This window comes from Macaca nemestrina, chromosome 11 (genome assembly GCF_043159975.1).
Source record: "Macaca nemestrina isolate mMacNem1 chromosome 11, mMacNem.hap1, whole genome shotgun sequence".
Classification (NCBI taxonomy): domain Eukaryota; kingdom Metazoa; phylum Chordata; class Mammalia; order Primates; family Cercopithecidae; genus Macaca; species Macaca nemestrina.
This window is the reverse complement of record NC_092135.1, coordinates 119,205,358-119,277,446: the sequence shown is the minus strand read 5'-3', so window position 1 is coordinate 119,277,446 and position 72,089 is coordinate 119,205,358.

The following is a 72,089-nucleotide window of genomic DNA, read 5'->3' as shown; positions in this document are numbered from 1 at the left end:
AAGGAGCAGGAAATAATTTGTGATGGAAGAAATTCCATTGAAATCTGGAAATCTAAGTACATTAAGTTCTTTGTTTCCTTTTTCATTTGCAGAACAGCTTTTTATTAGGAACTCATCTAGAAGGCTAGTAAATTGCCTCCTTAAACATTGTGTACTTTCTTTTATGATTTAAAAAATTAGTATTATTAAAGCTTCTTAAGTAAGAGAGGTTTTTTGAACCCCATTGCATTTTGGCTAGTAAAAGTGAATTACATAATTATTGCTTTGCTGGCTTGAAATGCTTGTTCTTGTAGTCAAATTTACTTCCACAGAATATTAAATAAAATAAAAAATAAAAAATAAAAACAGAGCTAGGAATTGGATTATATGATACTACTGAAGAGGTTCCTAAAGAATGAATATATAATATATATGAAAAATTTCTGCCACTAACTTTAATTTTGATATTTAAAACATGATTGATTTTTAAGTAACTCCTAATTAAATGCAGTGAATATTTTGGCATACATTTCCCTTTTGTCCTTCCTACTAGAACCCCAGAATTTCAGATTATATGGGATACAGATACTGCCTTTCATCAACCCTTGACTCAAGAGATTGATTTAAGAAAATCAATGTAATTTCCCTCCATTTTCTACAGGGAGTGGCACAAGCATGGCCAGGTACACCAGAGTTTGTGTGTGGTGTTTTCTAGCTGAAACTTTAATTTGTGGTTTGGGATTTTTTTCTTCTGAATGACATCGCTGATGGATGCACGTCTTGAAACCATAAGGAAAAAAAAAATACTTGAGGATGAGGCTAGCAAAAGGAGAAAGGTGTTGCTAAAAGAATTGCAGAGACATGAAGGCAAAACAGAACCTGAGCTTAATTACCTCTGGAATTTTCAAGTTACGAGAACTTTGTACCTTTCATGTTCTCAAGACATTGTATATTGTGAGTTCTGCTATTTGAGACCAAAATATCTCAAACCATGCTTCAAGCAATACATAAATACAATAATATATTCCCCTTTCAACAAATACAAATGCATCTACATTAACTGCCACTTTTTTTTTTTTTTTCTGAGACAGGGTCTCACTCTGTCGCCCAGGCAGAATGCAGTGGCACAGTCTTGACTCACTGCAACTCCGGCCCCCGGGCCCAGGCACTCATCTTACCTCAGCCTCTCGAGTAGCTGGGACCACAGACACAGACATGTGCCACCACACCTGGCTAATTTTTTTTTTCTATTTTTAATAGAGACGGGGGTCTCACCCTATTGCCCAAGTTTGTCTCAAACTCGTGAGCTCAAGTGATCTGCCCACCTCAGCCTCCCAAAGTGCTGGGATTACAGGTATAAGCCATAACATCTGGCCCATTGACTGCCACTCTTAATCTCAGGAAGTATATAAATAAAATCAGCAATAATCTTAATATCACCTCAGTGGTTGCTAAGATCTAAAAACAACACTGGAAATTATACTGATTAATTAAGTCCACAGAATTGGATCTATTATAGCTCTTGGTTCATAACCAAATATGATTGCATACCTCTCTTGTTTATACATGTAATTTATCTTGTGAACATCAAAATCCACCTAAGAACTAAAATATTATCAACACTTTACATCAATCCATGTGTTGTTTCCCAACCTTACGGTGAAGTAATGACTATCCTGACAGTTGTGTTGGTCATTCCTTTATTTTTATAATTAGTTTGATTACATAGTTTTTAAGGCCTAACAGCATATGGTGTGCCTTTGTTTTTGAGCTTTATTTAAGAGTGTCATCCTTCATGTAGGCTTCTGAGACTTGTGCTTTCAGTCAACGTGTTAATTCTTGCATGCATGTGGTGGCAAGTAACTACTCTTAAATGTTCATTGTTGCATAATATTCCACATCATGAATATATGACAATTCTCCATAGATTTCTCCATTACAGAGTTTTAAACTTTTTTTCCAGAATTTTGCTATTATAAACCTTTTCCTATGAATAGTTTTATACATCTATTCTGAAGCATATGTAGAATGATTTCTATTGGTCTGCATCAAAAAATAAAATTGCAGTCATAAGATAAGAAAAATATGTATAATACTGTATTACCATCAAAAGTGGTCAATGTATTTATATATTTTCAGTAACAGGTATAAGACATCCAGTAGTTTGAATTACCAGATTTCTTAATATTTGTTAAACATGATTTCTAATTTTGATCTTGATATATGTTGTCCTCATTATAATAAGTTTGAACATTTTTCCATATTATTGACTACGCAAATTATCTTGTCTAGAACGACTTTTTTATGTTTTTGTCAACTTTTTAGGTATATTGTTTGTTTTTTCCAAAATAAAAGATTTAATTTAGGCAGGGTGTGGTAGCTCACGCCTGTAACCTCAGCACTTTGGGAGGCTGAGGAAATGGGTAGCTTGAGCCCAGGAATTTGAGACCGGTCTGGGCAACTTGGCAAAACCTCATCTCTACAAAAAAATGTATACACACACACACACAAACACAATATATATATATACACACACTATATATATGTGTATATATAGTATATATGTATACACTATATATACACACTATATATGTACACTATATATATACACTATATATATACACACACTATATATACACTATATATATACACTATGTATATACACACTATATATATACACTATATATATACACTATATATACACACTATATATATACACTATATATATACACTATATATTGTATATATATATACACAATATATATATACACACACACGCAAATATATACATACACAAAAAAGTAGCTGGGTGTGGTGGTGCATGCCTGTAGTTCCAGCTACTCAGGAAGCTGAGGTGGAAGGATCACTTGAGCCCAGGATGTTGCAATGAACTTTGACTGTGCCACTGCACTCCAGCATGGGCAACAGAATGAGACCGCATCTCCCCCAAAAAAAGATTTATTAAGTTTGCTTTTATGATTAACACCTTTTAATGTTTTATTTAATAAACCTTGGCCGGGCATAGTGGCTCACACCTGTAATCCCAGCACTTTGGGAGGCTGAGCCTGGTGGATCACCTGAGCTCAGGAGTTTGAGACCAGCCTGGCCAACATGGTGAAACCCCATTTCTACTAAAAATACAAAATTTAGCCAAGCGTGGTGGCTGGCACCTGTAATACCAGCTACTTGGGAAGCTGAGGCAGAAGAATTGCTTGAACCCAGGAGGCGGAGGTTGCAGTGAGCTGAGATCATGCCATTGCACTCCAGCCTGGGCAAGAAGAGCGAAACTCTGTCTCAAAAAAAAAAAAAAAAAAAGGAAAAAAAAAATCTTTTCTTAATGTAAGATTATATATCCTTTTTTCTAAAATCTTTAAAATTCTACTGATAGTTATGTCTTTTATCATCTGAAATTGATTTTTATGTATTGTGTGATATAGGAATGTTTTTAATCTTTTTTCTCTTTTTCCATACAAATATCAATTTCTGGGTTCTATATGTAGCAATCTGTCATACCACCTCTATGGCATATTTCTCTTTTGCTTAGTCATGAATTTCTTTCTGGATTCTCTGTTCTATTTGCCAATTGTTTTTCTCGGCCTCTCGCTCTATCATCTTAATTCTTATAGTTTCTTAGTCTAAGTATTTGAGGAGGGGAGAATTTTCCCCCTCTTTATTCATGAATATTTTGGCTATTTTGAGTTCCCTTCTCTTTCATAAAAATCTTAAAATGAGCTTGTCAAGTTGTCTAAACAATCCTTCTCAGCTTCTGGTTACAATTACACTGAATCTATAGATTAGTATGGAAGGAATTACTGTTGTATAGATAATGATTTTAAAATCTTTGAACATATTCTAGCACTTCACTTATTTAGAAGAGATATTATTACTACTTTGCTCAGTTTCTAAAGTTAATTCTCTGATTTTTTTTCCCCTAAGTTGCTTTAAAGCAATTTAAAGAAATTGGCTCTGTATACAAAAATCACTTGAGAAGTTAACAAAATAATGATGACTCTGCCCCACCCCAGAACAATCAAAACTGTATCTTTAGAGATGGGGCCCTGGTGTTGATATTTTAAAAGTCTTCCCACAGTGATTCTAATTTGCAGTTTGGTTGTGAGAACCTCTTTATAAAGGTAATTTTAGTTGTTAAACTATCTGTTCATGTTCACTAAAGACAGACACTTGTGTGATGTTGTTTCATACGGAACAGCTGAAAGAGGAACTCCTACAGGTCATCCTCTCCCTGCGTCTTCACCTGGTCTTTCCTCTGTACCTGCCTGTCCTCAGATTCCCTCTTCTCATAAGGACATCAGTTATGTTGGATTAGAGCCCATCTTAATGACCTTATTTTAACCTATTTACCTCTTTAAAGATCTCATCTCCAAATACAGTTCCATTATGAGGAACTGGGGGTTAGGACTTCAACATACACATTTTGGGGGTACACACTTCAGCCTATGACACTTATTTACCCAGCTTTCCTTTCTGATAGAACATCAGCATTTGACTTGGGCTCAGCCAAATGAAATTCATTAGCCCTCAGATTTGAATTGGGAACTAATTACATGAAGACACATAGAGAGTAGAAAATTCAGTCTGGAAGAGGTAAAAGATAACGCTGGAAGCAGCATCTAGTTTCCAGGTCGGTAGTGGCTGTGGTGCTGAGCTGGAAGCTGCAGCATCCAGATGGAAGATGTGGCAACAGCAATATTTTTTACCAGAAAGTTCTATGCCTTCCATTGTTCACACCATTTTATGAGCCTGGATCTCTAGCCTTCTCAATGCTATTATGATATACCCAATATCCTTTTAATACATTCCTCGATTCTTAAATCAGCCAGAGTCCATTTCTATGCCTTGCAACCAACAACCTTAATTGATACACTTCATATGGTGAAATACTATATAGCCATGAAAAACAAGATTTTCTGAACATTTTAATGGCATTGGAAATATTTATGGCATATTACTAAGTGAAGAAGCAGGTTATAACACTATATATAGTATGATTTACATTGTATTTTAAAACTGTGTATGTATAATCCTAGAAAAAGATTAGCTGGGAATATATCAAATGTTTACTGTGATTATCTCTGGGTGGAAAGATTGCATTTGACTTATGTCTTCTTCTTTTGACTTGCCTGTACTTTAGAAGCATTCTACATATACTACTTTTATTATCATACAATATTTACAAAAGTGAAAGTCAACTCAGCATGGCCTTTTGGAATTCTCCCTGTTCCCATAATGTCTGGCTAGATGTGTGCTTCATTCCATGCTTTCGTGTAGATCTTTATGGCAACTCACGTTACTCCTGTCTCTAACATGGTCATCCACACTCCCTGAGTTCACTTGTCATTCTTCCTTGCCAAGTTGTGAGTTTCTTTGGAAGAGTTATGAAACCTTATGTCCCTATATTACTAGTTGCAAGCACAGTATCTGACATAGAAAAAAAATCAATATTTGTTGAATGAAAAAATAATGATCCTTTAACATAATGTAATCAATTTCTTCAGTTGTATTAAGCTATTTTGTGGAATTTCAGTCATGACTAAAGTTCTAATATGGCCGGGTGCAGTGGCTCAAGCCTGTAATCCCAGGACTTTGGGAGGCCGAGACAGGCAGATCACGAGGTCAGGAGATCGAGACCACCCTGGCTAACACGGTGAAATCCCGTCTCTACTAAAAATACAAAATAAATTAGCCGGGCGAGGTGGTGGGCGCCTGTAATCCCAGCTACTTGGGAGGCTGAGGCAGGAGAATGGCGTGAACCCGGGAGGCAGAGCGTGCAGTGAGCTGAGATCCGGCCACTGCACTCCAACCTGGGCGACAGAGTGAGACTCCGTCTCAAAAAAAAAAAAAAATAAATAAATAAATAAAAAAATAAAGTTCTAATATAGTATTCTTGAGCTTTTATGTCATTCAATTATTTATCTAGGGTAGGAAGAATTAACAGTATCATTCTAGATTCAAGTTTTTCTATCATAAAGCAGACATGCTAATAATACTTTTATAATTGTGAGAAGTGAATGCAGAGATACAGGGAAACTATTTCCTACATGATATAGCACCTTAGATAAGTAATCAGTTATGTTAATCATTCATGTTGTAACCAAATCATCAAACATAGAGCTAGCTAGGTTTTATCTTATATTCAGTTTTAACACCAGATTCTAGCTCAGTCCCAAGCTACTGTTGGAGAATCAAGGCCACATTTCAGGGTCACATTGTCTGTGATGAAGTGCAAGTGGAAACCTCATTCCAAGGATTGTAATCCTTCTAAAACTCAACACATGATTCTATTCTAGCTTAAAGCAATTTGTTCAAGCCGGCCAATCTGATTCTATGCCTAGGGGAGTGGCTGGTAGCTGTTTCATGTCAGTGGTAGCATCCGAGGCTTGTGTCCATCAAAGTGCTCGCCTGCACTAGATAAGGAGCTTATACCAGAATGTAAAACAGCACACTGCCTTCTTCACTAGGGAAATCTTGCTATAAAAAGATTGTCAGCTGAACTAAACAGTATATTGAATAAACTATGCTAAGAGTAGAAGATGTGGAAGACCCCAAAGTCCTCAAACTGAGCTACATGAGATGTCCTGATTCTGACATTTCCCACGTTTGATTGATTGATTTTTTTTTCCATCTTTCAAAAAATTTCTATTAGTTTTCCTCTGCTTGCTCAAGCAACCAGAATTTACCTAATAGGGTAGGGCTATGAAAATTAGTTAATGGGCCAGGAGTATGGATCTTGAAGTCATGTTCATGGAGATGGTCACTGGAACCAAGGGCAGGTAAACATGAAAGAGAACATTGACAAGGAGAGACTAGCGATATAAAAGAAAAATCTGGAGGCCAGAATCAGTTCATTTATAAAGTTGGAATTGGATGAGACATAATTAGAGGGGACTGAGAAGGGGTATCAGACAGAGTGGAAGAACCAGGAAGATACATACCATAAATCCTAGGGAGAAACGCGTTTCACAGCAAGATACTGGTCTACAGTATCTGCTTCGGTTAGGATGGGCTGTGTATGGTCACCCACTCACAAGTGCATTCTAATGGCTTAACACAATAGAAGTTTATTTCCTGTTACACAACAGTCTAAGACAGGTGGTCCTGGTTCGCAGGTGATTCAAGGACAATGGGTCCTTCCATCTGGTGGCACCAGCACCCATGAGGATCTTGCCGTTGTTGGCTGAAAGAAAGAGACGTGGGAAATTCTTTAATCTGAAAGTGAATTGTGTCCTTCTGCTTATCCATTGGCAAGTACTAGCCACAGTCAGATGCAATTACAAGAGTCAGGAGGCCCCTTTCTAGCAATAAGACTGTGCTATAGGAGAGGTGAGTACATTTTGGTAGACAGTTGGCTTCTCTTCCTCAGTGTTTGCCACTTTTCCAAGCAAGGTTAAGAAAATGAGGTCTAAGGAATATCTCTGAAGTCATTTGGAGGTCTTCAGCAGAGTGAGAGGAACTAAAGCTGTATTTCACCCACTAAAAGGAAAAAGAGTATTTGAAGAGGAACGATGGAAGAAATAGACTTCTCTTTCAAATAGCTAGGCAGTGCAAGGGCAGTAAAAGAAAAAATAATATTAATAGATGGAAGAGGTAGCAAGAGAGAAGGAAAATGTTATTTTTATAATTAAGTTGACCTGCACATGTGTATAATGAGTAGAAAGAAATGAGACATAAGAAAAGAGAGAGCTTGAGAACACAGGTGCAGGAGTGAGCAATGAACGGGGAGAGGACACGTCTTCTGAAGAGACTAGGGATTAAAAGGGAGGGTGAAGGCACACATGATATGTCAGTGGAGGAAAACAGTTTATTTGGCCGCTGTTCAGGAAAGCAGGAAGAAAGACCATCTGCTTCTGTTGAGGGGTAGGGATATAGGATTGGGGTTCGTGGGAGTAAAAAAACCATGGAATCTCCCAGTGCAGATGTAGGGGTATATGTCAGGAGATAAATAAAATGATAAGCAGAGGACAGCACAGAGCTGATACTAGAGATTTACAGGTGTCCCAATCAAACAATAAATCCCTCAGTGATATTTTTCCTTTCCTTACAAGTAACTTTTCATTCTCCTTTTTTTTTTTTTTTGGAAAAAGACATATTTTTTAAAGTGTCAGTTAGGCTAGGTATGACTTATAAGATGAAACCAATCAACTATTTGAATAGACTGGAAATAATAATTCTCTTTTTTATGCTTGATACTGTAGGTTGGTAAAGAAAAACAGCGAAGTGGATATGAAAGAAAAGGTCACATAAAATGACTGAAATACACAAATTGAGGGTGTTATTTTTACTTATCATTTTATATTTCAAATGGCTTCTGAATAATGATGCTTGTAAATGTTTGTTCACAAATAGAGGTATGGATTCTGTGTAGGTGTTAATGCCATTTAAAAACTGGAATTACTTAAAATGCATTATTAGTGCAGAGGGTGGCAGTTATTTTTTTCTTCTAATATGGAGAATAAATACAAATAACATTCTTAGAGAAGAGGGAAGTCGTTTTTACTCAGTTGAATGGCAATGTTTTCCATTTTATGACTTTTCTCAGCCTGCAGGTTGTAATTTTGCAAAGTATATTTAAGAATAATGTTTTTTTCTTCCATTCTTCCTAGGAAACACTAAACCTATCCATTACCAAAGACTCCTACCGGTTTAAACAGAATTCTGAAACTATAACTTTTTCTAGGCCAAGAGGAAGCCAGCAATCTGCACCCAGAAGTCATTTTATAACCCACTCAAATGACCTCAGCATGTGCCAGATTTTAAAAGAATTCTGACATTCCTCCTTCAGCCTTTGGTTGAAACATTTATCCACTAGTTAGATATTAAAAATAATTATTTGTGCACACACACACTGCACATGTGCACACACACAATCAAAAATATATCTTTGGGTATTTTTAGCCTTATTTTCACAGTCATATCAACTTATGAAAAGTATATGTTTATATGAATATTTCAATGGTATATTTTAGTATATACACATATTTTTGAATAAAAGTGCAAAAAATTCACTATCAAAGTTATTACTTTAAAAGCGGAAGTGTATTGAAAGCTTTTGCTATCAAGGCCCATTAATCTGTGTGATATTGTATATAAAATAAATAAAACTGGTTTTTCACTTGAGAATAGAAAGTGTAAATGTAACTTAAAATTGAATCTTGTTCTCATTGGTTTTTGAATTCTAATCTATAAACATTGTCCCATCCCATTCTATAAAGGAAGAAACTTTATAGAATAATTTAAAAAATACTCGTGTGTGTGTGTAACATATACACATATATGTTAACATGGCTTTAATTCTCATAGACAGGAAATGATCCTAAAATACCACAATTCAATGAAATTACCACAGGTTGGTTTATTATATTTTACTTCTTGTATATCTGATTTTTTAAAAGCTAGGGAAAAAAATTACCAAATATTTATAGGCAGATGGTTTAAACTTAATCAGATTAAATATCAACATGGAAATCACGTCAAGGACTGAAAATTCCAAGCATGCTTTAAAAATTTTCTAACAAGGCAACTTCATAAGACAAAGTCAGGCAGAACACTCATGTTTCATCTGTCGGATTTATTCCACAATTGACTTGTTAAGTGTCCCTCAAATAAGCTGTCTTGGTAAATGGTTGCCAAAGTACATTTCTAAAGTTCATAGAAATATATTTGTTGACAGTTGGGATTTAAAAAGTTTAACTAGTCTTTTTTTCTTTAAAATAGCTATTTTAGTACACAATTGTCTAATTTTAAAAAGCAGAATAAGTCCCAGATTGGTATTATCCATCTTTAATTTCAGCTTTTTGGAGAGTATGAGATATGCGTAATTGGAATGGATATTCATTTGTTGTTATGTAGAGCTGATTTATTAGTTTTTTCTAAACTTATACAGAACTTCTTTCTATTTTCTCCTGCTGAAGTTAACATAGAAATGTATTCATGCAGAGAAGAAGCTTAGTTTCCCCACAGTCTAATAATGCCTTGACTGTACAGTTGAGGAAGGAAGCAGATAAACATCCTATATGATAAAGCAAGTCTGCAACCAATTCATCTCAGTACCTGGGTCTCTATTATAAATAATCTTCAAAAACTAATTAATATATAACATACAATTATTAATATAAATGATTTACCATTATAAATATAATTATATGAAAGTATAATGAAATGAAAGTGCTTTCTACAATACCGATTTCTTTGTAAATTAGATTATTGTCATTTACATTCTTTCTACCCTCTGCTTCTCTTTCCCACTTCACATTTATAGGATTTATTTCTTGACCTACCTACAAACCTCAGAGTCAAGGATTGAAATCTATCACAGCGTAGACCTATGAACGGATTGTGATAGGTGACATCTAATAAGTGAATAGTTTTGTGTTCACAGAGAAATAGCCTAGATATAACTAATGCCAACTTGACCCCACATTTTAACAAAAATAGTGATGATCTAGAATCAGGTTTACTCAGCTGAAAAAAGTATACAGTCAAGCAGAGTTACCTGGTTCATTCAAGTCTACATTCTGCTTTTGCCTAAATTAACCAGATTGACGCCTCCATCTTCCTTCTGGCCCTTAAATACTGCATAGAAAATGACTCAAACACTTGACTCAGTTTTTTAGGGAGATGTGAAAGCTTCTTGGGACCACTAGTACATCTGTCTCTCCCTAGAGCTGTCTGCAGGTTTTTTCAGGCTGTTACATTAAATGTTAACTTTTCCCCGTGGCATTCAGCAGGGCTTCTCTTCGGGGTCCGTTTCTAGTAACCACCCTTTGGAAACCACTGGGCACTATATATTTACATGAGTCTGCTTATACTTCCATGCCATATTTTTATTGCTATTTTAAAAAAGAAATAGAATTTCTCTCTTTATATTATTTTCTCCTTGAAGGTAAAGGAAATGATTAAATAATTTATAATGGTTGAATAGCTCCCTCTTCCTTGCATCCCCTACTTTATTGAAGAGTATAGGATTTCTGAGACTCCAAAATACCAAACTCAGTGGGCTGTACTCATGTTCCATATCTCAGAACTAATCCACTCAGAAGGTTATATTTTGTTCTTCATTTTTAAAACTCGGGATACCAGTCTGTCATATAATCAGTGGTGAACAACGAAAGCTGGTACATGAAAAAGACAGTTCCTGTCATGAGAAAATGTCACCTCTACCTATTTAAACTTCCAATACTATATATTTTTTCTTCCAAATATTTCAGGGTGACAAGCAATTTTCTAGCTTGTAAAATGTAACTTTCAGCTTAAGTAACAGCTTCTTAAAAGTTGTTTTGATCACCTTAACTTCAATATATGAATCTCAAAGGAGAAAATTGAAAAATAACTTTTTTTTTTTTGCTGCAATGCCTTATTTTTCTAGCCATAGATACCTATGTAATTCAAATAAACAAAGGAAAAACTAATTCCCTTGGTCATATGAGTATGTCCACATCAATTAAGCTAATTAAAAATAACAAAGCATTTATTAAACTCTGAATGTTGTTAACATGCAGATGTTTGAATTCTCTAAGGAGATTTGGACGTCTGCCTATATAATGGTGACTTCCAACTCGTGGCATTGAATATAGGTACTGTTCCTTTTATCTATTGTGGAGTACAAATGGCCTCAAAATGCAGTGACTTTAAAAAAACAGCAATCATTCATTCTGGTCATGAATTTACAATTTGAGCAGAGTTTGTCAGGGAAGGTTGGTCTCTGCTCTGCTCAGTGCAAGGTGGAATAGCTTAGCTGTGGCCTGGAGGAGGTGCTCCCAAGATGGCTTGCTCACAAGGCTGGAAAGACAGGGACTGGCTTCTACCTGGAAGTGCAGCAGAGGCTGAAGGTTGGGAGCCTCGGTTCTCCTCCATACAGGCTTCTCCAGGTTGCCTGGACTTCCTTACCTGCATGATAGCTGTGTTCCAAAGACGAGTGTCCCCAAAGAAGAGAGAGCCAGTAAGAAGCTCTATCACCTTTTGTGACCTGGCTTTGCAAATCGAATCATGTCCTGCCCAGTTCATCCCATTCACTGGAAACAAGTCACTAAGGCCAGCCCCACTCAACACATATTCAAGGTGAAGGAATTAGACTCAATGTCTTGATGAAAGGAGGATCAAGTAATTGGTGGATATCTATTTTAAACTAACACAGCATGAAGCAAGAATGCTAAAAGTAATGCTAGATAAATTCTAAGGAGCTAAAAAGAGCAATTCTTCCTTGAGTTATAATTTTTGAAATATCATTTATTAAATTCCTAGTATGTGCTTTACATTTATTTTCAGTAATCCTTACACAAATTCTAAGTAGGCATTTTCCATTTTACAGATAAAGTCAAAATCACAGTGGGAAATGATTTGCCCAAGGTCACATAGGTAATAAATGATAGAACCAAGAATTTAAAAGTTAACCTCTTTTTGCTACCAGTTCTGAGAAGGTGGTAAGATTTGACTCAGAACCTGGCAGTGGGATGCAATCTGAGTGGCAAGAGGAAAATGGAGATATTCTCTCTCTGTAGAATAATGTGATAAAATGTACAGGAAAGCATCAGATAATTTCCATAAGAATCCTCTCCATAAGAATCTGGTCAGACCAGAATATTTATGTGCAGTCTATTGGAAGCCATGCCTGAGGCAAGTGTGGGATGAGGATACTGGTCTTTGGTAACTAGAAGGCTTTGCAAAGGTGTGGCAAAGGTCTGTCCAGATAAGCTGGTACTACTCCATTCTGGAGAGGGTCTTGGGAAGTTGGCAGATTAGGGAGGCTGACAGAAAAGAACCAGGTCAGGGATCTTAGAAGACTCACCACTTACTAAGTCAGATTTCAGCTAAAGTGGCATGTACACTACAATTTCTAGAATTGTTAGCCACTTGGAATTCAGTGCTGTCTTTTCTCCATAAATAGTACTTAGTGTGAAGATGGGTCGTTTATAAAACCTCTTCCTTAAGGAATTGTGGCATGCTGCTCCTTTGAAGTTTTTTTTTTTTGTTCCTTTTAAATCATTTTATTGAGGAAGGTTGACATACAAAAAGTTGTATATGTTTCATGTATACAATTTGATGAGTTTGGAGATAAGCATACATCCGTGAAACCCTCACCATCACCTATGCCATAAACAGATTCATCAACTTCAAATTTTCTTCCTGCTTTATTTATGATGATAATGATTATGGTGATGATAGGAACATTTAAGATAAAATCTACCCTCCGCACACTTTTAAGTATATCATACATCTTATTCACTATAGACACTATGCTGTCTAGTAGATCTCTGGAACTTGTTCATCTTGTATAACTGAAACTTTGTACCCCTTGACTTGAGTTTTAAGAAGGGTTATATCCATCAATCCATCCTGAATTCTAAAACAGAGTTTTATTCCTGTACTCAAGAAAAACATTTTTAATTCAGTTTTTATTTAACAAACACTTATGTAGGGCTTAATACTTTGTAAATAGTTTTTAAAGCCTATTTGAGTTATGATTGCCATTGTACTTATGATTACTATAGTTAAACCCCAGAGATTCACTGTCAATATGTGGTTTTTGTCTTGTTTTGTTTTGTTTTGTTCTGTAAGATGAGGAAGATGGTAACTAGAAGTCAATCTGGTTTTACCTCAGAGACAGTTGTAGTGTGAAAGAAAAGACCCTTGAATTTGAAAGCTGCTATTTTCTTGGAAAATGCATTAGCTCCTCTGAGCCTTGTTTTCCTTTATCTAAAGTTTCTGTAAGAAATAAATGAAATAATCTACAGACGAATGTATGAAAAGGTATGCCATGAAGTCAAGAGTTACCAAAATATAATGTGATACAATGCTACTAAGAATGAATGAGAAGCTGTGCCTCCCAGCCACAGGGGCCAGACATTGACAAGGGCCTCTGGCTGCATGCATTAAACCCAGCTCCTCCCATTCACAGACCTTTCTTTATCAAGGGCTCTTCCTGGGTTAGCGCTAGAGTTACTTCTACCATTGGCTGAGCTGATAACTGAAGAATACATGTATATAAACAATAATAAAATGAGGGCTTTGGATGATAAAGTATAGTAGTCCTTCCTTAACCTCAGTTTCAGTTACCCATGGTCAACCATGTTCCAAAAATATTACAGAGACCTTGGAGGGAGGGAGGGACCCCATTCATAACTTTTACTACAACATATGATTATAATTGTTCTTATTATTAGGTATTGTTCATCTCTTACTGTGCCTCATTTATAAATCAAACTTGAGTATGTAGTTATAGGAAAAAAACAGTATATTAGGGTTTGGTACTATCCACATACCATGGTTAGAAGCCTGCATTGGGGGCCTTGGAACGTATGTCCTGAAGATAAGGGGAAACTAACATTTATATCAGTGATTTCCAACCTTTTTTGGCACCACGAACTGGTTTCATGGGAGACAATTTTTCCACAGACCTGGGGAAGCGGGCATGGTTTGGGGATTATTCAAGCACATTACATTTACTGTGCACTTTTTTCTGTTATTATTACATTGTAATATACAATGAAATCATTATGTAATGCACCATGGTATAGAATCACTGGGAGCCCTGAGCTTGTTTTCCTGCAACTAGATGGTCCTATCTGGGGGTGAGTAACAGATCATCAGGCATTAGATTCTCATAAGGAGCTCACAACCTAGATCCCTCACATGCGCAGTTCACAATAGGGTTTGTGCTCCTATGAGGATCTAATTGCCACCACTGATCTGACAGGAGGCGGAGCTCAGGTGATGATGCGAGTGATGGGGAGCAGCTGTAAATACAGATGAAGCTTCGCTTGCTCACCTGCTGCTCACTCCCTGCTGTGCGGCGGAGTTCCTAACAGGCCGGGGACCAGTACTAGTACCGGTCTATGGCCCAGGGTGTGGGAACCTTGGTATACATATTTATCTTAGGCAATATCTTTATTGGCTTAATCATGACACAATCCTTGGATCTTCAAGTTTTCCAATTCTTTTTGCTAATAAATATTTGTGTATACAATATCCATCTTTATTCTTACCTTTCTTTGTTTCTCATAAATCTATCCTAACTCTTGTACTTTAATGAAGAGTAGATGGCGAACCCACTTTGCTCTTAATGATACGTGCATCTTTCATAACTATATATGAAACTTGATTAAAACAAAATTATATATATAACATATAATGTATGTACTATATGTATTTAATTTTATATGCATTTCTGTATTTTACATGTGTTTAACATGTAAATTTGTATTTAATTTAACATGTTTTTAATTTGCTCCTAGAATTTATTGCCATCTCCATACATTTTTAACTTCGGACTGCAAATATTATAGTAAATAAAACAAAACAAAAACATGTCTGAAGAAGAAAAGCTGATCATTATGCTAGATCTTAGTCTCTCAATTATTTAAAAATATTTTTAGTACTACTTCACAGTTAAAGGTTTTATAAAAGAATTATTTTTCTGTCAAACATCCTACGATGTATGCTTTTTAAAAAGAAAAGATTTTGCTATAAAGACACATGCACATGTATGTTTATTGCAGCACTATTCACAATAGCAAAGACTTGGAATCAACCCAAATGTCCATCAGTGACAGACTGGATTAAGAAAATGTGGCACATATACACCATGGAATACTATGAAGCCAGAAAAAAGGATGAGTTCGTGTCCTTTGTAGGGACATGGATGCAGCTGGAAACCATCATTCTCAGCAAACTATCGCAGGAACAGAAAACCAAATACCGTATGTTCTCACTCATAGGTGGGAATTGAACAATGAGATCGCTTGGACACAGGAAGGGGATCATCACACACCGGGTCCTATTGTGGGAGGGATAGCATTAGGAGATATACCTAATGTAAATGACGAGTTAATGGGTGCAGCACACCAACATGGCACATGTATGCATATGTAACAAACCTGCATGTTGTGCAGGTTTGTTACCCTAGTTTTAAGTACCCTAGAACTTAAAGTATAGTAATAAAAAAAAAGAAAGAAAAGCTTTTATGTTTCCATGAAATGTCACACTAGCTTAAAATAAAAAACAAGTGGTTTAATCATTGTAAATTTAGCCATAACACAGACTTTGTTCTTTATTTCTAAAAAGAAGCTATGGCTATAAATAAAGGAATTTTTGTTGTAACGGTAACATATCACAATAATAGTAGTCACAATAATTATTATAAAAATGGATAGAAATCATTTTTTGAGAACCAAATATCTTTTTCTTTTTTTTTTTTTTTTTTTTTTTTTTGCCGTGTTTTATAAACACCATCTCATTTAAGGCTCACAATGACATATAGGGCAAATTCTATTTCCCCCATATACAGAAAAACCTACTTAAGCTCAGAGAGGTTAAGTGACTTGCCTCAGAAGACTGATAGCCAGAAATCAAATTGATGCTTTTTTTTTTTTTCTGTTATGCCAGGGTGATGCTTATTAGCCAAGCCCCTAAAACACAGACTGCAAATTTACTTTTCACCCTCTGACTACAGATTACTGTTGTCAACTCGAGCACTTTTGCAGATTCCCAACTCTTTTGCCAATCCTTTCTACTTTGGAATAATAGCTTGCATTGTGGAAATACTTTAAGATTATGAAATACGTCCGCATGCATTTTCTCTCATTTCAGTCAACATTTGTAGTCTTATTTTACCAATTAGACACTAGCTGATATTATAACCAGGTCATGGCTTCTTATATAATGATCCTATCTATAAACTACCTTCTCTCTTGTATGCATACTGAGAGAACTCAATAGTTGACGAGTAAATGATAATCTTTAAAAAGGCATGTGTTCTTGTTAATGAGTTATTATAACTATCAAACAAGTGAAGCCTCTGCCCCAAAATTGATGAGAAGGGTTCCAAGAAAGGTCAGTGCAAGAAAGAAGACGAACCACAGACCCCAGAACTCTGAAGGGATTGGCTATGTAAAACATCAAAGATTTAAACCTGTCCCCTGGGCCACTCTCCACTGCCGTCTATTCTAGGATTAGTCTTGAGCATATGTAGTCTTTATGTGCCAGATCCCAGATTGCAAAGAGTTTGCTAAAATCAAACCTGGAATGAAAAAATAATAATAATCAAGGAAAGCAGTACAGTTTTCAGCACACTCTGTCAGCTCTGTTGCAACCATGAATATGGTGGCATTTCCATAACTCAAGCTGTTAACCAATTAAAAATTAAAGAATAAGGAAAAGCACAATGCACTGCTTGAGGTTTCCAAGCACCATGCTTAACCGACACATGATCAGTCATTTTTTCTCCTTCTACAGACGCTATGGAAGTTTTATTTCGAGGCCTAACATTCTACCACCTTTCCCCTTTCTCTAAAAAGCAGAAAGTATGTAGACACTGTGAGGATCATGCTTCTAAAGAGGTGTGTGGAAAGTTACTCAACGATTATTTTCACTTTTTTTAATCACAGTACTTTAGGAGAACAAATGACTCTAAAAACTGACATTTCCATTTAAATTTAGCATTTGCTGTCTTCTTCCCAACTGCACCATAGGCATCTATGAAGTGTGCCTATAACCATTGTAAAGCTGGGAGTCAATGAGAGAAGTAAGAATGACCAATATTATTGGAGAGGTCACAGCATCCAGAGGAAACAAATTGATCTGCTACTTAGAAGTCCAGAAATATAATTATAGCTCTGAGATACAATCTGAAATTATAACTGTAGACTTACTATGTAATCGTAAACTTTCTTACTTGTCGCCATCTGTAGCAATGTGAATGGCAGTTACGAATCAGGAGGGCTGGGAGGAAGAAGAAACTATTCCAGGTGAATAGACCTGACTGTGTTCTTTGAAAGAAAGGTGTTGACTGCATTTGAGATGTTACTCTGCATTCGAAATGAATACGAATAAGCTCCAAGTGGCACGTGGAACGTAGAATGGGTTCAAAATTAGGCCAATGAAAAGTGCAATTTTGTTTTCATTGAAAGCAGAGGCATCATCTTCAATTTAAGTTTTAGTATCATAATGCTGACATATAGCTTACACACAGACAATTTCTCTTGGGGTGAAAGGTCAGACAATTAATCTATTGCATCACCCATTCACCTATGCATGCCAGCTGTTTGGAAGAACTTGAAAAAATGATGGAAAATGCTTAATATTCTTTGACAGTACAATATTTGTATGTAGACTCTGGCTATTTCAAAATGATGCTTCCCTTTTAGAATAGCCAGTCAATCTCACTACATGATGGAAAACAGATGTAAGATTAGGATGCAAAGTAGTTTTCCAGATCCTTGGTCCCAGCATGCTGCACAGCCGAGCCCCAGAGTTAACCAGCCAAGTGCTGACACATGTCTTACAGCAAAATATTCCTCACAGCCACAGTTCAAAGGCCTCGCTACCCTCCAGGGCAATTAATACAGCATCACGTTCAATGGTGCTTGAACCAAATGCATTGAATCCTCAGGGGAGAAATAACGAAGCAATCGCAGAGCTCAGACAAGAGCAGCATGCAGTGGTGGCTAAAGTTTCAGTTCTCAAAAACGTAGCTTTTCCTGGAAGCACGTGTAGGGTTACAGGGAGCTGTGCTCAGATTGTGTAATCTACTTGTGGGACAGATTTTGTAAAAGAATATAAAAACTGAATTACAGTTATTTTAAAAAATGAAGAAGGGAAGAAAAGAAGATGAGGGAGAGAGAAAGGAAAGAATGGAAGGAAGGTAGGAAAAAAGAAAGGAAAGAAAGAGAGAGAGAAAATCCATTGACAGATGCTCACTTTACCATAGAGATTTCAAGTTTGTTTTACTAGAGAGATAACTAAAAAGTCAAAAACAGTATGTATTCGTTTTTTCTCATGCTGCTAATAAAGACATACCCGAGACTGGGTAATTTATAAAGGAGAGAGGTTTAATGGACTCACAGTTCAGCATGGCTGGGGATGCCTCAGGAAACCTACAACCATGGCGGAAGGGAAGCAAACACATTCTTCTTTAAATGGCAGCAGTGAGGAGAAGTGCCAAGAAAAAGGGGGAAGAGCCCCTTAGAAAACCATCAGATCTCATGAGAACTTACTCACTATCACAAGAACAGCAGCCTGAGGGTAATCACCACCATGATTCAGTTACCTCCCACCAGGTTCTTCCCATGACATGTGAGGATTATGGGAACTACAATTCAAGATGAGATTTGGATGGGGACACAGTGAAACCATATTACAATATGACTTGAATAAAATTGGAAGATACTGCTGGTATGTTCTACCAGGAGAAACAAAAGTGCTTCTTTCTGAGACCTGAAGTAAGCATGGTATAATTTCACTTGGAGCAGATGAATTTAAGAAGTATGCCTTTCTCAGGTGTCTTCCACATTCCTCTCTTAAAGTTTATTGGATTTTTTAAAAATGGCAACAAACAATATTGGTTAAATTTGAAAGTAAAATAAAATTGATACTATGACAAGCTGTACTTTATAATCACTTCCATGTAAATTAGGACCCAGACATTAATCCCAAGACCAGCAAATTCTAAAATTGACCTGCCTAGTTATATGAGTCAGGTGCGTTTGGATGCCATATTCACTCTTTCAGGCCATTGTGACACCACTTAGTATTTTGTAAGAAAGCAATAATTCAGTGGCCAGAAAGAGTAATTCAATATTCAGGGTGTCTCACTTTCACAGAAGCTGAGAGAATAAATTCAACTTTCAATTATCTCCATGTAGATTTTCCATATTGTGCATTATTTGTGACCCTTGGGAGCTCTTTGTTACTATTTCCAGCAGCAGGGTGAGGAGGACAGCACGACTGCCCCATGGTAGACACCTAAGCTGTGCTGAGCGGAATGTATTTGTAGTCTTTTCACATTTTTCACCTCTTTAAAATGGATAAAAGTAACATATTGTTCACTACAGAAAACATAGCCAAACAGAAATTAAAATAAAAAAAAATCTAGTCACTTAAGGATAATCATATTAAAATCTTAATAAATATCATTCTAATTTTTTATTTTTTGTATACACACATATAAAGGTGAATTTGTGAGTAAAACCCCGCATGTGTCTATACAAAGAAAAGTATCATGTTGGAGACATGGAAAATGCGAATTCTGAAGCCAGACTGTGAAAGTTTAAAGCTCATGTCTGTCATTTATTTGCTCTTCAACCCTTTACAAATCACTGAAGATCTCTAGGCCTGATTTCTTCATTCATAAACCAGGGACAATAGCAAAGAGTTTGAAGTGAGTGACTTTACCATATATAAAGTACAGAGACATATACCTCTCTTGTAGTAAATACTATCCAAATACTAGTTATCATTATTACCATTTTTTACAATCCCTTTTTTACTTAACAGGTATCATGAACATCTTTTCATGCCAATATACATTTATGCCTCCATTTTGAATGACTATACAGAATGAAATGCATTCTATGACTATCATACTGTACTTTATAATAAATAAGAGATGGGATCTAGTTTTTTCTACTACAGACCACATTATAATAAATATCCTTGTAAATACATCATTGTATATTTATATGCCTTTTGAGAAATGTATTTATAGATATATAATTTGATCTATAAATTCCACTACTGGATATACCTACTATCTACTATTAATTTGTGAGCACAGAAACTCTACTGCTCACGAATTGTTATGATCACCATTCAATAAACTTACAGAAGAGTGGGGAGTAGAAAAACCCCAAAGTAATGGTCCCTAGATCTTTTGGGATACACCCAAAGCCCCTTCTATAAAAAACAGGGGAGACTCTGAGATGGTCATGGCTAGTGGGATTCTAGTAGAAGCCAGGAGAGAAAACACAGATCCTATCCACTTCAAGTCTCACACCACAGGAGAGAATGAAGAGAGAAAGCTGGTTGTGTAAAAATAATTCCTTTTTTGAGTAGTAGTATATTCACTGAACATGTATCTTTTATATACAGTGTAGTTTTGCTCATTCTATAAACAAAAAAATTTCTAGAAATCTTTGCAAACTTTGATAGATAATCTTAATGGACTAGGGAGTAGAAATATCGAGTAGTGAAATTATAGATAGATGCATATATTAATATACATCTAGGGTAGAATTTATAGGCCAAATGATATGCATATTTTTAAGATTTTTGATTTGTATTGCCAAATTGTTCTCCAGGAAGTTTTTACCAATTGTCTTTTCAACAGCACTATATAGAATATTTGTGTCCCCACACTCTTGCTGAGTAAGTATTATCTATTGGAAATCTTTATTAAATAGTCAGTAAAGGTAATGAAACAAAAAAGATTTAAGTCAAAAAGAAAATGACCTAAGATTAATATATTTAGAATAGACTTTTTTCTCCTTGAAGACAGTGCAATGCATGTTATAGCTATGTGTGTCTTATATGCATGTGTACACATGCATTTGTGTGTATATCTACATATGTATATATGTTATATATGTTCCTTTGTTTAAAGAAGTCCATTATCTATCAATATTTGCAAGGATTTTTAGAATTATTTCTATTTCATAGAATGAACAAAATAACATTGTAATATAAAGACGTGTGTTCGGTGAATAATGCTACTACTCAAAAAAAAAAAAAAAAAGGGGATTATTCCTTCACAACCAGTTTTCCATCCTCATTCCTTTTCCAAAACACCCTATACATTTCATCTGGTTGCATATTATATAACCAGTGAAGGAATGTGATATAATCAGTGCAAGGGAGGATCAACTAATAGACACAATTATGTTGCAGTAATAAAGACATAGCACAACCCAATCTCACTTCTCTAATTGGCAAGGTTTTATTTTCTATGGGGCCCAGATCTGGAATTAACTACCAGTTTCTTTTTTAAAAAGCTCTCACCCCTCCTGTCTTGACTATAATACATCAACTTCCAGACCCTAGGATCCATGACAGCTGGAACTGTGCATATTTTAGTCTTTATTGTATCTTCAGAAAGTAACTAGTGAATGAATTGCTTCCGTGGTATCGTCTTTCTCCATTTCTAATTGTTTAGGAATCCCTTTTTCATCAATTGGCTGCTCATCAAATGAGAATTCAATCTGCCTCACTGATAAACCTGAATCATTATTCAGAACAGGTCTCATTAGTTCATGAAATGGGGTGTGAGTTTTAAGATTTAGCGGCACCACACGGCCATCCTGCTGTGTGAGACTTCAAATGGAGATGATTTCTCTTTTCTCTCCTGGCTTCTTGTAGATTCCCACTGGCTGTGATCATCTCAGACTCTCCTCAGTTTTTCAAAGAAGGGGGCTTGGGTGTACACCAAAAGATCTGGGGACCATTTCTTTCTTTTTTCCTCAACACTCTTCTCTGAATTGATTGAACAGTGATTGTAATCATTCGTGAGGAGTAGAGTTTCTGTACGCTTTCTCGACCACATCCTAGTTTAGCCTTTTTTCAGCCTTATGTTTAAGTGACAATAGTTTTAAAAATTTAAATCTTTGTCTAAAAAAAACAGAGATATATGGAATTCTCTAATATATTGTACCAGATTCTGAATAATTCTAAATTATTATATTTTTGTGACATGTTTGAAGGACACTTTGCACATCCAAAATGACTCTCAGAAAGCATTAGGAAAAGTGACACTCCCAAGAAAGCCTTTTCCTTAAGTCTAGAGGTGAACTAGACCTTAAAAGCTATGGAGGACTTCAACTCTTGGAGAAGATGTAGAGGGCAGATTTGAGATAGAGAAACTGGTAACAACTTAAGGGGGGGGGGGCAGGGAGCACACTGCATGTTCCAAAATGCTAAGCTGACCAAAGTGGAATGAACATGACATCTGTACAAGGAAGAGTAACAGGTAAGGTTGGGTTTAAGTTGTTAAGCTAAGATTTGTATTTTTTTTTTAAATTAAATTCACAGGTGAGAGTTGTGGAAGTTTTTTGAGAACAGACTAAGGGGAGAAAAGCAGTATTTGAAAACTTCCTGCTTCTTTCCTAAGTGTGGTGCATGGTACTGGGTGGATTGATGGTGGTGGTGGTGGTGGGATGTATGTGTGTGAGTGTGTGTGTGTGTGTGTGTGTGTGTGTGTGTGTGTGTGTGGTGACAGGGTACCTAGAGAGGAGACGACCTGGACAGAAACCACCCATTTGTAAAGCTGTAAGGAGTTGCCCAAAGGGATGAAAAGAAAGATCTGTGTGAGGATGCTGAAATAGAAGTGTGTTCAGGACTGAGCAGTTGTGGGAGGAGCTACCATCAAACCACTGTGTGTGCTGAAAAAAGGGGCTTTGACCTTACATGAAGCTTTGCAGTAACAAGCCATAGGCTGCACTAAAAGCGACCCAAATACGTGTTAGAGAATTAAAAAAAAAAAAAATTGCGTTCAAGAGATAGTCTACTCTAGTTGCAATGACTTCTACGTTGAAATATGTTGTTATTTATAGTCAATAATATCTCAATAAGAAAGAAGATTGGAAACTTCAAGCAAAATGGCCCTTCCATCGCTACATATTTAGTTTTGGCCTTTCCCTCATTTTCTCCTGCAATGTGAAATGTGGGTTCGTTTCTTACCTGACCAGTGTGATGGGGCATTAGGGCACAGGGAGCCCTGGGCTGCAGTGGACACAAATGGGACTGATTTTACAGGAGGAGTTTGGTTTGTCCCTAGGAGCAAAACCCTGCCTATTGAGCAATTTTTGTTAAATTTCTATCCCTAAACTGTCCGTCTGACTCTTACCTTTTGCCCTGGTACCTAGCTTTTTAGTGAAAACTTGCACAAAGTAAATAAATCAGTGAAGACTACTGTAGTAAAAATGAAGAATCTGAGGGTCAGAATCATACAAACATAGGCAGATTTTTGAGGGTGCTGTGGCCCTGAATCCACGGTTGGTGTCATACTTGAGGGGAAAAGGAGGACCCAGGGGAGAGATTGCAAAACTTACCCCTCATCCCATTGGGAAACATTTAGAATCTCATTTCCGTGGGAGTTAAAGTTTCTGCAAAGTTGTATTTTGTGTATAGGTGAAAATATAGGTGAAAAAAAATATACATATATAATATATAAATATGTATATATACTTTTTCACATAAATATATGTAGGTAAAAATATACCTGGCATCAAAAGCCCTAACACAGTTTGAGGAAAGGCTGTGTGAGTTTCTGGACTATGGATTCTATGAGACGAGAGTTAAAAAAAAAAAAAAAAAAAGGCCTTTCTAAAAAAACTAATGTTGTTCCATATGTATCTATTTAAAATTTAAATTTGACAGTGCCTTTACTCCACTTCGCAACCAATACTTTGAGACTCAAGTGAAGGAAAGGGCTGAGAAGTTTGTGACATCTTAACTTCTTAGTCAGTGGGAGCACATGCCTCCGGGCTACGCTGTCAGCCAGAACCTATTGCTTTTGTCAGATGTTTTATTAGATTTTCTAAGTTGTACAATGCTTAACAAAAATGTAATTCTGGAGTCCGATTATGATACCATTCGGATTTCTATCCTAATTCTTTGGGCTACTGCCTCATGAAAAATTGTGAATTTTAGTTCTAAGAGGTGATTTTGTATACTTCTACCAATAACTGATGAAATTATTCACCAGACACATTTAATAGATGTACACTCACTTTATTTGATGTCGGTGCCATTGGGAAGCATCTGCCTGTGCTGGTACTATAGCCATCTTTTCTGTATCTATCTTTGTGCCCTGAAATGTTCTAAGGATAATCTGCCACTTCATCTGCTTTTTCTCCCCATGGAAAATCTTCTCAGATAACTTAACACTTCATAATTTTTGATGATAATAACTCATGTAAGTTGAATGCCAGTTGGGTGTCACTTAGCTTCTCAGTTCTGCAATGGGGATTTTGCTATTCTCATTTTACCAAATTTTTAAGTTTTTTCAAGTAATTAGCAAGGGGTCCCACAGCTAAAAGAAGGGGTAATATGATTCATTAGTCCATGATCTGGGGTAGGGATGTTGTTTGCTCTCAATCCTCAATGTTTGTCACTGCGTAGTTCAGTACTAGCCTGCAGAAGTACTCAGTATGTCGTGTTAGAGTGAAAGAATTAATGGTGAGTGATCCAGGTACAGGAGTACAAAACCTAGTGCATTCACTTAAGAAATTCGCAACTGCTAGCAAAGGGAAAGATCAATTCCATGATGAAGTTTTCACTGGTCCTTAGCAAAATGATTGAAAAAGAAATTTAGATAAATTCAAGGCTCGTTCTTGATTCTGAAACATTTTAGAAATGATCATCTTAAGTGGATGGTTGGTGTTAATATCAATGATTTTAATGCCTAAAATAAAAAATTGGCAACTTTATCTAGGCCCACACAACTTAATTTTTTTTTCCAATCCTCTAAATCTCAGTCTAAGTTACTCTGTGCAGCCTGAGGAAATTTTATCTCCATAATCTATAACGGTGACCAACCCAGACGTTGTTTCTACTTAACTCTTGACTGACTTTAATTATCTTAAGGAAGTTTCGAGGCAGCATTCTTCAATTGTCTGTGAGAATCTACAACTTCCAATAGTCTCTGTGAGCTGCACTTCATAGATTGAGTCTTTACCAAAAACACAGCTGGTGTTGTGAAGGGGTTTTTGTGTTCCAGTCTAGGTAATGCCAACCTCTTCAGCCCGCACAATTTGGAACTCATTCTTACAATGATATGGTTAAAAATGAAATAAAGTCTTTTTAAAAGTTAAGATTAAATTTTTTTTTGTTGTAGTATTGGTAGTTGAGGTAAAGTAACCCTTCAGAGCGTTAATGCATACATATACACTTTCCAGTATATATATATAGAGAGAGAGAGATGTACACACACACACACACACACACACACACACACAGAAGATTTCAAGAATGAAATATAAGGAATAAATTATGAACAATTCCTATGAATTGGTTAAATGAGAAAAATCAGTTGTCAGTAGGAAATATGCATTAGGCTTTGAGATTGAAAAAAAAGGATACTCGAACTATATTATTATTTCTACAGTATATTATGTCATATAATATACAGTCATATATGGCCGGGCACGGTGGCTCATGCCTGTAATCCCAGCACTTTGGGAGGCCGAAGTGGGCAGATTACCTGAGGTCAAGTGTTCAAGACCAGCCTGGCCAACATGGCAAAACCCCATCTCTACTAAAAATACAAAAATTAGCTGGGCGTGGTGGCAGTTGCCTGTAATCCCAGCTACTTGGGAGGCTGAGTCTGGAGAATCGCTTGAACCCAGGAGGTGGAGGTTGCAGTGAGCTGAGATCCTATCTCTGTGCTCCAGTCTGAGTGACAGAGCAAGAACTTGTCTCAAAAAAGGAAATATACATATATTTCATACACACAAATATACACACAATATGATATGTATATTATATATACATATATTTATACCAATCTTAAAGGCAAAAGTAATCTCAACGATTATTTTTATTTTTAAATTTTGTTGAATAATACTGCATGTTCAGTATTGAAATGTTTCCATCTGACTTAGCAATGGGATCCCGGGGGTCCCCATGACTGCAAATGCTGAAAAAGCAGACCTTATATTTCTAGAATTTTAAGAAAGATAGGAGATAAGCATAAAAGAGTTCCCAGAGAAGCTGGTGTATTTTAAAATAAACCATAGGTAAAGAGGTACATTTTAATATTTTCTCAAGGAAAAAGAAATATAGGCTAGTGTCATAGATATCCCACTTGCAATTGTTTTGGAAGGAATATTTTATTTTTGTGGTGCAAACACCAATGGTCAGGCTGCAACATGAGGGAGGTTGGAGAATTCACGGTGGTAGAAAAATAAGCTATTTTCATTCCTTCCTAAACCTCCACAAAATTATGCTTTTAATAATTTTTCACCGCTTTACATGGCATTGTCTTATTAAATGTGAAATGAATCTGCACTCAAAATGGCTTCAAGTGTGGCCACAAACTCTCGTCTGTAGACAGAACACGTCATAAACACTTTTGTGTTCTGAAAATCTCCAAAGAAACTAGGCTTGGAATACCCTTATTTGGATAATGTCTGTGGTCACCATCACTGCCCCACCAATTGAACTTCCAGCCAGGGCTGTTCAAGTTAAATCTCAGAAGGCATTTCCAAGATTCCTTTCCTGGCTCTTCTGAGTTTTCTGCAGTTCTCATTATGGCATTTGTGGCTTCATATTTGCCTCTTTACTTTTAGGAAGGTAACAGAATGGCACTTCTTAGGTAATAAGTGTTTGCAAGGCTGCCCTCAATTTAGTTTTTTAAAGGACACCCAAAGACACATCAAATTGATTTTTTACTCTATTACTTTTTCTCCTTTTCCTTGTCTAAGTCTCTAATAATTTGAAGTAAACTAAAGTGTTAAAATCATATCTGCAATGCAATTGTAATATTTTAAATACACTATTTTGTATGTCTTTATGTTTCATGCGTACCATGTAGGGGATGAATATTTTAAAAGAAGAAGTCACAGTTGTTACAGAGTTGCTGTAGCCCCCTAGAACAGTCCTGGGCATGCATCTATTTTTTCTTGGTTAATTCAACTTGTGTTCAAACAATTTAGGGTCTGAACTATTCAGTTTTCTTCTAGAAGGATTATAGGCTATTTTAACCAATAAACCATCGGGTAGTGTCACAGGCCTTTTTGAGTAAATCTGTTATAAGAAAATACCAGATTTGATTATCTAGGCATTACAGAAGTCTAGGTTGTCTGTTAAGTTTTGCTGGCAGTATTCCTCTTTCTAGAACTTTCTCCTTTTTTTTTTTTTTTTTTTTTTTTTTTTTTGCTGATTCAAGGATAGGAGGAATGAACAGTGTACCTATAATATTTTCCTGATTATCTTGCCAGCAATTAAAAAAAAAACCACACTGTTCTTCATGCCTTAGTATGCAGGTTGAGAGCTCATTTTAACTTGTTTGGGAATTAATCATCACAGTCTCACAAAAGCCTCAGTATCACTTGTTCTCTGGAGGTATAGGTTACTTTATAGCTTAAAATACATGAAAAATTCTGCTATCTGGATGTTGCTACTCTATGAATGAGACATTGAGACTTTTTTTTTTTTTTTTTTTTTTTTTACATCTTTTCATTGGCCTTTAGGGACGAATCAGTGTATTTAAATATCCAGAAGATTTGTTTGAGGCTGTTGATGTCACAATGATTTGTAGTCTTATTAAAATAACATTTGCTGATGACATGATACAATGCGTTGCATCATTTCATCTCAGCATGAAAACACACTGATCTTTTCATCACAGCCACACAGGTAATCTAGTAACCCGAGACTGTAATGTGATCAGCCACACCACTATCACCAGCATTTGCATAAGTGCTTCTCCGAGATGGACTGAATTTCTAATCCAAAGTCGCGTCAAGGAAAAATAGCTGTTGCAGAATGATTTATCCCTTTATTGACTAAATGAAGTTATTCAAATCCTGAAATCTGTTTTCTCTCTTAGCATTAGAATTTCAAGTGGGTACACTCTGGTTCTAAAGCCATATCTTACACACACACACACACACACACACACACACACACCCCACATAACAGTAGAACCTAAAAATGATAATATGAAATGTTGTCTTAGGCATTCAGCTATCTCCAGTACTGTCACCAAAAAGGAACAATTCATTAGCATGAAATAATTGAGAAAATTAGATCACTCCCCTAGATGACATAGCGTGTGAGAGTTTGCACGCATTCTATTTACACACAGAGCCAGCACAATTGTAAGTTTCCTGTCCTCCCTCAATTCATAGGAGGAAAAAAATTCAGTAGGCAATGAAGCAAAAAGGAACAGGGATTTCATTGGGACAGACATGACTCTAGGAACTGTACCTGTCACAAAAGGAGACAAGACCATGGAGACAGGAGGCTTATTTGAGAGGTCATGACACTTTCTGAAGTACTGAGTGAATTTCATATTCTTGTGCATCATGGATGTAGAAAAATATATTTTAAAAAAACATCAAAGGAAACAAAATGAGGAAAAAATACTCTTAAGTAAAATTTTTAAGTGTCAAATACATTTGAAGAAACTCATTCTGTCTCTCTTGCAGAGATGTATTACCTGTTTTAAACTAGGCTGTAAATTCAGGTGCTGAAAGTCCAAAAAATTCATGTGTTAAAATATCAAAGCAGCAATTTTCTCCTGTGGCATTTTATTTTATTCCATGTGAAAATAGGGCAACCGAGGACATTTTATAAAACCGCCTGTTTTTCAGGCTGATATTACAGACTTGTGAGATTTGGATATTTTGGTCAAGTTCCAAGTTTCTGAATCCACCAGTGTTGGCCCATCAATATTTGAAACCTGTCAGTTCTCAACATTAAGTCCCTGTGATGACGGACAGCAAACTGGACGTGAGTCTGAAAAAATAAGGTCCACCTGGTTCAGCAAAGCCCAGCGTTCAGCTTTGGGCCACGCTGCTTGTCCCTAAAGATGAGCTGTGACAAATCAGACCCTATTTTAAGGGGAAACACCTTTTGTTTTTTTAATTGCATGCCTCAAACCATTCTTTAAAATGAACCCTCATTTTTCTGAAAAACATATCAACTTTCATTTTCAAAATTCAATTTTAAAGTGTGAGAAGTTTTATCCCTTAAAAAATAATTGTATATGGGAGGCCGAGGCGGGCAGATCATGAGGTCAGGAGATGGAGACCATCCTGGCTAACGTGGTGAAACCCCGTCTCTACTAAAAATACAAAAAATTAGCCGGGCGTGGTGGCGGGTGCCTGTAGTCCCAGCTACTCGGGAGGCTGAGGCAGAAGAATGGCGTGAACCCGGGAGGCGGAGCTTGCAGTGAGCCGAGATCGCACCACTGCACTCCAGCCTGGGCGACTGAGCGAGACAAAAAAAAAAAAAATTGTATATTATAGCCTCAGGCATCTATAGTGCAAAAGCACACTTCAAAATTGTAATTTCTAGGATCAAATGTATACAGCATGGTTATTACCTATTTTTATTCTAAGTTTTAATAGTACTACCTAATTGGAAGGAGGACTTATGAATCATATGACAATGTGAATGCCATTTCGGCCTCTTTCCTCTACTTATACATCTCTCACATCTGTGAGTTTTATTAAGCTCGTCATTGTGTATTCATAAATGCCCCACTCTTTTGAATAAAGAAAAGGGAAAAGTAGGCAAGATAAATAACACTGGAAAACTAATTATTGAACTGTTCTTATTGACTGAATTAATAGTCCAAAACATTATAGAGAATGAAAAGTTAATGAACAGGCTGGTGAGAATACAATGACATTTAAATAAAGATGTCTTTGCTATTGTTTATAATAAAGGAAAAATTTCCACCTTTCATTATTTTGGGAACTTGGAACTTCTTTTTCTGTCATTGTTCCAGGATTTTATAGGCTAGTTTGTAAATACGTATTCCTAATATACAGCCTTTTTCTTTGCACTGCTCCACAGATCTTAAAGGCTTTGAATGTTGAGAGCACTGACCTTAATACTTTAAAACAATGGCCCAGTTCAGTTTGATATTTCAGATGTTTCGGGGGAAAAAAAAAAAAAAAAACCCACCAGCAGAGTTAAAGTAGCTTCCCTTCGTTTTACCAAACATATGATACCAATCCTCGAACTAGAAACATGTCTTGTAAAACTTTACACTCGACAATCTGTTCTGGTTTAGTAAATGGCTGAGAATATCTATGCCAGTCTTCATGGAGTCAGACAGTCCTTGGATCGTCACCACTTTAAGGTGTTAATTACACTAGCATTTCAAAATTATCTTTACATTTTAGCAATTCAAATATTCCTCAGATGAAACACTTGTATTTTTGGTCACTGTTCCCCTATCAAATAGACACTGATTTTCAGAAATGAACTTATTTCACTTCCACCAAACTGAATTCTTTTTACCCTATAAAGATTACATAATTTTCATCATTTCCTATGATAGTTCTGTGCCAGCAAAGATAAATTGAGGAAATAATGCGAATATTCTCATAACGAGAAATACTATTCACATGATGCTTTCTAGTTTATAAAATAATGTTTTCCATATATGTTATCCAATTTAATCCTCCTAACAGCACGGTAAGAAACGTTGCACCGTCCCCATCTTTATAGATGAATGCAACAAACTTGTTTAAGGTTACTCAGCTAGGAAGGGGCTCATCAGTCTTCTATTTTTTTCAGACCCATTCCCATTTTAGTTCAAATAAATACACTATTCTCATTTCAACAATCTAAGTAAAAATATACACTTGGAGTTATTCAGATGATTTCAAATTGTCCACCGAAGTTGTAATTATGGGCACATCAGACATACCTTCGGTATAATTACTGAATGCTGTTCTCACCTTTCCTGGATCTTTTTCCTACGCAAAAGCAATGCAGATTAATGACATCTAAAAAATAGGAACTTGGGAATGTGGAATCCTGTTTGATTTTGGTATTTTATTAAAAAGGCAGAATTAGAATTAAAAGAGGTTGAATATATTAGCAGGGCAACCGCTCAGGATTCATCAGATAAAAGGGAGCATTATCAAGATTCCTGGCTCCAGCCCAAAAGAGAAAAAGCTTTCCCTTGTGCAAATTGCCTCACACTTCGACACAGTGCCAGCATTGTAAATGGGACATATTTCCTCTCTCACTAAAGCCAAAGTATCATATTTACTTTTTCTGAATGCAATAATTAAGCCATTAAGGAGAGGTTTCTAAATTGGACACTGTTTGCAAAAAAGCATTAGGAAAGGCCAAGAGAGACCATTTTGTTTCTGAAACATCACAGCCTGTTCAGCAACATCAACCAGATTGGGCAGTCATATCTCATGGTATAGGAGCCGATTTTGCCTGTAAAACTCATGGAAGACACAATCAACTGTTTCATCTAATCACGATTGTAGTCTCCATTAATAGATTTCATGGGGTTTTTATAAATCAAGCTTCGAGCTTGTGGGTCTTAACTTGGTGTTAAGAGGGTCTAGGGGCAGAGCATGGTGGCTCACTCCTATAATCCCAGCACTTTGAGAGGCTGAGGCGGGTGAATCACAAGGACAGGAGTTCGAGACCAGCCTGACCAATATGGTGAAACCCTGTCCTCTACTGAAAATACAAAACTTAGCTGGTCATGGTGGCGCGTACTTGTAGTCCCAGCTCTTCGGGAGGCTGAGGCAGGAGAATCACTTGAACCCAGGAGATGGAGGTTGCAGTGAGCCAAGATGGCACCTCTGCACTCCAACCTGGGCAACAGAATAAGACTTCATCTCAAAAAAAAAAAAAAAAAAAAAAAAGGGGGGGGGCGGTGAGGTGAGGTCTAGGAACTTAGGAGAATGTTTGTTACATCTACATTTTCACTAGCCTTTACCTGAAATTAAGCATTTCCTTTAACTGTTAAAACAACGTACCACCACAGTATTAGCAGTGCCTTTTACTTTTGCAGCAAAGCAATCAGTTTTTTCATATCACATTTCAGCTGTTGCAGATATCTCGTAGTATTGTTTAAACATATCACTTCCATGAAATTATAGTAGTTAGATCCGCAGCTAGATTTTGTTATGTAATAAGTAGCACAATCTTACTATGCCACAAATTTATTTTTATGTATTTCTAATGACTGTGTTTTAATATAATTGGGTTTTTTTTTTTTTGGTAACCCTAGACACGTTTCATTTTATATTCTTAAAAACATTGGTATGAGAAAGAATTCATAGACTTCAGGAGTCGATGGCACATAACAAAACTTTAATATCTTTGAAAGGGATCCCATTGTTGAGATCATCATTTATGATTTATGTCTGGTTTAGTTGCAAGTGTGTGTGTGTGTGTGTGTGTGTGTGTGTCTGCTATTTAGTAGACTCTGTGCTAGGCACTGGGGACACAAATATGGATTTCTATATTATTACTGGCTTAAAAAGGTGTCTGGTAGAGAAATCTCTCATACACTTAGATAATTATGTGCCAACAAGGACTATGTAGTAACAATCTGTGATAAGTATTTTATATACATGATAACTTTTATTTTTACTTTATAGATGAAAAGACTGTGGTACAAAGAAATTAATTTGATGATTTAAGCAAGTAAGTGGTGTAGTTTTGATTTATTCCTAGGAGGTGGGAGTCCAGGGTCCCGGTGCTGAACCACTGGGCTTGACTCTTGCTGGGTGTGAAAAGCGTAGAAATAGCCACTTGTATACAAGCTCTCCAGAAGCAGAGATGACAAGCAGCCAATCTGAGAGTAGGTGGAATGTTTGTGGGCCTCACTTATTTGGATTATGATAGGCTGGCAGATAGTAGCAGTCAGTCAGGTGAAGAAGGGAAGTCAGGGTACAACAGAGGGTGGGACAGTGATGAGGACGAAGGTTGCAATTGATTTACTGCCAAATATTATCAATTGTACCGTGGAAGCAGAAGCAGAGAGTGACAGTAGCTGGGACTAGATGGCAGATGGGTATAGACAGTAGGCATGAGAGTCAGTGCAAAACTCTCTCTTGCTTTTTCTTGATGAGTATATGTGCAGTTTTATTCAATGTATTGTTTATGTGATCTTTTTGGTCCTAGCAACTTTATCCTACAAATTCTAGCTAATAGTTTTCTTAACACCTATAGTCCTCAGTTTGTTCGATTGGTGGTGTGGACTTGAAACCTCATTGGCTAAAGTTCATAGTCACTACCACAACAGTTCCTTTTTACCTTTCTATTCTATTTGTCACAAAAAGATTTACAAACATTCTCTGCCTTATTAACTTCTGGATCCTTTTGAAACTATAGAATTTAGTTTAGAGCAGTGGGTTTCAAACCTAATGGGCATGTTAAATCACAGACTGCTGGACTGCTGGTCCCAACTCCAGACTTTCAGATTCAGCATATCTAGGATATGGCCAGTCTGCATTCCTAACAAGTTCCCAGGTGATGCTGATGCCTTCAATCCACTGGTCTACTTTGGGACCATGTTGATGTTATACAACTCTTCCTAAACCAGCTTCAAGTTATTTAACCTCATGGACTTAAGCAAGATGGTATAGTGGGAAAAATGGGTTATGGATTTAGGCAGACCTTGAGTCATATTCAAAATCTAGTATTTAGCAGCTGTGTGACCTTGGCAACTGTTACACCTCCCTTGGCCTCACTTTTCTCAGCTTTAAAATGTATGGAAAAATTTCTACTCAAAATATAGTAATAGACAACATTATTGAGTGTTGTTATTCACCAAATGTTTGTGTCCCCCTCCCCAAAATTCATATGTGAAGCCTTAATCCCCAATATGACGGTGTTAGAAAATGAGGTCTTTGGGAGGTAACTGGATTGAGTTGAGGTCATGAAGAGGCACCATGGTGGGATCAGTGCCCTAACAAGAAGAGGAAGAGCTCAGAGCTCTCTCTGTCATGTGAGCACACTGTGAGAAAGGCAGCAGCAGTCTGCAAGCCAGGAAGCGAGCCCTCATTAAGAGCTCATCCACGCTGGCATCTTGATCTCTTGGTCTTCTTTTGTTTTTAGGGTTTTGTTGTTGATGTTGTTATTTGCCTGTTTGCTTGTTTGTTTTTGAGATGGAGTCTTGCTCTGTTGCCCAGGCTGGAGTGCAGTGGTGCGATCATAGCAACCTCCACCTACCAGGTTCAACCAATTCTCCTGCCTCAACCTCCCTAGTAAGTGGTACTACAGGAGCTCACCACCACACCTGGCTAATTTTGTATTTTCAGTAGAGACCGGGTTTCACCATGTTGGCCAGGCTGGTCTCAAACTCCTGACCTCAGGTGATTCACCCGCCTCGGCCTCCAGAAGTGCTGGGATTATAGGCATGAGCCACCACACCCAGCCCTGATCTTGGTCTTCTAGCCTGCAGAACTGAGAGAAACAAGTTTCTGTTGTTTAAGCCACTGAGTCTATGGTATTTTGCTGTAGCAGCCTGAGCTGATGAGGACAGTTGCTAATTTTGTCTCATGCTGTGTGCAAAGTGGTTCATTTGCATCATCTTACTCAATTCTCATAACAAGTCCTCCCTATTTTATATGTTGATGCTGAGGCATGGTAAGGTTTAGGCTACACAGGTTTAAGCTGAAGGGTCAGTAGCTGAATGAACTGGGGGAATGTGTTTCCAAAGGCTTTGCCCTTAATCTCTATAATATGTTTTCCTTTATATCTGGGCTTTTGTCTCTGCATAACCTATGTCAAAGTAAATACTCTGATCTTTCAGGCTAATTATGTACCTTCTTACCTCCCTTCCTTCCATGCTCATTGATAACAGGTGTGTCTTCTCCTTTAGCTTCCAATGAGTGTTCACTCACTGCCAGCACTCATAGTGAATAAGCCCTCTGCCTCCAAGCCTTCTCAGACAATCCAGTTCATAATGATTCAACTGTGTTATAGTAATGGAACCCCTAGTATGTTTTTTCTTCCCCGTCTCTCTTATAGAACATTCTTTCTATGGTTATGTGGACTCATATTATACTGCAATTATTTCACATATTTATGTTAATTTTTGCAGCCTTGTTTGAAGGATTTTAGAGAGAAACAGTGATCTTTTGAATATTCCATTGCACCTAGCATAAGGCTAGACAGATAAGAGCACTCACAGAGAGAATCTCATAGGCTTTAGTCTCCACTCAGTGCTAGTCCGCATGTCCATAACCCAACTCAACATTACAAAATTGCACTGAAATCAGTTTAGAAAATATGCCAACCATATCCAGTTGACATTTTCAGTCACTACTTTATTCAAGATGTCAACTTGATTTGTAAAATGAACATATATTGTTTCTACAAAGAACTTTATGTTTTGCTCAAGCAAGTAAGCCTCTAAAGTAATCAAAAATAAAATCTGAATAAAGACTTCTGGAATAAACTAGATTCTTAAAGAGACAGATACTAAAGCATTGGAGGCTGATTGGCTCTCCTACCCTGAATAAAGATTTTTACCAAGCACTTGTTTTGTGCCATTGGTGCTATATGGATTCTTTATGTATCACACATTGTATCATGATGTATAACATAATAAGAGAGTTACTTATAATGTCCATTTTACAGATGAGGAAACTGAGTTTTAGGGAGGTTGAATAACCAGCCTAAGGCTATTAGGAGATAGGGATGGCATTCAAACCTCATGTGTCTCACTATAAAGTACATCCGAACTTGACCACAATTCTATGTCATTCGCCTCACAAGATTTCAAAGCAATGCAAAAACAATTGTCCTACTCAATGACAAAATTGTTTAAACAAGATATCTCAGTCCCTTTTATGCTGCTGTTACAGAATACTCAAGCCTGGGTAATTTATAAAGAATGGAAATTCATTTCTTACAGTACTGGAGGCTGGAAAGTCCAAGGTCGAGGGGCTAGCATCTTGTGAGGGTTCTCTTGCTGCTTGGTGGAAGACGGAAGGGCAAGAAAACGTCAGAGCACAAGAGGGGGCTGGACTCTCATTTATAGCAAGCCCAATCTTACTATAATGAATCCATTCCCACAATAACAACATTAGCCCATTCATGAGGATTCCACCTCTTAAAAGTCCCACTTCTCAACACGATTACATTGGGGATCACGTTTCCAACACAGGAACTTTGGGAGATACATTCAAACCATAGCACAAGGTATTTGCACTATATAACAAATAAATAAATATGTAAGTCCCCTTAAAACCATATTTTTCTTTTCACTTGTAAAGTGGAGTCATGATATAGCTGAAAGAATAAAAAATATAAAAGTTTAATAATTTGGTAGAAATATTTTGGGCTTTTAGTTCAATTGTGAAACTTGACCTACTCATAAAGATCCTTATAAATAGCTAGCCGATGAGTTCACTTTGAGTTCAGAAAACCACACATTCATTTTAAGTATTCATTTCATTGTCTCTAAAGGACTAATTCAGTTATTTTCTTTGAGTTATCAAGAAAATGTTGGTGAATACTGAAAAAACTGTCTTGTTGCTTTATTAACTAGCTACTTTATAAAAAAAAAATTAGCACGATAGACAGAATAACGCATAAGGAAGAGAAATGCACTGCTCCCAGACACCTAATTATTGCAGCTTGGAAATGATGTTATTTTAAGTTTACTACTCTTTCTTGTCACCTTTTCAAAATGTTGCCTGATAAATATAATTCCCCCTCAGAGGTCTATAAACCTATTGATTAGGCATCTTAAATTACACAAGAACACATACGAATGCCCAAATTGATTCACACCAACAGACAATTGAGCCTTGTCATCAGTCTTTGCAACATTACCAAATATAAAAATAAATTATTAGATTTATATAACCTTAATGTAATTTGAACATACTAAAATGGACCACTACAAATACACTGAGACCTAGTAGAATTCATTCTTGTGTATAATTTAGGATAAAATAGTTTTATCTCAGACCCTACCGAATACAGGAATATGTAGAACTGTGTGCACAACTTTAGCTAACACTATCTCTGCAATAGCAGGATGCATGACAAGGATGCTGGTGTTGAAACATAGGGATGTTAGGCCAAGGCGGGCAGATCACGAGGTCAGGAGATCGAGACCATCTTGGCTAACATGGTGAATCCCCGTCTCTACTAAAATACAAAAATTAGCCAGGCGTGGTGGTGCACGCCTGTAATCCCAGCTACTTGGGAGGCTGAGGGAGGGGAATTGCTTGAACCCGGGAGGCAGAGGTTGCAGTGAGCTGAGCTCGCGCCACTGCACCACTCCAGCCTGGCGACAGAGCAAGACTCCAGTTAAAAAAAAAAAAGGAAATACAGGGATGTTATAAGGGCCCATTTGTATAAGCAAAATTACATGTAAGATTTGGTAATAGTGAACTCTGACATAGCACTTACTCTGGACCAAGTTATCTTCTAATTTTTACATTAATAATCATGCTCATAATAACTTGATGATGTAGACACAAATAACTGAATTATACAGCTAAGGAAACTGAGGCACAAAGTTTTTAAAGAACTTATCCAAGGTGATAACAGCTAATAAATCCCAGGGAGCTCAATTTAAGCTACCCTGTTTGCTTCCACAGTACATATTTCTAAGCAGCAAGATTCATTCCTCCTCAACTTGAGTATATAAGAATAGAAACGAGATTGAGTTGTCTTTAGCCAAGTTTGAGAGTTATGGAAGTTTGCTGAAGCTTAAGTTGAAATATTGTGTAGTAAAAGTGTTTGCCAACTCCTCTCAAATGAAGCTCTTCCGAATAGGGATGTCTCCTCTAGCACTTCATTTGTGAGTTAAAAATTGGCGATAAAATAAAGATGGTGGCTACCATGAAGCACTGCATAAAAAGACTTCTTTCCAAATTATGATTAGAACATATAATCAGTCAAGAATAAATTACATTACAAAATTCTATATCAAAAGAGCTTTGATCAAAGCTAGCAATGTAACATTGAGACATAGAAAATAGTAAAGGAAGCACAGGTTATCACTGATCAAAATGGAAGGATGAGAGCTGGGAGATAAAGACAAGAGGAAAGTACCACGTGCATCGTGCCCACTGAGTATCAATAAATTATATTGAAATTCCGAAAGGCCAAAGAGAGCCCCTGAAGTAGCAATTGGCAGAGCACCATGCTCTTTCCAAGGATGTTTACAAAGCAAACAAAATAAATAAAAGACATGAAAAAATTAGCTAAAGAGAAAGAAAAATCAGAATGCTGGAGAGCCAGGTGAACAATCAGGTAGATTTCATTGTAGGCCATTGGCAGACCTAAAAGATGGCTAGTTTTTTTTTTTTTTTTTTTTTTTTTTTTTTTTTTTTTTTAGAATAAGGATAAGGAGTTAATTAAAAGCCCACAGCATTGGTGGAATGGGAGAGAAGAGTTTGTTTTGCCAAACAAGCTAAAGGACAAGACCTTTCGAGTACAAGCTGGAAAGATGGGTGACTCCAGAAAGAGCACCACACATTAGGGTAGCCTGGCTGAATCATCTGTACATCTTGCATGGATATCACGGTTGATTGGACTAATCTAGCTGCTAAGCCTTCTTCAGGCATGGCCTTTCTGAGACTGCACAAGGAAAGAATAATAGAAATTTGTTTTTCAAACAAGCTTTTATAATCTATAAGTCTCTTTTGCTAGAGCTTACAAACAACTGTTCAAGGAATAGTGTGTAAGCTAAATATGGTTAATATCAAGTAATGATAATAAATAATTATTTGAGTAAGAGTCCTTAATCTAGGAGCCCATGAACAATGCAATTTTCAGGAGCCTGCAAACCCCCTTAAAAATCACGTGTGTAATTTCATGTGTGGAATGAGAGTGTATTCATCTGTTAGGGTTGTCTTAACAAACTACCACAGACTAAGTGGCTGAAACAACAGAAATTCATGGTTTCATAGTTCTGGAGGCTGGATGTTCAAAATCAGGGTGTCAGCAGGGTTGGTTTCCTCTGAGGCCTCTCCCCGAGGGTTGCAGATGGCCACAGTCCTCAGATGACCTTTTTTTGGGCATGTGCATTCCTGGTATGTCCAAATTTCTTCTCACAAAGACCCAAGCCAGATTGGATTAGGCCCTACCCATACGACATCATTTAGCCTTCATTACCTCATTAAAGGTCTGATCTCCAAATGCAATCATTCTAAGAAATTGGGGGTAAGACATCACCATATGAATTTTAGGGGGCCACAATTCAGCTCCCTGCAGAGAGCTTATCCCATCTCAAAAAGATAAATGATTCAGAAAAAAATTAAGAACCAGTAGTTTGAAGTCAAAGCATCTGTTTTTGTGTGTGTGTCATACTTCTTAAAAGCTTGCATCAAATAGTATTTTGCTACCTCAATATAGATCATTGGTATATAATGTTATGTGGTTATTAGATAAGGAATACTGACCCCTTTCTCACTAATACCGGTTCTCTCACATGCTCTTCATAACACAGGCCCTATTGTCCTCTTGTTGAGCCAAAGTCCAAAAGTCCATTTTTGACTTTTCCAAAACATTTGACTTTGTGGTCTCTGTGCTGAGTACTCAATTCTGCACTATGGCATGAAAGCAGCAATAGACAATACACAAACAAATGGGTGTGGCAGTGAAATAAAACTTTATGGGCACTGATATTAATTGCATATAATTTCACATATTACAATGTATCATTCTTCTTTTGACTTTTCTTCAACCCTTTAAAAATATTTAAAAAAATATATTATTTCATGACTTGTAGAAAAACAGACAGTGGGCCCAATTTGGCCCACAGACCATAGTTTGCTGACCCCAGTTTAGGAAAGAGAACCAGTCCCAAGAACTACACCAGTGAATTTAGAACTATTTCTCTAATGAGAATCATCACAAGAAAAGTTTCATAGATTGTCTCCTCTCTATTGTTGTGTCCACTGTCATAGATTAAGGTAGAAGACACCTTGCCAATTATGCACAGATGCAGTTTTCCCCCCAAAACCTGTAGGCAATCAGTTTTTATACTTTAGTACAAAGTAATACTGACAGAAGAATCTCCTGTTCTGATCTGTATGTCAAATACTAATCTAGACACTGGAAGTAAAGGAGTGAACATATGTAGAAAATCTTCCTGTCTCTCTGGAGCCTATATATTCCTTATTTCTCCTCAATAGTTATGAGAGGAGAAAGTAATTAAAACTTACTGAGCACCCACCTGGAGCCAAATGTGATACACTGAGACATGCTGTCAGGAATTGCCAGTCAAATGGAGACTGTGCACTGCCCAAGTCTCTGACTCTGATGAAGTAAAGCTCCCCAGAACTGTGAGATGGGGAGCACCTTTTTATGAATACAGAAGTTTAAGTCACATTGCTCTTAAGAAACAGGACAAGGTGTGGTGTTGTTTGCCTCCAAAATCCACCTCTTCCTTTATATAATATTGTCTTCCAAGGTAATATTTGTCAATATTAAGCAAAACAAAAGAAACATAACACACACGTTGGTACACTATTCTTGGAGAATATAAAACAGGTTGAGGTCAAATGCAAGTCCAATTTGCTCAGAGCTCTATCTGTTGGGAGTTCTCTTATAGCCCCACTGTGAACATTAATTAAGGAGATTTAATTAAATGTAATCAACTTTTTTTTTCCCTAATAGTATTATGTCTCCACTTAGCCTTATTTCTTAGGTATATTTTATGCCATACCTTTCCCAAGGTTTTTTCTTTCTCAACTTGCTCACATTCTGCAGACCACAATGTCAATTTTGAGAGTTTGTATGAGCCTTGTATGACCATATTTATGTTACAAGCAAGCATATGAAAATGAAACCCTTAAATTTCCATTTAGCAAGCAAGCAAGTTGATGCTCAAGCTGGAGCAAACTTTGATGTTGCTAAGTAAAGATTATGTCTGACTCTAAACTTAGACCAGATTGGAAAGCAACATCATAAAATGAAGAAGAAAGATTAGGGGGTCTTAAATTTTACAACTGTCTAGAGTTATGAGCCTCTCCAAGTCGCGTCCCACACTGGAACTCATCTTTCCTAATTAGTAAAGTGATATTTCTTTCAACCTCCAACATAACATGAGCCTTCTCCTTTTGTGAACCAAACAGATGTATCCAGATAGAGAAATCTTCATATGGACCATAAAGTGACATGGCTTGAAATGGACTCCTTGTCTATTACCTGGGGGCAAAGTTTGGATAATATGTGAATTGAATTTTCCGAGAAAAATTGTGGCATAATTAAAATATCTCTAGGATTATTGTGAGAATTAAATAAAGATATATGCCCGCTTAGTACAGAGAGCCGAGGCTATGTCTATTTCCGAGGCTATGTGAATGGATTCTTTTATTTGAGACAGAATTTCACTCTCTCACCCAGGCTGGAGTGCAGTGGTGTGATCTCAGCTCACTGTAATCTCTGCTTTCTGGGTTCAAGTGATTCTCCTGCCTCAGCCTCCTCAGTAGCTGGGATTACAGGCACACGCCACCATACCTGGCTAATTTTTTTGTATTTTTAGTAGACCTGGGGGTTTCACCATGTTGATCAGGCTGGTCTCGAACTCCTGATCTTGTGATCCACCCACCTCGGCCTCCCAAAGTGCTGGGATAACAGGCATAAGCCACTACACCCAGCGTGAATGGCATTATTCTTAACAGTCATTCTCAAGCTAAGAAAGCGCCAGTGGGCAGCCAGCTGCCAAATGTGGTTGATAATTTACAATCAGAGTTGCAGCTGTTAAGCATGTCCAAGAAGTGTAGGAAGATGTCATGAGTAGCCATGTCCATAGAAGGTTGCGTGTTGACTCCGGATCAGAGCTGGAGGTGAGTAACAGTGTGAGGCCAAACCAGCTTTATATGTTTGCTTCCATAGTCAGTTCTAGACTGCTGGATTGACTGGACCTCCATCTCAGCTGATCTTATTTCATTGATCTCTGCAAATGTTTCTCATGTGTTTCCTTTGGTCCCCTTGGCATAGGCTGGATAATCCTCCCAACAAGATGTCCATGTCCTAATCCCAGAACCTGTGAGTATCTTATTTGCCATGGCAAAGGGACTTTGCAGATGTGACTAAGTAAAGGATCTTGAGATGGGGAGGTTACACTGGATCATTTAGGTGGGTGAAATAGACTCACAAGGGTCCCTGTGACAGGAAGCAGAAGGGTCTTCATCAGAGAAAGCAATATAACAGGAGAAGCAGAGGAAGGAGAGATGTGAAGATGGTAGCAGTGGTTGGAGGAATTCCATTGCTGACAAGGGACCATGAGCCAAAGAATTCAGGCAGCATTTGGAAGCTGGGAAAGGCAAGGAGACAGATTTTTGCCCGGAGCTTTGAGAAGAAACACATCCAACATATTTTAGACTTTTGACCTCCAGAAGTGTAAGATAATACATTATTGTTGTTTGTACACCCTTTGACTGTAAATCCCCTTTCTCACTGATACTTTTATTCATTAGACACCTATATCTAATGTTAAAACCTATAATCTAGCTGTAAACAAAAGTTAAATAAGTTGCTTATATCGCTGGGCGCAGTGGCTCACACCTGAAATCCCAGCACTTTGGGTGACCAAGGTGAGAGGATCACCTGAGGTCAGGAGTTCAAGACCAGCCTGATCAACATGGTGAAACCCTGTCTCTACTAAAACTACAAAAATTAACTGGGTGTGGTGGCATGCACCTGTAATCCCAGCTACTCAGGAGTCTGAGGCAGGAAAATCGCTTGAACCTGGGAGGTGGAGGTTGCAGAGAGTCGAGATCACACCACTGCACTCCAGCCTGGGGGGCAGAGTGAGACTCTGTATCAAAAAAAAAAAAAAAAAAAAAAAAGATATAGGTATTATAAATATATAAATGCCTATATTTTTATACTTAGTGTATAAATTCATATATTTATACTACTTCTAAATATATAAATAAGATACTTATATCTAAGGTTAAAACCTATATATAATCGAGGAATAAACAAGGGTTGCAGGTCTAAGAATTATTTAATATTCTTCTAGCGATTTCTCACATCTTCAAGATGATCACATCAGGTCCATCTTATAATCAGCTCTCAAAGTGTACAGTCTGATATTCTTTAAGTTCAGGTTCTTTTGTGTGAGTTCACAGTCACCTTTTTGTGCTACCAGTTAGTACAAACAGCTACTGGCTCAATAGGTCAGTCTTCCTAATAGTAGGTCTTTGCATTTTGGGCCTGCCTGAAATGCAAAGGTCCCCTTATTATTTTGGGATGCGCTTAAAGGAATACTTCATATGAGCCCCAAGGTGGTCTGACAGCAGGAGTCACTGACTTGGCCCTAGTACTTTCTCTGGCTCTATCTTCCACGTGTTCATCCACACTCACAATCCTTAGGAAACTCTCCATGGCCATGGTACTGGTAATTCCAATGTCCCTGGGTGCCCCCAAAGCTTCTCAGACTCTAGGTACTCAGATATCACAGGACTTATGCAGAGTTGAAAGAGATTTGTGCTCTTCCACACTCTGTTAAAGGCCCTGGAGATCACCCTATACCTAGTTCTACATGAAATCTGTGAGTAACACTATCAATTTTGGCCTCTACTTTCCTCTTACTGTAGTTAGTTAGAACCATTCAGCCATTCACAGTGAGGCTTGAAGTCTAAACCTCCTCACTCCTCTCCTAATCTCTCATCACCGAATCCTTCTCTTTCCATTCCAAGTCATAGACTCTCATGCATATGAAGGGATTAAGTGATCTATTTTGATTGATGGGAAAGTATTTTTCTAAACTAGGCATGGGGAGATTAAGAAAATTGTTAGACCTGAATAGTTGGTAGTGACCTATACCTGCATCCTCATGGTTTTATCCAAAGAATTTGGTTTGATAGTGTGTTGCTGTTGTAGCTTCTCATGTTCTCTGCCCTTCTACTCTTAATCCTGCTGATACCTGACCCTGATTCATTAGGAAACTGGGGAAGGCCTACTCTTCAATAATTCACAGTGTGTTTGGAGGTCATCTGAAAAGTCCTCACTTTAAGACATGACTTGGAAAAAGAATTCCTCTGCTGCTTTGAGTGTTGGAGAAGTTTCTAGTCATGTTACTATTTATGATACCAATACTGGTTTGTGTCACGTATTTAGCTACTGTTCTGAAGGAAAGTCAGCCTGCCTTTGCAAATATATATATATATATGTATTCTCAATATAACATCAAGTAGCATAGGAACTGGAAATCTGACGTGTGGACTCCACGTTTCTCATGGAATCTGTGGTGAAGATGCAGATGATGTTGGGCTTGTGGCCTGTGGTGACCTAAGACCAGTACCTGTTATAATTCAATGATTGTTTTGGAAGTTTTGATCAAATGACACATTGAGATCAGACTCAGTGGCCAGAGAAAAATCTTCTTGTAGTTAGAACCAATTGACCATTTTGTTTATAGGGTAGTCTAGACTTTTTTTCTTTACAAAGGGAAAAAAAAAACCCTACAACTTTTGTATTTCTTCTCTCCTCCTACCTCACCTTTGAGAAAAGGTTACAGTAAGGGAAGAATAGTGAGCACAAAGGGGTTAAAAAACAAACTTTTTAACATGACTCTAAAACTGTAATAAATCCATGAAAACCGTACTTGTCTTTAGGGATTTGATTTTATGCTTTTCATACCTGATTTAAAAATAGTCATTATCTTGTTCCATATATACTTATAGATATGTCTATGTAAGGAATTAAAAAAGACACACACACAAATGGAGGAACAGGGAGGGTGAACATCTCAAGATATTTTAAATCCACTGAACTTCTTGCTTAGACATTTTTAGATACTTACAAAAATTTTTAACATATTCTTTAAAAATATATTTGTCAACTATTATAAGCCTACGTATCTTTTCATTCTTAAGAGATTGGAGCCTATCAAACTAAAGTGGGGTAGAATGATGACTATAATTTTTTTTGAAGTATTATAAGTATGGAATAAAAAGAAATATAGGACAAATGTACATGTGCAGTTTGCACGAGCAATACATTTCATAATGTGGTTTTGCTAGAATGTAAGCCACATGGCGGTAGGGGTCTTGTCTGTCTTACTCACTGCTGTGCTCCAGTGCTTACCATAGCCTGCGAGTCATAGTAGAAACTCAATATCAGCTTAAATTAGTGAATACATACACATACACAGCCTTGCAGATGTCAAGGACTAGAAATTATTGGTTTCTCTACCTACATTGCCATACTGCCGGTATGAATGAAGGATTGTATTCAATTTGATCATCTACCTAAAAGCATAATCTTGTATTTGGAGAATCCTACAAGGGTATACATGCACCCATACAGACTTTACTTTAACTTATCTTAATGCTTTTAGTTGCTACACTATTTGACACAAGAAATGATATCATTAGCAAATTAATAGAAATTCAGAGGTGATAAATAAATCTCCTGTTATTGGAAAATAGTTTGAATTTTTTCTGTCTTGAGGAATACATGCCTTTGGTTCCTTTTGCTCCAGAATGACTTATGAAGGCATATCTTTATTATCAACACAAGTATATTCTAGTAATGTTTATCTTATCAGCAAACTGAAAATCATCCTTTCCTAGGAATAAAATGTTGTAAATCCCTACACTTTATTTCATGGAAATCTTTTCTTTGCTAGATATGTAGTAAAATAGAAAAGTTTAGATTTTCTAAAGATATCTGATTCAATAATGTGACTCTTGATTCTTAGAGAACCACTGAGTTTTTTAAATCACCACAAGTATATCAATTTCTGTAGAAAATGAGACATAAACCTCTAGATCATTTCTATTGATCTATAAGTTTACACCTTAATTTTCCCTATCTGAAAAGCTAATGGATAAAGAATTACTGTGATAGCCAAAATGACTGATCGTAGCAGATGCCAAGATTCAAACATTATTGGATTACAGCATTTTATAAAACAATCATAGAGGCCCTTACGATGGAGGGGATAGAGGTTAGATTGTTTAATTTCATCAGCATTTATAAAGGAAAGGTGATGGGAGTCTTGCCTTCTCTACAGGTTTTTGGGAAAGTCACATTAATAGGACTTTCTTTTTCTATCTCAAATCCTCTACATGAAAACTCAATTACCAAAACTGTTATAAGGAGTTCATTTATGAACATCATTCTAGAGAAAAGAAGGACATGTCATTTCCCCCTTTAAAAACATCCAATGGCTTCCCATCACACTTGTGAAAGAATCTACCTCCTTAACAAGAACCACAAGTTCCTATCAGAGCTGGACACTGCCTGCTTCTCAATCTCATTTCCTAAGCACTGCTACCGTTTTATTTGTCTCCTTAACTTTCGTGATTCTTTTCACCAGACACTCTCTGCCCACAGGTCTCCCCATGAACTAGCTGAAATATTGCCCACACGGAGACCTTCCCTCACCACCCATCTCAAGTAACTCAACTCCTCCCACTAGAATATATACTCTGTAAGAAGAGATTTTCCATTTTATTCTGCTGATATCTTCCTTAGCAGTGGACTGTTACAAAATAGGTAGATGCCCATCCAATATTTGTTAGATGGCTTTTTTAAAAATGTGCTTCTTGTTTATACCTTAATTTAAAAAATTAACTTTGGTGGTTCATCTAAGGGAGTCACCAGCTGGTGGAAGAGGTGGAATCATTGTCCAGGTACCTGCCTGCCAAGGTTGTTTTTGCTCTGTCTCAACATTAGAATTTCACTTCCTTTTTTGCCTTTTATACAGTGTTTTGCTTTTCACTGTTTTCTTCTTCTTTAAATAATGTTGTTATTTAAAATATCTGGAGGAGAAAGTTTCAGATATTATGAGTAATATTCAAAGTGTTCTCTCATAAGGATGAGAATAAAGATACCAGAGATTATGTAGAGCCTGTGATCATTCATGTCAAAAATGCAGAAATCACAATAGGTATTTTGCATGTGTTTGTGTGTACACAAAGAATCTCTGGAAGAATATACAAGAAATGAATAATAGTGGGTACCTGGGAAGTGGGGCAATGGATTAGAAAAAGGGATAAGAGGGAAATGTTTTATTCTACAACTTATAGATTTTAAAATGTGAAATGTAATTTAAAATGTGAAATGTAGGAGATGTAATTTTTAATTATCTGACACAAAATGTTAGAGATATATTTTTATTAAACAAATGGTAAAACCTCATCAAACAAAAAATAAAACAGTATGTGTACGTAATACAAGGTCAAGCATGATAACTTTTGCTTTCAAAAGCAGATTGAAAATACAGTGGCATCCACATACAGTCACTAAGTTGAACAGTTGGAGTAGATGTGTAAGTCATTTGTAGTCAAGATTGAGCTCCTGTACAAAATCCAAAATGTTTTAGAAGTTTTAGAAGTTAGCGAATAAATTTTCTGCCATATTAAATAAGGAACATAAACTACTAAAACTTTCAAGAAGATTAAGGAAACTTATGAATTTCAATTGCTTTACTAATTGAAATTGGTTACATCTCTTCTCTAAAAACTTTCATATAAGTGTATATTACTTTCACAATAATTACAAAACCTCTCATATTGAGCTGTAGTGAACAGGGAGTATGAATTTGAAATGAAGATTCCATTTAGGTGGTGAGCATTGACACTGAAGGAAATATAATGATATTTAGTAGGATTTTATAATGTGGCCAGCTAACCTCACCAAGACCATCAAGCATAATCAAGGTTTTAAAAGTTGATTGACAGTTATGAATTAGTGTAGGTAGGGTAAAAATATGAGAGGCGTATCTATGCATATGGTTAAAGATGAATGAACTAATTTTCCTTGGATTATAGGCCCTTGAACCTGCAGCTTTTGCAATGAATAAAAGAATCCTCTATGTAAGCCCTGAGACATTTCTCTGTATTTTCTCCTTGACTATTTTTTTTTCCAGGTTAGCTGATTTAATTAAATAATCTTTAAAACATGGGATATTAAGAAATATACAAAACCTAAGATTCTGAGATTTCCCAATTTAGCATTGATTAAAATTGATGAGTTTGGAGTTTTCTATTAAATAAAAAGCTTCTGGCTTTCAGCAACTCTTTATTTTTTGAGAAACAGCTTTTTCTTTGTGCAACAAAAAGGCTTAGAAAAGCTTCTTAAAAAAAAAAAAAAGACTTACAGCTACTGAGTCTTAAAATAGCCTTTAAGAACAACAGTAGAACTAGCAAGGTGTGCAAATACACTGGGCACAAAACCAGAGGAAGATAGACTCTTCCTCCGTTTGGCTCATGCCCTTTACTGGGGTTGCCTCCTGCAAGTCAGTACCCCTGTGGTGTTGTGCCTTTCCTGCAGCTTATTATTAAGAGGCGAGGCCATTTATTTTGTTTCCTTTATCCTATTCTTTAATCCATTTATCCCTGAGGTTGCAATTTTTTGAATTGCAAAATCAGACCTTGGGGATGACCTTGAGCAGTAGGATATAAATAACGCCAACATGCTTAGCGTTCCAATAATGGAACACTAGGCATAAATTTAAAGTTTGCATTATTACTGTGCGACCATTTTATATACATTATATGGCATTGATTGACTAAAAGTATAGAAACGTTGAGTTAATAATAAAATATATTTCCTATGACTATGTTTCTCGAATTGCAGGGAGCTTGATACCTACCGAGTGCTCCCCTGTATGCCAGGCATTGTTCTACATACTGGACATTCATAGATAAAATACTTTGACCCTGCTTTCAAGTAATTCATCAGATGGAGTGAAGGAAGAATAGAAAGATTCTTAAAACACGTATTGGTTGCAAAATTTTTAAGGAAGCAACACTTAGGATTGATCATAGAAATGTGGAAATGATTATGAATATTTATCTTAGTATTAGTTTAAATAATGCTCAGTGTAAGATGTATTGAGGCATTATAAAATGTGAGAAAACAAATACTGATGGAAGATTTCTATACTTGGTCTGAAAATGTTGTAAGGATAAGGAATTCTAAGATAAAACAACTGAAGAATTTTGTATATGCTGAGTACCCACTTTGATATTGGTTGCTTTTATAATTCTTTCACTTCTGAGGGTGGTGATTGATAGAGAAAACCTGTCTCTTTTCAGTGTATTCATAGAGCAGAATAATTTCCATAATAGATTGACTGCCAAATGTATTATGATTCAATATAATGGAAGTTTATTTCTTGGTCACATAACAAGGCAGATACATAGATAAATAGGTTGGTGAAATTGTTGACCTCTACAAAGGCATTCGGGGACTCAGGATTAGAGAAGTGCAGCCATCTTCAACACACAGTTTCTAAGGTTGCCTCTATTCTTTTAGCCAGAAAGAGGGACACATGGACAGTGTTAGCAGGAGGTTTCAATGGACCATACCTGAAAGTGATGCATCTCATTTTTACTCACTTTGCATTGACTAGTTAGTATTTAGTCTGTAGCAATAACTCACTGCAATGAAGCCTGGGAAATGTAGTCTAGCTGTGTGCACAGGATAAATAAGACAATATCGATTTGAAGGAGTACCCATAAGTCTCTGCCATAAATAATGGGATCAGGGAGTGTGATTGCCCCAGTTAGTTGATATAATGACCTGTTCTCAATTCAGTTTACACAAGTTGTCTTTAGATGTCAAACAGCTCAGAGTAAAATAAGTGACAGTGATGGACAGCCCTAGTTTTATATATTAATGAAGATCTCATTTTAATTTAATTGTGGATTACTTGTTGTTGTTGTTTTCTTTCTGGAAGAGCCACCTGCTAGGACATTCAGCTTTCCAACTGAAATGAGGCTTTTGCTAATGGACAATAAATTGTATTGCTTTCTCTTTGTTTTTTGTTTGTTTTATCTCTGTGAGCTAATATATCCCTCAAACCTTTCTGGCAATGGATGTGAGTAAATATGAAGCAATTTAAAATCATTCACACTGATGAATTTCAGTGTATATTATGACTTCTATTCTTGTGAAAATTTGGGGGATGGAATTGGTCCAGAACTCGTGGCAAAAGGAATGCACATGAACTTCACATTTTGCAGGGTTTTATTCACCCATTCATCTTGAAAATATGTATTTAATTCCTTCTATGTGCCAGACTAATGCAATGGGCATGTTCTAATCAATGGGCATTGACTGTGTGTCAGACTCCATGCTGGGTGGCACACATCTGTTTCCTCTTTTAATCTTCCCCAAATCCTTGTGAGGCAGAAGTTAAAGCCTCTGAAAAATCGAAAGGCCACTGAGATTAAGTCACTTATCCAAGTTCACTTGTTAGTCAGACACAGTAGTAAAACTAGGGTTAGAAACCAAATCTGCATGACTCTAAAATTATGCCCTTTCCAATATGCCATCCTGACTCCTTAGGAAAGTGTATATTTGCCTGATCATTAGCAGAACCAGACTGTGGGATCCCGATGTACATGGGCCCATAAAATAAAGCAATGGGGCAGGAAGGAGTTAAAGGATTTCAGGTGCTACCAGTTTATATTTTACCCCCACTAGGATTACAGCAGTTTGAATACAAGCCATGGCTTTTGAATATTAAGCACAGATGTTTGTCCTGCTGCCATCAATGTGGGAAAAATTTCTGAGAGAGGAACGAAGAAAGGCCATAAAAAAAATGGCCTGTTTTCTAAGGAACTTATACAATTGTGATGCTTGCCACAGTGACTATTTCTGTCAGTCCCAAGCCATGGAGGGAAAATAATGAACTTCTCACAGAATGCCAAGAACATTCTAGGAGATGTTGGAGTATTAGTGGAAATCATGAAATTGTGATGGCCGCAAGTGACCAGTTCTTGGCCTAAACCTGAATTGACTAGTCCTGGGTGATGGGGCCTAACCAAGCAACACCTGTGGCCATGGGCTATAAATAGGTTTTCAAAGCCTAACAACCTAGCCAGAGGTAATTATATGACACTGTGATTACAGGATTAGAGGAGGTTGTAAGAGCATCTCTGATATACATTTACAGCCAACTAATCAAAAAGTCTGAGTCTCACCTCAATGGGTATAAAAATTGCCTTTCTAAAGAAGATATTATATGTTTATAAGCATTCTATTATTATATCTACCATCTACAGTAAACTTTACCTGTTGATTCATTTAATACAAATTAATTGATTACCTACTATGTGCCTGGGCTGGGGATAAAGTGTTCTACAGTTTGACAAAATCTCTGCTCTGACTACACTTAACTTTGTGTAGGAGAGACAAGCAGGCATATGAATACATATTAAATGGATTTCAGGTTATAATGAGAGAAAAAGTATTTAGAGGTAAAGGAGCAACATACTTTCAAATGATTCAGATTAAGGGATAAGAACTAGTTTGGTAGGGAGAGGGAGGCTATTTAAATAGATCAGAAGGAGTGATAGAGGGGATATCTGAGCCAGGGGTATGAATGAATTGGGGAGCTTGTGGGAAAGAAGTGTTTGAGGCACAGGAAATAGCATTTTATGTAAAACTGTGCCAGAAAAATGACGAATAACAGAATAGAAAAAATAGGTGGAGGCCAGGGGTCTCATAGGCCACGGTTTAGACTTTGTGCTTTATTCTAATTCTGAAGGCAAGCCATTGGACTCTTTTAAAAAAGAGAACCTGATTTACATATATTGATGACTATAGCTGCTAGGAAACTACACCAGAGGAAGAATGGAAGTAGAGAACCCATTTAGAAGGACCTTAAATTCTTCCATTAAAGAACTGAGTTTAGCTTAACCTGGGATGACAATACTAAATGGAGTGAGATAGTTAAGGAAACTTTGGGTCAGAAATAGAATGTTTTAGTGGTGATTTATACCAAAGGTAAGATATACAAGTTTCTTGTCTCAGAAAGCTAACATTCTAGTGGGGAAGGCAAAAAAATATACAGATAAACTGGTAATGTAGAAGGCAGGAATCATATCAAGTAGCGACAGCTGGCATGAAGAAAACTGAAATAGGGTATGTAAAGTCACTAAGTGACCAGGGAAAAACTTTTTTCTTTTTCTTCCTCCTTTTAAATTTTCAATTTTCATGGCTTGTCAGGTCTACAGAAAGGTTTCAAGATTAGAATTATTCACCCAAATTCTCCAGTGTTGAAATTTCAACACAATAGCCTTCTCCACTCTCTCTGTTTCTCTCTCTCTTTCTCTCTCTCTCTCTCACACACACACACACAGACATACAAACATATTTGCTTTCTCTTTCTTGAACCATTTTAGAGTAAATTGCAGACATAATGCCCCTTTTCCTCTAAATACTTAAATTTGCATTTTCTGAAAGAAAGGACATTTTCTTACATAGCAACCTTATAATTATCAAAATCAGGAAACTAGCACTGATGCAATACTCTTACCTAACCTACAGATTTTCTTCAGTTTTGATTGATTTTCCAAATAATGTCTTTTTCAGCGAAACAAAACCCTGGAATCTGTGTGGCATCCAGTTGTCATGTCTCCTTAGTCTCCTTTAATTCAGCAGAGTTCCTCAGTCTTTCCTGTGTTTCATGACCTTGACATTTTTGAAGAGTAACAAGACAATCCTGTTCTGGAATGTCTTCTGGTTTCCCTATGATTAGATTGAGAGTCTGCACTTTTGGCAGGAATACCATTAGGCAATATTGGGCATCCTATTAACGGGCACGTGATGTCAATTTGTCCCGTTACTAATGATGTGAATTTTGATCGCTTGGCTAAGGTAGCATCTGACATGTTTCTTTATTGTAAAAGTACTACTTTTCCCTTTGCATTAGTAAGTATTTTGTGGGGAGATAGTTTATAAATACCATTACTTTTCAAACTTTCACCCAGGTCTATAGTCATAGTTCCTATACTTTTTGCCTGAATCAATTATTATTATGATAGTTTCCAAATGTTAATTTCTAATCCCAGCTTTCCTTCTATATTATGTTTCCCAATTCCTTTCTGGATTTATTTATGTCAGTGTGAATTCTTGAATTCTCATTTTATTTAGTGTCTTGTAATTGTTTACTATTATTTATTTTGATAATCTGAATGTCCAAGTGGAAGTTCCTTTGTGCTAGACCCTGTGTCCTCTGGACATGTCTCTATCATTAGATACTTCCTTACTTTCCCAGGCCCATCTTTTATATTCTCTGACCCAGCCCTAAAGGGAGGGCATCTTCTAGAAGAGCTTTTAAGCCAAGATTCTAATGACAAGAAGTTGACAGCCATGCAGAGGGAAGAATCGTGAGAGAATGGAGGGAAGAGAGAACAAACAGCGAGTCCCAAAGGCAGGGATGCCTGGTCAAGCTCAGGGATCAGAAAGGAAGCCAGTGAGGCCTGAGAAGGAAAATGATGTTGATGAAATCACAAAGATCAAGAAGCTTGCAACAGTATTGTTATGAACAAATGTTTCTGTGTAGATAATATTGTATATATTTTTGTCATTGTCACAGAAGCTTTGAGTTTCACCTAGACTGGTAGATGAGTATCCTCTAAAAGGACCAACAGGTGGGAGACAGGCAGGCAAAGGAAAAAGATAGCATTGCAAAGGAGAAACAAAGGAAGTCCAGTCATGGGTCTTAGCATGGGACATCTGCTAGCAGTGCAGAGAACATCATTTCTTGCACTGATTTTTCAGTGGAACCAAAGCAAAGAGCAACAGATAGTAAGACAAGCTGTGGTTTTGCTGACCATCCAAGGGGAAGTGTTTGTGATTCAGCAGTTACATAGTACGGGAGTGTAGGGGAAATAAGGTACAGAAAACGATCATGGAAACATGGCAGCAGTAGAGGGAAGTGGAAACTATTTCAGATCTTCTCACACTGGAGAAGCTGTGTTAGAGAATATAGGGGAAGCACTGAGGGGCTCCTACAGGCAGTCATTGTCCCAAACATTACTGAGAGAGGTTAGTCTTAGCCTAGTAAGAATAAATGTGAACCTCAATGAGAGGATACCTCAGGAAAGAAAAAGCACAATGCAGCCTGAGTCCTATTCACTAAAAGGTCATAGAGAGAAGAGCTTATCATTTCCTTGTGCAGCAGAATTAGTGATTAGATGATACCTCCTCTACTTCTAACAGAGGCCTTTTAGAAACCTGTATAAAACCTGGCCACAGTGTTGGATTCTACACAAGTGTTCCTTGCTTCCTGTGTTGCTACTTAGTCTACTTGTGTTGCTATAAAGGAATATCTGAGGCTGGGTAATGGATAAAGAAAGGAAGTTTATTTGGATCATGGTCCTGCAGTTTGTATAAGAAGCATGGCACAAGCACATGCTTCTGGTGAGGGCTTCAGGCTGCTTCTGTTCATATCAGAAGGTAAAGGGGAGCAGGTGTGTACGGGTCACATGGCGAGAGAGGGAGAGAGAGGGGAGGTGCCAGGCTCTTTTTAACAACCAGTTCTCAAGAGAACTAACAGAGTGAGACTCACCACCACTCCTCCAGGGACACATTAATCTATTCATGAGGGATTTATCCCCATGACCTACACATCTCCCATTAAGATCTGCCTCCAACATTGGGGATCAGATTTCAACATGAGATTAGAAGGAGTAAAACACACCAAACCACAGTGGTTTGTAAGATGCCACAGTAAAAGAACTCCATTCAGATCTTGTTGAAACAGAATCACTGAAAAAGTTGGAGCAGCAGAAGGAAAGAGCAACAAATGAAGATTTTCTTTCCTTCCTTCCTTCCTTCCTTCCTTCCTTCCTTCCTTCCTTCCTTCCTTCCTTCCTTCCTTCCTTCCTTCCTTCTCTTTCTTTCTTTCTTTCTTTCTTTCTTTCTTTCTTTCTTTCTTTCTTTCTTTCTTTCTTTCTTTCTCTTTCTTTCTTTCTTTCTTTCTCTCTTTCTTTCTCTTTCTTTCTTTCTTTCTTTCTTTCTTTCTTTCTTTCTTTCTTTCTTTCTTTCTTTCTTTCTTTCTTTCTCTCTTTCTTTCTCTCTTTTTCTCTTTCTCTCTTTCTTTCTTTTTTGAGACAGAGTCTCATTCTGTCACCCAGGCTGGAGTGCAGTAGTGCAATCTTGGCTCACTGTAAGCTCCACCTCCCAGGTTCATGCCATTCTCCTGCCTCAGCCTCCCTAGTAGCTGGGACTACAGGTGCCCACCACCACGCCTGGCTAATTTTTTGTATTTTTAGTGGAGAGAGGGTTTCACTGTGTTAGCCAGGATGGTCTCGATCGCCTGGCCTCATGATCTGCCCACCTCGGCCTCCCAAAGTCCTGGGATTACAGGCATGAGCCACCGCACCCAGCCTATCTTGTACTTTCTAAACTGGTCCTAAGTAAAGACAGAAACATCCAAATTCACAAAGCTCTCATGCTCATGATGCATGGACACTAGTTGTCTGTTAGTCATTCCTATTTGTTGGTGTTCCCTTTCCTATATTGATTTATTTTCACCAGTGTGGATACTTGTTTTGTACAATGGCCTTACTATTATTAATAAAACTAATAAGCATTTGTAGTAGGCTGATTCCACACTCCTATAAGGAACTACCTAAGACTGGGTAATTTATTTTTTTTTAAATAAGGTTTAATTGACTTACAGTTCTGCATGGCTGGGGAGGCCTCAGGAAACTTACAGTCGTGGTGGAAGGGGAAGCAAGTACCTTCTTCACAAGGGAATGAGAGAGAGAGAAGGGAGAAGAGCCATGCACTTATCAAACAACCAGATCTCGTGAAGACTGTATAATGAGAACAGCATGGGGGAAAGTACCCCCATGATCCATCACCTCCCACCAGGTCCCTCCCTGACACATGGAGATTATGATTCGAGATGAGATTTGGATGGGGCCACAAAGCAGAGCCAAACCATATCATTTTGCCCCTGGCCTCTCCCACATTTCATGTTCTTCTCACGTTTCAAAACACGATCATGCCTTCCCAACAGTCTCCCAAAATTTTAACTCATTCCAGCATTAACCCAAAAGTCCAAGACCAAAATTTCATCTGAAACAGGGCAAGTCCCTTTTGCCTATGAGCCTGTAAAATCAAAAGCAAGTTAGTTACTTCCAATATACAGTAGGGGTATAGGCATTGGGTAAATGTTCTCATTCCAAACGGTAGAAATTGGCCAAAACAAAGGAGCTACAGGCCCCATGCAAATCCAAAACCCAACAGGGCAGTCATTAAATCTTAAAATTCTGAAATAGTCTCCTTTGACCCCATGTCTCACATCCAAGGCATACTGATACAAGAGTGGGCTCCCAAGGCCTTGAGCAGCTCTACCCCTGTGGCTCTGTGGAGTACAGCCCTCATGACTGCTTTCACATTGAGTGCCTGCAGCTTTTTTAGGAGCACAGTGCAACCTCTCAGAGGATCTACCATTCTGGGGTCTGGAAGATGGTGGCCCTCTTTTCACAGCTCCACTAGGCAGTGCCCCAGTGGGGACTCTGTGTGGGGGCTCCAACCCCACATTTTCCCTCTGCACTGTCATATTAGAGGTTCTCCATGAGGGCTCTATCCCTGTAGCAGACTTTTGCCTGGACATCCCGGCATTTCCATACACCCTTTGAAATTTAGGCAGAGGCTCGCAAAGCTCCACTGTTGTCTCCAGTTTACCCACAGGTCCAACACCACATGAAAACTGCCAAGGCTTGGGGCTTGCACCTTCTGAAGCATTGGCCTGAGCTATACCTTGGCCCCTTTTAGCCATGGTTGGAGCTGGAATGGCTGGGACACAAGGTACCATATCCCAGAGCTGCACAGAGCAGTGGGGCCCTGGGACTGGCTCATGAAACCACTTTTTCCTCCTAGACTTCTGGGCCTGTGATGGGAGGGGCTGCTGTGAGCATCTCTGACATGCCCTGGAGACATTTTCCTGATCAACTTAGCTATTAACATTTGGCTCCTTGTTATTTATGCAAATTTGTGCTGCTGGGTTGCATTTATCTCCAGAAAAAGAGTTTTTCTTTTCTACCACATGGTCAGGCTGCAAAATTTCCAAACTTTTATGCTTGCTTCCCTTGTAAACATAACTTCCAATTTCAGACCATTTCTTCTTCATGCATATGAGCATACACTTTTAGGAAATGCAGGGTCACATCTTGAACGTTGCTGCTTAGCGATTTCTTCTGCCAGATACTCTAAATAATCTCTCTCAAGTTCAAAGTTCCACAGATCTCTAGGGCAGGTGCACAATGCTTCCAATCTCTTGCATAGCAGGAGTGACCTTTATGATTTCCAATAAATTCCTCATCTCCATCTGAGACCACCGTAGCATGGAGTTCATTGTGCATATCACTATCAGCATTTTGGTCAAACCCATTCAACAAGTCTATAGGATGTTCCAAACTTTTCCACATCTTCCTGTCTTCTTCTGAGCCCTCCAAACTATTCCAACCTCTGCCCCAGGTCACTTCCACATTTTCAGGTATCTTTATAACAGCACCCCAAACTCCTGGTATCAATTTATTTTATCAGTCCATTTTCACACTGCTATAAAGAAGTACCTGAGGCTGGATAATTTATAAAGAAAACAGGTTCAATTGACTCACAGTTCCATGTGGCTGGGGAAACCTCAGGAAACTTAACAGTCATAGTGGAAGGCGAAAGAGAAGCAAGCACTTTCTTCACAAGGCAGCAGGAGAGAGAGAGAGAAAAGAAGTGGGAAGAGACACACACTTATCAAACAACCAGATCTTGTGAGAACTCTGAGAAAAGCATAGGGGAAACCACACCCATGATCCAATCACCTCCCACCAGGTGCCTTTCCTTGACACGTGGGAATTACAATTTGAGATAAGATTTGGGTAGGGCTACAGAGTCACTGATATGACCATATCAGTGTCGTTCATATTTTCATTGCTGTATTTTTCTTTTCCTTCATATTACAATTTGTCCAACACATATAATTTTTGATTCTTCCATTCAACTATATACTTCTTGAAGGCTACAGGCACAGTGCCTGGCACAAAAGAGATGCTTAATAAATGTTTGTTGAACAAAGGAATAAATAAACTGGCAAGGCTGCAGAGACACAGGTATCAGCTAAACCACCACCACCTGAGAGGATAGGGTGGTAGACTTAACAGCCATTATTTAGTGTTAGTTGAGAAATGGTGTGTGTGTTGTATTTCATCTAACCAGCTATTCTTACAAAAAGTGCTAGGTCCCCAAAATATGTAATAAATGTTCCTTGTAATGAAAAAATGTTAAATCCTGGTCTTTGTCCAATTTGGTTTTTTGTAAATTTCCCAGGGATGGTTTAAAACAAGCTCTAATCATCTGGGATTTTGTTCTTTTCTTTTTAATTGAATATTGAACTGTTTGGGTCTCTATAGAATCTAAAGATATCTAAGGACCCAAGCAAATGATCCTAGACATTCTAATCTCAAGCAAATGATCCTTTCTTCTCACTGTGAGGGCCTCAGGTTTTTCATGTATAAATTGCACATATTGGAGTTCATGCTGCCCGGCCTCTTCATCTGAACAGTCCAGAACTCTATGGCCCCCACTAAGAGTGTGGCTATTGCCCTTTAAATACTCTGTGACCCTTATTAACTGTGACTTTATTATGGGGCTTGTTGAAAATAAAATAGAGATGCTGGAGATAAATCCATAAAATGCATAGTTATTGATGTTTTTTATTAAAACTGAAGTGTAACAGTGAGATCTAAGTTGGGCATCCTTTTCTATCTAAGATCCTCCCACCTCAATGCAAAACATTATATTGTGGGGGTTGTTGTGGTGACTAATACACACTACTCTTGGATGCTTTAATAGCTTACAGGATTGGACTTGTTGACATGCACGTTTTCTCATTGTCAGAGAGAGTTTCAGAAGTCTGGACTGTATCCTACTCCTCTTTCCATACCCAGCATTTAGGCCAGACCCCAGCACATAGTAGGTGTTTAATAAATAATTTTATGAATGAATAAATTCACATACATATATACATGCATGTTATGTATAGGATTAAGGGCTTACAGAAATTAGGAGTGAAAAAGAAGACATTTAAAACAATCTTTTTCCTAAAAGAAAGAATAAAGCAAAACAGGGAATACTTCTGCAAAATGCTGGCAGCTTGAGAATGAGTGTTTTTATAAACCACAGTGAAAGAAATTTCTCTTTGATGACAACTTTATTTTTAAAAAGGGCACAGGTGATTTATAATCTAATGCGCTAAATACTGAAGAATTTTTAAATGAATGCGTGAATGGATGAATGAGTGAGCGAATGATTGTGATAGAAACAAAGAGCTTTCTTTGGAATTGGTAGCATTATCTCTCCTTCAAATCTGTTTTAAATATAAATTAAAGTACACATAAACACAAACAAAATACACACAACAAAATGTCAGAATCTAACACACACACACACACACACACACACACACACACACACATTGAGAAATGCTTTCTCTTTTAGTCCCAGGCTGTCCGGTGGATCTGTAAGTAACCATACCTTTAGGAATGTAAAGAGGATAGTAACTTAAGCTGGTTTGGCAGCTCCTGAGTGGGTGGTGGAGACAGGGCAGCTCTGAATGAGCCCTTTGATGGACCCAAGCATCTCCCATCTCCAGGCGTCTCAGTCTCATTAGCGCTTGCCCTTGGGGCAGCCCTCTGCCAAAGGAAAGCAGACAGGAACACACCCCATGCTGGGTATCACCACATCTCACCAGGGATTGCCTGTCTGGCTTTGTTGCAGGTGAGCCATGCAGCTTTGCAGTCCTGTTTCCCATTCTCACACTAGGGCCGTCCTGTGCCCAGCGTCTGCCTCTTCCTTCCCAGGTTGCTGACCTACAGCCATCCATGTGCACGGCTGCTTTGGGGGAGCCATGGCCGTGGAGCTCAGGGCTCCCAAAAGCTGGCCTTTCTCCATTGTGAACCGGTAAATGCTCAAACTTTTGCTCCATTCCCAGGGGACCCCCCATTAAATTGATTTTGTATTCACTACCTGCCAACAGGACCTGTAAGCGAGCCAAGAGGAGCAGCAGATTAAGCATAATTATGAATTCTGAGTGGAAGGGGGTAGTTTGAGATTGTTTTTCATGAAAGACCTATTTTTTTTTTCCTACTGAAAATTCACATGAGGGAATACTGAATGCTCCACAGAGTCTTTATATCGAAATGCTCTTTGCAATTAATGCTTCTTACTCCTCGTATTTTCATGGAACAGATAGAAAACCTCTCACACTTGAAAGCTGTTTTTGGAATTGGATTTTGGTTTGCTCAGGATTTGTATCTAATTTTCCAGAGAAGTATTATAACATTTATTAACAAGAACGGGTACTAAGTGTAACCCTCAAGACATTTCCCAGGCTTAGTTGTCAATGAGCAGCTAATCCCTAAGGATTTCTAAACCAGCACAACTGAGTAAGGATTCAAAGGCCTCTTGCAGGCTGTTCTTGAGTGCTTAACATGTGGTCGTAAGTAACAAGTCAATGGTGCCATTTATTCTTTCACTCTTTCCTTCTTCATAAATGAAAAAAAGAGAATCCAAAATATTGGGCAGAAAAATATTTGCAGTGCCTGCATACTCTATACTGGCTCAGTACTGTGAACGTTACAATGTGCTAACTTTTCCTAATTTGACATGAAATTATCAACACACTTCCTCATGCGTTTTCTTCATGTTGCTGATATATTTTCCCTTTTTGAAATACTTCTATCTGCATATTAGAAAAGCATTGAAGTTTGCTACTGGAATAGTCTGTCCCAATAGTCTGTCCAAATAATCTGGTTACCCATCATAAATTACTACCATGTTATTAAAAAGGTAAGATCAGAAGTTGCTTGATACCAAGTAAAAATATTGACTTTTAACAAGTCCAATAAACTTTGAAAGGGATTAATAATGATAACAAAAATGAAAGCAGCTAGAAGGTACTACATGCTTACAGTAAGTCAGACACTATGCCAAACTTTTGACATTTATCATCTTTTAAAATCTTCACAAAATTATGAGTTAAATACTATTATTATCTTTACAGATGAGGAAACTGGAACTTAGAGAGTGTAAGTTAGGTTAAAATAATGAGGTAGTTTTTGGCTGGAGGCTAAAATTGGAGCACTGACATATGTATGTTCCATGGATGCTAAGGATATATATTTTTTAAAATCTCTTTTAATTGCTTTCAGAATAAGCTTTATAGAACACATGAGAAAAATCAGTCTCATTTCTTTCTAATCATCTCTCTATAATACCCTCCTGTTTCTTATAATCTTAAAAATTATTTAAATATATTCATTGTACCTGGTTTAAAAAGCAACTAATGCATTTGGTTAAAAGAAATTCCACATGTATTAATACATCAAAAGCGACAGAACCCCCAAATCCCAGTTGAATTAAATTTCCACTTGCTATCTAACTGTGTGTTTGGGAAAAAAATAAAACCTACTTTTGTTTACAATGTTAAAGCATCAATATGGTACATGAATATTTAGGAAGTTTTTAAATTCTCTTGTTTACAAAATTATATTTAACAGTTTGTATTGTTACGTTTATCAGAATATTTAATGATGAAACAAATGTAAGAGAAGTATAAAACACAGGAAGATATACTCCATCCTTGCGTTACCTATACCTCTTTATAAATTCAATATCCCATGGAATTATGGTTTGTGTTTTTAGCCATACTAGTGGAGCTACCTTTTGGGCAAGATGGATTATATTGCTTCTTTTGTTGCTGCTATTTGGTTGTTTAAATGACTTGCAGTATGCAATCCATCCCCACATTTACATCAAGTACTTACTAAACACAAGACATCTTGTTAGTATGAATTTTATTGTAGTTTTTAGCTTTTAAAAAAAATCTTGTTTACTGTTGAGTAGTCAGGGAACTTTGGATCTGCTCATCCGTTGTTTGGTTAACATTGTAATCTAGACCTGGGTGCCAGATGCTATGTGTAGAGTATAATTTTTGCTTTTTTCAAACTTAGTATGCCTAAAGGTTTTTGAAACTTTTTTTTTTATTATTATACTTTAAGTTCTAGGGTACATGTGCACAATGTGCAGGTTTGTTACATATGTATACATGTGCCATGTTGGTGAGCTGCACCCATTAACTCGTCATTTACATTAGGTATATCTCCTAATGCTATCCCTCTCCCCTCCCCACACCCCACAACAGGCCCCAGTGTGTGATGTTCCCCTTCCTGTATCCAAGTGTTCTCATTGTTCAATTCCCACCTATGAGTGAGAACATGCAGTATTTGGTTTTTTGTCCTTGTGATAGTTTGCTGAGAATAGTTTCTAGCTTCATCCATGTCCCTACAAAGGACATGAACTCATCATTTTTTATGGCTGCATAGTATTCCATGGTGTATATGTGCCACATTTTCTTAATCCAGTCTGTCATTGATGGACATTTGGGTTGGTTCCAAGTCTTTGCTATTGTGAATAGTGCTCTGTCGCCCAGGCTGGAGTGTAGTAGCGTGATCTCGGCTCACTGTAAGCTCTGCCTCCCGGGTTCATGCCATTCTCCTGCCTCAGCCTCCCGAGTAGCTGGGACTACAAGTGCCCACCACCATGCCTGGCTAATTTTTTGAATTTTTAGTAGAGATGGGATTTCACCATGTTAACCAGGATGGTCTCGATCTCCTGACCTTGTGATCCACCCGCCTCGGCCTCCCAAAGTGCTGGGATTACAGGTGTGAGCCACTGTGCCTGGCCTGAAACGTTTTCATGGCGTGAGGCATAGTGTGAGGGGCCATACTATTTATCCAGCCTAATTACTTCCCCTTGACTTCTCACACTTCCATTGTTTAATCATAGTGACGGCCATGTAGAATGACCTGGAAAGGAATCCAATAGATAGTTCTCTCACTTTATATGGGACCTTTCTGAACTTCAAATATGTGAAGGAGTCCACGGATTTGAAGATAATATGTGACTGAGTTAGATAATAGTTGACTGAGTCCCCCTTCAGATAATAAGCCTATAAAACCAACTGGTCATTGATAAATGACAACTGTATAGCTACTAAGGGAAAAAGATGGAAAGTCAGGGAGGTAGCTGGCAACTAGTTGATTTACACCTTTGTTCTGGCATAAAAATAAAAGAGTAAATACTTACATTTCTTCAACTTGTAAAGGAAATATATCTGAGTTATGAAAAAAATTTTGTATGACCTATCCATGGGTTTTCTTGACAAGTATTTAAAAGGTATGTTAAAAAAAATATGGCAGCTGGCTGGGTACAGTGGTGCAAGCCTGTAATCCCAGCACTTTGGGAGGCCGAAGTGGGCAGATTGCTTGAGCCCAGAAGTTCCAGACCAGCTTGGGCAACATGGTGAAATCCCATCCCCGAAAATGCAAAAATTAGCTGGGCATGGTGGAGCACACCTGTAGTCCCAGCTACCTGGAAGGCTGAGGCTGGAGGGTTGCTGGAGCCCAGAAGGTTGAGCCAGGGAGTCCCAGCAGTGAGCTGAGATTGCGCCACTGCACTCCAGCCTGGGCTACACAGTGAGACCCTGTCTCAAAAACAAACAAACAAAATATGGCATCTGGAAAAACTTACACAAGGTGTTGTTGGAACTCATATTTCCCTTTGCTTCACGGAATCTTCTTGCTTTGTACTTCCTTTTGTATGGGTGGAAGAAAATGCCATTTGTTCTTCATCCCCAGTGCATCCCCTCTCCTCTTTCCCTCACCTTGTGGTCCTTTGATCAAAGACTCAACATGATGAGCATTCTTTAGGTGCCAGGTGCAGTCTGAGAAGTTTTTATATAAAACTCAGAATGTGGCAGCCTGCACCCTTGCCAGGATCCCCAGGCGAAGCTAAGACGGGAGCTCTCTGAGAGTCCTTTGTTGACCTGAGTTCTTCACTGAACACTGTGTGTGATTCCCAAAATAGACAATAAATCACATTAGAGATGGAAAAAACATCCCAACCTCATACGGTGATGTCACTGGGATATGATTTCCGTAGAATACCCATGAACTGATAACTTGAGAGAGTCACCAGGACATTCTAAGACGCAAATATTCTGAAAGGAGGACTGAAATTGATTGATGGCATCAACGCTGTAAATAAATTGAATTTACCGTGAGGATTTTCAATAAATTTCTAGAGCTATTGAATAATGAACATTAGTGTCTACTGAGCACTGGTAATACAGGTAAGCACTTTTGATTTTATTTCTCCTTTTATTTTCTCAGTGACCTAATAAGTTAGATACTATCGTGACTAGTATTTCTTAGATGAGGTAACTAAGGGATGGTATTAGGTTCGTGCAAAAGTAATTTCAGTTTTTGCCATGACAAAGACCACAATTACTTTGGCATCAACCTAATAGGATTCAGAACCAATAATATAGTATGTGTGTGCATGTGTGTGTGTGTGTGAATGCATCTCAGGTCTATCCGTCTATCTGTCTATAGAGACAGAGAAAGAGGGAGAGGGGAAAGAGAGGAGAGAGAGATTGATGTATTGTAAGAAATTTGTTCACATGATTCGAAAGCTGAGATGTCCCACAATCTGCCATCTGTCAAGTGGAGGAGAGCTGATGTTGTAGTTCCAGTCTGAGTCCAAAGGCTGAAGAATCAGGAGAGCCAATAGTGTATATTCCAGTCCAAGTTTGGAAGAAGACAGATGTACCAGCTCATGAAACAGTCCAGCAGAGAGAGAGGATTCTCTCTTACCCTGCCTTTTGTTTTATTTAGGCATCCAACAAATCGGGTGAGGCTCACCCATGTTGGGGAGCGTAATCTACTTTACTTAGTCTATTGATTTACATGTTAATTCATCCAAAACGACCCTTACAGACACACCCAGAATAATGTTTAACCAAATATCTGGGTACCCTATGGCCATCAAGTTGACACATAAAATTAACCATTGTCTTGGGATTAGAAAGCTAAAAAAATATATTGTACTTGGTCTCTCAGCCAATGGGATGAAAATGACAAAAGTACAATATTAAACTAAGTTATGTTAAATTATGAATTGTTCAAAGTTAAACCAAGCAATTGATGAGGGAGATGAGGTAATAGAAAATACATTGAATTTGTTGTTGTTGTTGTTGTTCTTATAGGGTGTGGTGGGGGAGTTAGGGAGACCTATGTAATAAGCAACTGCAAGAACGTTTAGCCTATGTGATAATTAGTATACTGCAGTCAAATTGATCTATTTTATTAACTATAGAAATACTCATTTTTATTAACTATAGAAAGATTTTTGAGCCCTGCCCCTGCTTATAGGTTTTCATGCTTTCTTTCAAGGGCTATAAATGGAGGCTCAAGACTACTTGCTCATTGGTTAAAATACTATTGAGCAGTGAGGCTCATCTGCCAATCCCACGTAAGGATTACTACCATGTAGCATCCAAAGAGGATGACGATGTTAACCATCAGAAACAGAAGCCCACAGACCTTGGCCCACTGCATCAACTATGGGTTTGGAGCTGTCAAGGAGCATTCAACATACAAGGCACTGGCTGGAACAATGTTTTACTCATAGAAAGGAGAGGAACAGCAAAATCTGTTGTGTGGTGTGTGCTGCTCTCCTATGGCTAGTGGGTTCATCCCAATAGCTGATGTAGAGTGCTGGACTGCACACACCCCTCTCGTGCTGCAGCAGAGGGACTCTATTTTCTTCCAATGGGGGCAGATATACTGGCAGCACTGGCCAGGTACCATACAATGCATATGCCAAAGCAATACAAGGAAGTTCACTGTGCGCCCAGAATAAAGAAAATATTTCTCCTAATAAGGAAGAAGAATATGGTGCCAAGTTGTCCCTTGGCACCCAGCTTCCATTAAAAGAGAATATTCTATGTCCAGGGCACTGATTGGGCAGTCCTCAAGAGGGGAAACAGGTTATGCAACAAGTCCCCAACAAAGACCGCATGGAGGATACCTCCCTAGATGGAATCTGTCACCTTGTTGCTTCCTCTTCACAGACTAAGTCCTGTGGTCATGACCTCTGTGGGGCATGGTGGCTGCATCGCAGAGCTCAGGTATCATGCCTCATGCTTTTCTTCATAGAAGGTGTGGAGGGCTGATGATGTGAGATGGTAATCTCCTTCCAGTCACTCAGATGTATTTCCCTCAAGTTAGCAGAACTAGAGAAAGAGGGGGTGGAGATCTTTTTCTTACTGGTCTAGGATGAGGGAATGTGGAGTCTAAGATGATAAATGATCAGCTGGAGATGGAAAAAGAACTGGTCCCTGTTCCTCAGAAAAAGAACTGTCATCAGAGCTTCCATCTCTACAGCCCCAGAATCTCAATCACAAAAATACAGCAATAAGACATAGGCAAATAATGTAATCGTAAAATGGAAATTTAAAAAAATTAAATGACATAATTGTACAACAGAAATAAAAACAGGGATAAAATTAAATAGTTAAAATAAAACTGAAAATGAAAAATGAAGTAGCCACATCTAGGAGACAAAAAGAAGGTTTAAATGAGATTCCATACTAATGACTAAATACTACAAAGCAAAAAAAAAAAAAAAAAGTTGAAAGAAATGAAAAAACAGAAAGACGGTCATAAAATAGTTAGTGCTATGGACTAAATTGTTCTCCCCATCCTCAAATATGTATGTTGAAGCCCTAACTCCCGTGCGATGGTATTTGTAGATGGGGCCTTTGGGAGGTAATAGGTTTTAGAAAAGGTCATGTGCGGGAACTTCCTAATGGAATAATTAGTGCCCTTATAAGAAGACATATCTGGCTGGGCACAGTGGCTCATGCCTGTAATCCCAGCATTTTGGGAGTCTGAGACAGGCAGATCATCTGAGGTCAGGAGTTCGAAACTAGCTTGGCCAGTATGGTGAAACCCTGTCTCTACTAAAAATCCGCCCCCCCCCCAAAAAAAAAGTAGCTGGGCGTGGTGGCATGCACCTGTAGTCCCAGCTACTTGGGAGGCTGAGGCAGGAGAGTCACTTGAAACCGGGAGGCAGAGGCAGAGGTTGCAGTGAGCCAAGATTGTGCCACTGCATCCAGCCTGGGCAGCAGAGTGAGACTCCATCTCAAAAACAAGTCCCAAAAAAACAAAAACATAAAACAAACAACAAAAAAGACATACCAGAGACTTGCTATCTTTGTTTCTCTATCTCTCTCCTCACCATGAGAAGACTTACTGAGAAGGCAGCTGTCTACAAGCCAGCAAGAGGGCCCTCACCAGAAGCCAACCATGCTAGCACTCTGATTTCAGACTTCTAGGTTCCAGAACCATGGGAAATAATTTCCGTTGTTTAAGCCATCCAGTCTATGGTATTGGGTTATGGCAGCCTGAACTGACTAATCCAAACAAGTAGCTTATAGAAGCAAAATAAAGGTTCCAAATCCTTTTTTTATCCAATTAAAAAATACCAACCAGAGTATCAAAAAGAATAATAAAGCACGATAGGCCTAAATGATACTAAATTTAATATAATTTAGAATAAGATGATTAGAAAATATGAATGCTTTGAAAACACAGCAATAAAGAGAAGAATGAAAGAGAATAAAGAAGACTCTTCGAGAAAAAGAAATAGTACAAAGATGAAGGTTGAACTTCATAAAGAGACCAGCAAGTCATTGGCTAGACAGGGTCTCAGAGGTCCAATGTGCTCTTGCTGGTGGGCATGGGACTTCCCTGAACCTAGAGCAGTTCTTCAGATGAAGCACTGACTGACAGCGGGTCCTTGGACTTAACTCTTCAACTCTTGCTGGTGATTTTGTCCCTGGTGATATCACACATCTCTCACTCCTCATGGCAGAGTTTTCTATTTGCTGCAAGGGATCCCAGCTGGTGTGTCCACCTAGACCACAAAGTTATACAAAAGCTGACATCCCACAGCCAGACCAAATTTGGACTCAGTCCTCATCCCTATCTGCCCACTTATTTTTCCTGTCTTTTATCTATTAAAAAGCACTTACTGGGGACCTGTAGTGATGTATTAGTGGCTATTCCAGATGCTGGGTGCACAAAAAGAACCTGAAAACCACCCTCTTGAAGTTTACACTTAAGTGGGTAGGTGAAGGAGAAAGGAAAAAAAAAAAAATTGAACAAATACATGTTTTCTAAAGTCTACTGCTGTGAAGCAAACAAACAACACGCTGAGACCAAATAGAAAGGGAGCTCCATTTTCAGATAGAGTGGACACGGAAAGCGTTAAGAGATCTATGCTGAGACCTGAAGTACGAGAAGGAGCCAGGAGAAGAATCCGGCAAAGATGAGTGAACAGCGCACAGTCTCTAAGTCAGAAAGAGCTTCACGTGTTCCTGGGACCTGTGAAATGAGCCTCTGAGTGTGACATAGGACAAGAAGAGTGGCTGGAGAGGGAACCATGGTCTCTACAGTTGTGTGTGGTCCTTGGGCAAACTGTATGACTGTTCTGTGCCTGGATTTCCTTGTCTGCTCATAAAGTGTAGTTGACAATACCTTCCCCAGAGACCATGCAGTTAAATGAGTTAAATGAGATGCAGTATATTGAAGACACTTAAATTTTGGGATTCCTTTCTTCAGCATCCTTCTGGTAGAGGCAATTTTTCTTCCAGAATCAAAGACATGTTTGGCGTCTTGAGGCTATGCCCTATTGGAAGTTTAAAATGATTGCTTGCCTTTTTTTTTTTTTTTTTTGCTTTCAATGTATTCAAAAATTACATGCAGTGTATGGGACTGATAATTTGCCCATCTAAACTCAATGCGAAGACAGTTTAAGACACCAGATTAATTATTTTTCAATTGAGTGTTTTTCATGATGTAGTCAGCTTTTGAGGCAAAGGCTCAGCCATAAATCTTAAAATTAGCTGGGGAATTAATTTTAAAATTAAACACACTATGATGAATTACAAGCAAATGAATGACTAGTAACGTAGAAAGACACAACTGGGTCTGGTGGGTGCCTGTGTATATGGTGATTTTTACTGAGCAGCCTCTGCAGGTCAGCATCTTGGTCGGGGAGGAGGAGGATAATATGTATTTCCCTAATTTTGTATTTTAACTTTCCCTGTCAAAAGCTTATGCTTGAAAAGTTGTTTCCAAATTGAAACTGAATTTATAAGCTGTAGGATTTTACAGCATACAGTGACAATGAGAAGACTTAAGGAACTAACACTTCAGAATCTGAAAATGCAAAGATTAGTAAAATGGTCACAATCGAAGTATGTTGATGACTCAGTCACTCGCTCGACTTCCTAAACGTATTCCCTCATCCATCTTTGCTAACTGGAATCCCTCTTCCCCTCATCAACTTGCTGCTTCCTACCTCAAAAGCATGACATTTATTTTTTCTCCTCGTGAAGGGTGATCCAAGAACACAGAATGCTCCAGAAGTAAGTAGTGATTTTATTTCCTTCCGATGAAGCTAAACAGCTATCAGGAAGATAGTCAGTGAAGAAATGCGTAGCTAACTGTGCATTTATATTTGTCTATTTCACCTGGGAGGAAATAACATAATAGATCCATTTTTAAAATCTGGATTCCAGGGTTAAAAATGGGGAAAGGGTGAGGAAGGGAGAGAGGAATAAGGCCACTGCCCATTTCTTTTGGAGCCTTAATTCTTTTCCTTATGGGATTTAGGGTTGGAAGAGACCTTGTTTCCGTTAAGAAAGAAACAAGAACGCCCTTCATGGTTCCCGCCCTGTGACAAATGTATCCTAGTTCTTATAAAAGTCTATAAGCTTTGCAGAAGAAATGGTGTGCAGAGCCACATGAGAGAGGATAATCTGAGCAGTGTCTGTAATTCCCCAACACTTCCCCAGTGGTTTGTTAGAAACTGAAATTCTGAATTTAGGTTTTGTCTGCAGAGGTTTTTGTTAAAATGCATTCATGTACCCAGAACAGAGAGTATTTCCACACTGGCTCCTGATTAGATTCGCAGTGGAGGGAATGTGGCAATGCACTGTGAAAGAGAGCACAGCCCTGGTACTGTGGCCATTTTTCAGTCCCCGTGCCTGTCATTTGCTGGTTGTGTGATCTTGTAAAATGTATTCATCATTTTGAGTCTTACTTCCCTCTGCTATCAGATTGTGAAGATTCCTTAGCCCACAGGTTTAAATTAAATTAAATGAGTTGATATATGGAAAGAACTTGGCATTGTATCCAGAGTATAGTTCACACTTCAAAAATTTTAGCTATGATTAGTTGCTTATCAGATTTAACGAGTAGAAAGAATGAGGTTGGAAAAGCAAGATTTGATCAGAGGAAAGGGAAGGAGTTACTGAATGAGGAAATGAGTGAAGACTGGACTGGCCTTTGGAGGGATTTAAGGTGAGCATGAAGGACTTCCGTAATCAGCTAGAGGACTTGTCTCCTAAACAGAAAGGAAGTAACGAAAGTCAAGAGACAAAGACTTTTATTTCATGATCAAACACTTGTTTGATGGAAAGTGAAAGCTAAACAAGGCATTTTACAAATGTTAACTCAGTGACTCCTCATTATAACCTTATGAGGTAGGTACGAGTTCCATTTACAAATGAAGAAACTAAAGCACAGAGAGGTTAAGTAACTTGCCCAGGGACATACTGCTGGTGAGTAGCAGAGTTTGGGGTTAAATCCAGGCTCCCAAGTCCATGATTGTAAACATTAGACTCAGCTTCATTTTTACAGCAATTTTTATGAAGTCCGGCTCTGAATATTTAGAAGTGGAGCAGTAGATCCTAAGATTTATATTGTTCAATGGTATTCCCCCCTTCCTTTCCGGACGCCCACTTTTTTGAGCACTTTCTTGTTGTGTCACTGTTCTAATACATCATGAGTCAACCAATTCCATTTTATCTGAAACTTCGTGTGTTTTCACACTTAATGTATTTTCCAGTTTTATTTTCCTGGAGATCTGGTAGCTAATATAATTTTATTTCATAGCTCATATAAATTTATTGAAATTAGTATGCATTTCCTACTAGAATCAACAATACAGTATTTTCTTATTTGACTACTTGCTGTCTGTAGTGGTTAAAGTAGTGGCAGTGATCAAAATCTGCAATTCATTTTTCAAAGACAATATTCTTTTATTGTAAATTCGCATTGCTTCATGTGATTTAGAAAATGGTAGTAATTCAACTGGCCGTATAACCGTTAAAACATAGGTACATTTCTTTTCCTTTATTCGTTTATGCATGTGCTGTGAAATATTTTTCCCACAAGGAGTGAATTTGTTACCTTTGTGTGACATAGACATTCAAAATTATAATGCAGCTATTTATTGACTTTTTAAAACATTGCCAGTTTTGATGCTGTAAACCTATTAAAAGTCATTGATAAACATAAAATGGTTCCTATAAATCTGAGTGAAAGTTGCAGTTGTAAAGTCCCAACTTATATTTTTACTCAACTGTATAAAGCTGAGACAATAATTTTAATTTAATTGCAAATATATACATGTATTCCTTTGTGTGCCTTTTTACTCAAGTGAATTGACAGCATCAGGAACCAAAACCGTTCCTTTCTCTCCCAGACAAACCGGGATAAGCATTTTGGTTGCGGCACTGATGAGTTGCTATCTGAGCTGGAGGCATCAATTCGAAGACAACAATTCCCCTTTTGGATTGTGGCTTATTTTTAGAATGCTTCAACTGTACATTTGATGGACATTCTGATTTAGAGGAATACCTAATTATCCTAATTGTGATTTTAGTTTTATTTGCTTTAATTTTCATAATTTAGTCACATTTAATTTATATCCTATTGACTCAAAAGTAAAAGGAAATACCCAATTCCTGTCAACTGATTGTCTAACCTACAGAAAGGATCCCTGAATGAATTAAACATCTAAAAAGAAGGCCTCGGTGGCTAGGGAAGAATTTCTATTTTCTATTTTTCTTCTGCAGCACAGAAGGAGGATTTTTAAAACCCTTTTAGGGAAACCTGGAAAAAGAGAAGCATAGAATACATTTTCATTTTTTATTCCCCTCGTTCTTTCTTTTTGGGGAAGTCTACCTGATCATTTTGGTGAAGCAAAAGTAGTTGATAATTTACGGCGGCCCCAGGATAATTCCATATAGTAATGACTTTTTTCTTGTTATCACCAGGGTCATCATTATTGCTTTCCATACATTTCTGACAGTGCATTATGGCTGAAGGACTTTTTCTCCCTGGCTTCCTTTTATCCAGAGATCTTGAAATGCCAATTTTAGAGTCAAAAGTTGT